Here is a 72,089-nt window from a genome sequence, read left to right on the forward strand (position 1 = left end):
CGCTACGGATAGCTGTCTGTGCCGTAGAACAGTGCCTTGATTTATGGAGCATGTCCTACTTTTTGTTTTTTATGGGCAGTGCTCCCATACTTTGTATGGGAGCACGGCCCGAAAATGCGTCCCGCGGCCATCGGCAGCTGGCCGTGCCCACAATCACGGGCCGTGATTATGGGCACGGCCGTGTGCATGAGGCTGAAATGTTGATAAAATTCCTATAGAAAGTATTATGACTAAGTAAAGTAGTTGTGATAGAAATAATTCATAGAGTTCTGGTAATAAAGTGATTTTGAGTTGGATTTCTCCGGTCAGATGCGGTTTGGTTGCTGTTTGCAGAAGAGTTTTCTTCTGGAGTTCTTGTTCTTGGAGGATATTCTTGAGGACATTTGGACGTTCTAACAGTCAGTTGTCTACCTCTGGCCATAGAGTAGTGTTTCATCTATTAAAGACCAGTGTGCAGCTTAAAGGGGTTTATCCATCTTAGACATTTATGGCATGTCCACAGGATGCGGGTCCAGCTCTGATGTGTGTCATAACTTGGCGCATGTGAGGTCTCTGTTGAATGTGTAATATTTTTCCTGATGGATGATATCAGATATTTGGTGTCCTCTCTAGGCCACACTTAGGCCCATGTTATTAATGGTCCACTGAATAGATTGTAGAATGGTTTTCTGTGTTATACAGATGTGAAGGCGAGCGCTATTTCTTCTAGACATCTGATCTTTGGTATGATTGGTGAATAATTTAGGGGCTGTGGTCAGGGTGGGGTGGTCGGTGCGACCTCTTGGATAGGAAGACTTGAGATGGGATCTCTAGTTTGGCTCCGCAGAATGTACCCCAGAACGGATTTAATTGCCCCTTAAAAATGATTTGAGTTTTATCAGAAACAAGGCACACTAACATCTCTTTACTGATCCAGTACATCTATAGCATATACCAGGAACGTATTATAGCACCTCTTTCTTTTCTAGATGTCTATAAGTGAAGAGAAGCAAGATATAGAATCCTCCAGTCAGCGGCGATGGAGGAATCAGAGAACTGGTAATTATTATTATTAATTACTGATAATTATCAGGCTGCTTTCTAGCTCTGGATTACTCAGAGGTGTAATTCCCAAGTGACGGCTAAGATTTGAACAGCGATGCTACTGCAGTCCTAGTACTTGTAGCAGACGCTGAAATACTAAATTAGAATCACTCGGAAACAACCGCCGGTTCCCGGGTGCACGCAGTCTTCTACAGCGATGTGACTGCACATGCGCAGTAGTGCACACTGAAATACAAGTTTAGAATAAGCACTTGAGAACAGTCGCCGGTTCCCGGGTACATACAGTCTTGCTGAAATGCAAGTTTCGTAGAAGCACTCGGGAACAGTTGCCACTGGCTAGTCCTTGTCCTGACACTTCTCCTCTTAGGGACTCACTGGTTGACTCCGGTGTCTATTTAATTGTTTCTCCTTGAGTAGCTCAAGGAGTTGGTGATTATTTCACCAGGTCGTTTGTCTGTGTTGTCGTGTCTCCCCTTCTTGTCTGTCTTGTTCTATTCACTGCTACTTTAGCGCATTTTATTTGTGTGCTCCTCTGGTGGGAGATAGTGATGGCACAATTGAAAGTCTGTACCTTTAATGCTAGGGGGCTTAATGTCCCGGAAAAACGCTCGCAAATTCTATATAACATGCATAAAGAGCGAGTACATATTTTGCTCCTACAGGAGAGTCACTTCCAGGTGGGCCATACGCCACAATTTACAAACCGATATTTTCCGACTTGGTTTCACAGTGCCAACCCGGAATCCAAGTCCAAAGGGGCTAGTGTATGTCTCCACAAGTCACTTTCTCATAAACTCATTGATGTTTTGGTTGACCCAGGGGGTCGGTATGTTTTTCTCAAATTGTCCATACGCAATAAGATTTTTACCCTGGCAAACTTATACCTCCCCAATCAGGACCAGGCCAGAGTGGGGTGTTTGTTTTTGAGGAAATTAAAAGAGTTCACCGATGGCGTTTTAATTGTGGGAGGAGACCTTAATCTGACATTTGATTCCAGGCTTGATACCTCCTCGGGCAGGTCTACGGTTCCTAAATCACACTTGGGGGCACTAAAGACTGTGATGCATTCCATGCAATTGATTGACGTGTGGAGGATTCTGCACCCTCAGGTAAGAGAGTATACTTCTCCTCATTGCATAACATGTACAGTCGGATAGACGCTTTTTTGATTAGTCACCATTTGCTTACCTGGCATCCTACTACTAATGTGGGTCCCATGATCTGGTCAGATCATGCCCCGTTGTTTCTGACTCTTACGTTTCCTGATTCGGTCCCGAATTTTCAGTCGTGGAAACGTAATGATAATTTATTACAGGATACAGTGTGTGTCTCGGCCCTTAAGGACTCGCTTTCCGGTTTTTTCGAGGTCCATGAGCATGACCCTACCCCCTTGCCACTCCAGTGGGAGGCACTGAAATGTGTCATTAGAGGAGTCCTAATACAACATGGGGCACGTTTGAAGCCAGAGAAAGGGGTAACTATTACTCGTCTCCTGAATCAGATTCGGGACTTGGAATTATGTCATAAACGGATTCCATCTTCACAGGTTTTTGCAGATCTTACTACAGCGAGATAATCCTTACGCTCCCTCATAGATCAGTCCCACGCTCGGTTCAGGGATCGGATGAGGAAGCACTCCTACGAATTTGCGGACAAGTGTGGTAGGTCTTTGGCGCGTATATTACATCCCCGTACACAAGTGTCCTACATCCCTAAAATTCTATCTCCCTCGGGCAATGAGGTTCATGACCCGGCGGGTATTACTGATTGCTTTAGACATTATTACTCTGCCTTATTTAATATCAAAGGTCAATTTCATGATATGCAGGCTGAGGCGTTGCGGGATAAAATTGATCATTATGTGCATAATACTGCGTTGCCGTCTTTGGAAGTTGGGGAGGCCTCGGGGCTCGAGGAAGATTTTGTAGAATCAGAAGTGGAGCATGCCATTGGAGACTCACCCTTGGGCAAGAGTCCAGGGCCCGATGGATTTAACAATAAATTCTATAAAACTTTAAAGACTCAACTGGCTCCCTTCTTGATGAAAGTCTTTAACTCTGTGTCTTCCTTGTGTCCCTTTGCGCCCCAGTCCCTCGAGGCTCACATTACCCTCTTACCAAAGCCAGGCAAGGATCCAACATCTTGCGCTAACTTCAGACCCATTTCATTAATTAATGTAGATGTAAAACTCTTTGCGAAGCTGCTTGCCTATCGTTTGTCGCCGTTGTTGCCGGGCTTGATATTGGATGATCAGGTGGGGTTCATACGCGGTCGGGAAGCGCGGGATAACACTAACAAAACTCTCCTTTTAACTTCATACTGCAAATCCCGTAAGATACCGATGTGCTTACTCTCGGTGGATGCCGAAAAGGCTTTTGACAGGGTGCACTGGGTGTTCCTCCGCAGTGTCCTGGCGCAGGTTGGCCTTGGCACTACTATGGTAGATAGGATAATGGCGTTATACCATAGACCTACGGCTCGGGTCCGTGTTAATGGACTTCTATCTGATTCCCTACCTATTGCTAATGGCACGAGACAGGGGTGTCCACTCTCGCCTCTGCTTTATGTTCTGGTCATGGAACACCTGGCCGTGGCACTGCGGAGCAATCCTAATGTTCAAGGTGTGCGTGTTGGAGCACAACATCATAAATTGGCTCTTTATGCAGACGATCTCCTTATGTACATTACAACTCCCATGATTTCTTTGCCATCTTTGACTGAGGAATTTGAGCGGTTTGGTCATCTAAGTAATTTTAAAGTTAATTACTCTAAATCTGAGGCCTTGAATATATCTCTTGATGCTCCTCTGGCTGCCCATCTCGCTCGGGTTTTCCCATTCAAATGGCAGACTACGTCCATAAAATATCTGGGGGTACATGTTCCCACGCAACAGGCAGATCTGTTCGCCTTGAATTACACGCCTATTCTGCAGCGTACTCTGAAGGAATTGGCAGAATATGGTGGGAATCGTATGTCATGGTTTGGGCGTATCAACGCGGTCAAAATGGATATTTTGCCCAAATTTTTATACCTATTCCAGACCGTCCCTATTGTAGTACCATCTGGTTTTTTTAAGACCCTGCACAGGGCCATAACTAAATTTGTATGGGGCTCTTCTAAGCCTCGTATTTGTTTTGCTATCCTTAGTCGTCCAAAAGTAGAGGGGGGCACGGGTCTCCCAGACTTTAAACGTTACCATCAAGCTGCATTGATCATGAGGGTAGTGGATTGGTTCCACTCGGAAACAGGTAAGCAATGGGTGCGCATTGAAAGAGATATGTCTCCTCTTGCATTAACTTCTCTGCCGTGGTTGACTGTCCAGCAGCGCCACATGCTATCTTTGCCCTTTCTCACACGTCAGTTTCTTGCAGTCTGGGAGCGAGTCTTTGGTGCTGCGGGCCTTGTTCATCGCCTGGGTCCTCTGACTCCTCTCTTTGACAACCCCTCCTTCCCTCCGGCGGTGGGTGTTGATACATTCCTCTGTTGGGAGAGAGGAGAGGGTGGATATCTGGCTAAGACCCTTACTCCTGACGGTGCCATCTTATCAATGAATGCTGTCTCTGAGGCCTGCCCGGGGAGACGATCAACCTGGTGGTCATACCTACAGTTACGTTCCTATCTTTCTTCCCTGGGAGACTGTCTGGTGTGTTTACAGGACAAGACTCCTTTGAAACATTATTTATCTTTATCTACTGCTCCCTCTCATGTCTTGTCCTATTTACATGGGATTCTTTTACCTAAATTCTCTTTCTCTCAACTGTCATTCACGATTGCATGGGACGAGGAAATGGGGGTTCAACATTCGGAAGAGGACTGGGGGTACTTCTTTCCTTTTAGCTCACAAACTGCCAATGTCTTGTTTTGCTCAAGAAAAAAACTACAAAATACTCACCCGATGGTATCGTTGTCCTGCTTTGTTGCATAGGATATTTCCAGAGGTGTCTGCTGATTGTTGGAGGTGTGGGGAGGCTCCTGGAACCATGTTGCATATTTGGTGGGATTGTCCCAGGATACGTCCCTTTTGGGGAAAGATTTTTGACTTGGGTAACAAGCTCTTTCACACTGAGGTTCCGACCTCGGCTTCTATTGGATTACTCTCCATGGTTCCTGGATCACTCCCACACCTCAAAAGGGGTGTCTTTAGGCATTTCCTGACTGCGGCGAGAACGGTGATACCTAGGCATTGGAAGTCTCACACTGTCCCTTCTTTGACGAAATGGGTAACTGAGGTGAACGGGATTATGAGGATGGAGGAATTGCTGTCCGCTGACAGGGGCAAGTCTGTGCTCTTCGTCCAAACTTGGGCAGTGTGGTCTGGATTCCGGGGTGGTACTGATCTACCTCTCTGGCTGGATGGAAGGTTCTGAGCAGCATCTATGATCTTATTCCATGCGCTATGTCTGTTTGTATTTCCCTTTGTTGTCTGGTGTCTTGTGTTGGTGTTATATTATATTTGTGGCACTTATACGTACCAACTCTTACTTCATTGGGGCTTGGTCCCCATGTTTATTGCACTATCTTTATATGAACATGGTACAGTTAGTACCACTGTATTTCGATTCATAATTACTTTAGATGGCTGGGAGGCTACCTCCCATTGATGTTTATGCATCTCATATACTGTTCATACTGTGAAAAAATTATATTTTGTACTGCGTGAAAATTTCTTGACAAAATTGTACAATGTTTTATATGATGTTAAAATGCTTTTTTTTTTCAAAATAAAAATCTGGATAAAGAAAAAAAAAAGAACATTGAAAGCGACCACAAAGCCATACTACACTCAGGATGTGTCTTTTCCCGACCATAGCCAGAGGAATGGGTTATGGTCGGATCCACGGGCAACCAGTAACACAACAAAACTTCTGCAACAAAGGTGTTGAGTACATAATGGCATGGCTTTATAAGCATTCACGAATGGCAGACCTGGTAGCCTTGTTTAGGCCCCCGGTTGCCATGGCACCTATCAGAAACCTGCGATTATGCTGATGGTGACAGAGGAAGCCCCCGCCATCTGTTTACCCACGTAGATGCCCTACTATTGACCACAGCAACTGAGGGGTAACGTGCCGGGATCTCCGCTATTTCCCGCACCATCCAAGTACTGTACGTTTACGGTGCTTTGTGCTAACTGCATGGCGCTGTAAATGTATGTCACCCAGTGGTTAAATGACAGAAAGCCGACATCAGTACCGTGAATTTCTAGGTTTATAGGATTTGCGTCTCTAAGTAAATAAACCGTATACAACCCCAATGGCATCCTCTATCTGTGGTGCACGGTTGGGTAGACGTTCTTTTGGCACTTGCCCCCTCCCCACCTAGTGCTGCACATGGAATAATACAAGACGTTTTTGGGCATGTGCAGTAGCCTGGGGCTGCTCTGCTTGTATGTACCATCTGCCCTGACTAACAACCCACCCCCAAATCTGGAACTTCTACGGAGCAGAGAGTAAGCCGGCGGGCATGAATAGCAGAAACCGTGAGGAAAATCCTGACCTAGAATGGATCCAATTGTAGCAAACTATCAGCTGCGAGAAATATCAGGCATGTTCCTGGATATAAACAAGAATATTCCCATTTACTGACCCCAAACAGATATCTCAAAAATGCTGAGGAATTAGAAAGTTGCAGAAGTTATCATTATACGAAAATTATGCATCTAGTTACATGAAACCGGAAAATCCCTATTATATTGACATTTTATAGAGATGAGTGGTAAAATAGTGGCCACTCGAGGGCACAAATATGGATAACCAGGCCTGTACCTCTAGTGCCTGTGACAATGCATCGCCCCCATCTTATTCTTAAGAACCATGAAGTGTTTGAGCTTCTACATGGACCTAACAAGCGAACTGCTGGGGTCACTTATCTACACATATTCAGGGCAGAGGGGTTGTAAAACGGTGGTGCCTTGCTGGGGGCTTCACTACATAAATATCCTGCAGACTGTCCAGAAACAAAATGTACTTCTCAGTCGTATGTATATATGTATGGAGCATGTCCTCACTGTATATACTGTACTCCCTCTTTACTATCCTCATATATACTGTGTACAATGTACTGTTCACTTATATGTATATATGGGACGTGTCCTCATTGTATATACTATACTCCCTCTTTACTGTCATATATACTGTATATAATGTACTGTTCAGTTATATGTATATATGGGACGTGTCCTCACTGTATATACTGTACTCCCTCTTTACTGTCCTCAAACTGTATATAATGTACTGTTCAGTTATATGTATGGGACGTGTACTCACTGTATATACTGCACTCCCTCTTTACTGTCCTCATACATTATATAATGTACTGTTCAGTTATATGTATGTATGGAGCATGTCCTCACTGTATATACTGTACTCCCACTTTACAGTACTCATATATACTGTATACAATGTACTGTTCAGTTATATGTAGTGTGTCCTCATTGTATATAATGTACTCCCTCTTTACTGTCCTCATATATACTGTATATAATGTACTGTTCAGTTATATGTATGGGACGTGTCCTCACTGTATATACTGTACTCCCTCTTTACTGTCCTCATATATACTGTATATAATGTACTGTTCAGTTGTATGTATGGAGCGTGTCCTCACTGTATATACTGTACTCCCTCTTTACTATCCTCATATGTACTGTATATAATGTAATGTTCAGTTATATGTATATATGGAGCGTGTCCTCACTGTATATACTATACTCCTTTTTACTGTCCTCATATATACGGTATATAATGTACTGTTCAGTTATATGTATATATGGAGCGTGTCCTCACTGTATATACTGTACTCCTTCTTTACTGTCCGCATATATACTGTATATAATCTACTGTTCAGTTATATGTATGTATGGAGCATGTCCTCACTGTATATACTGTACTCCCGCTTTACTGTCATCATATATACTGTATATAATGTACTGTTATATGCATATATGGAGCATGTCCTCATTCTATATACTGTACTCCCTCTTTACTGTGCTCATATATACTGTATATAATGTACTGTCCAGTTATATGTATGGAGCATGTCCTTACTGTATATACTGTATATAATGTACTGTTCAGTTGTATATATGGGACGTGTCCTCACTATATATACTGTACTCTCTCTGTACTGTTCAGGTATATGTATATATGGGACGTGTCCTCACTATACTGTACTCCCTCTTTACTGTCATACTGTATATAATGTACTGTTCCGTTATATGTATATATGGGACGTGTCCTCAGTGTATATACTGTACTCCCTCTTTACTGTGCTCATATATACTGTATATAATGTACTGTTCAGTTATATGTATGGAGCGTGTCCTCACTGTATATACTGTACTCTCTATACTGTACTCATATATACTGTATATAATGTACTGTTCAGTTATATGTATATATGGGACGTGTCCTCACTGTATATACTGTACTCCCTCTTTACTGTCCTCGTATATACTGTATATAATGTACTGTTCAGTTATATGTATATATGGGACGTGTCCTCAATGTATATACTGTACTCCCTCTTTGGTGTCATATATACTGTATATAATGTACTGTTCAGTTTTTATGTATATATGGGACATGTCCTCACTGTATATACTGTACTCCCTCTTTACTGTCCTCATATATACTGTATAGAATGTACTGTCCAGTCATATGTATATATGGAGCGTGGCCTTGCTGTATATACTGTACTCCCTCTTTACTTTCCTTATATATACTGTATATAATGTACTGTTCAGTTATATGTATATATGGGCCGTGTCCTCACTGTATATACTGTACTCCCTCTTTACTGTGCTCTTATATACTGTATATAATGTACTGTTCAGTTGTATATATGGGACATGTCCTCACTCTATGTACTGTACTCCCTCTTTTCTGTCCTCATATATACTGTATATAATGTACTGTTCAGTTATATGTATATATGGAGCGTGTCCTCACTGTATATACTGTACTCCCTCTTTACTGTGCTCATATATACTGAATACAATGTGCTGTCCAGTTATATGTATGGAGCATGTCCTCACTGTATATACTGTACTCCCTCTTTACTGTGCTCATATATACTTTATATAATGTACTGTTCAGTTATATGTATATATGGGAAGTTTCCTCACTGTATATACTGGTATATACTGTACTCTCTTTACTGTGCTCATATATACTGTATATAATGTACTTTCCAGTTATATGTATGTATGGAGCATGTCCTCACTGTATATACTGTACTCCCACTTTACAGTACTCATATATACTGTATACAATGTACTGTTCAGTTATATGTATATATGGAGTATGTCCTCACTGTATATACTGTACAACCTCTTTACTGTCCTTATATATACTGTATATAATGTACTGTTCAGTTATATGTATATATGGAGCATGTCCTCACTGTATATACTGTACTCCCTCTTTACTGTCCTCATATATACTGTATATAATGTACTGTTCAGTTATATGTATATATGGAGCATATCCTCTTTGTATATACTGTACTCCCTATTTACTATCCTCCTGTACACTGTATATAATGTACTGTTCAGTTATATATATATATATATGGAGCATGTCCTCATTGTATATACTGTACTCCCTCTATACTGTCCTCATATATACTGTATATAATGTACTGTTCAGTTATATATATATATATATATATATATATATGGGACATGCCCTCAATGTATATACTGTGCTCCCTCTTTACTGTCCTTATATTTATACTGTATATAATGTACTGTTCAGTTATATGTATATATGGAGCATGTCCTAATTGTATATACTGTACTCCCGCTTTACTGTGCTCATATAAACTGTATATAATGTACTGTCCAGTTATATGTATGTATGGATTATTTCCTCACTGTATATATTGTACTCCCTCTTTGCTTTGCTCATACTGTATATAATATATTGTCCAGTTATATGTATGTATGGAGCATGTCCTCACTATATACTGTACTCCCTCTTTACTGTCATCATACTGTATATAATGTACTGTTCAGTTATGTATATATGGCGCGTGTCCTCACTGTATATACTGTACTCCCTCTTTACTGTTCTCATATATACTGTATATAATGTACTGTTCAGTTATATGTATATATGGGACATGTCCTCACTGTATATACTGTACTCCCTCTTTACTGTGCTCATATACACTGTATATAATGTACTGTTCAGTCATATGTATATATGGAGCGTGGCCTCGCTGTATATACTGTACTCCCTCTTTACTTTCCTTATATATAATGTACTGTTCAGTTCTATATATGGGCCGTGTCCTCACTGTTTATACTGTACTCTCTCTTTACGGTCATATATACTGTGTATATAATGTACTATTCAGTTGTATGTATGTATTGAGCATGTCCTCACTGTATACACTGTACTCCCTCTTTATTGTGCTCATATATACTGTATATAATGTACTGTTCAGTTATATGTATATACGGAGTATGTCCTCACGGTATATACTGTACAACCTCTTTACTGTCCTCATATATACTGTATATAATGTACAGTTCCGTTATATGTATATATGGGACATGTCCTCCGGGTATATACTGTACTCCCTCTTTACTGAACTTATATATACTGTATATAATTTACTGTTCAGTTGTATATATGGAGCATGTCCTCACTGTATATCCTGTACTCCCTCTTTGCTTTGCTTATACTGTATATAATGTACTGTCCAGTTATATGTATGTATGGAGCATGTCCTCACTATATACTGTACTCCCTCTTGACTATCCTCATATATTCTGTATAGAATGTACTGTTCAGTTATGTATATATGGCGCGTGTCCTCACTGTATATACTGTACTCCCTCTTTACTGTGCTCAAATATACTGTATATAATGTACTGTCCAGTTATATGTATGTATGTATGGAGCATGTCCTCACTGTATATACTTCCTCTTTACTGTCCTTATATATACTGTATATAATGTACTGTTCAGTTGTATATATGGGACGTGTCCTCACTATATATACTGTACTCCCTCTTTACTGTCCTCATATATACTGTATAGAATGTACTGTCCAGTTATATGTATGTATGGAACATGTCCTCACTATATATACTGTACTCCCTGTTTACTGTCCTCATATATAGGCTATATAATGTACTGTTCCGTTATATGGATATATGGGATGTGTACTCACTGTATATACTGTCCTCATATATACTGTATATGATTTATTCAGTTATATGTATATATGGAGCATGTCCTCAATATACTGTACTTCCTCTTTACTGTCCTCATATATAATGTATATGATGTATTGTTCAGTTATATGTATATATGGGACGTATCCTCACTGTATATACTGTACTCCCTCTTTACTGTCCTTATACTGTATATAATATACTGTTCAGTTATATGTATATATGGAGCATGTCCTCACTGTATATATACTGTACTCCCTCTTTACTGTCCTCATATATACTGTATATAATCTACTGTTCAGTTATATGTATATATGGGACGTGTCCTCACTGTATATACTGTACTCCCTCTTTACTGGCCTCATATATACTGTATATAATGTACTGTTCATTCATATATATATATTGTACTCCCTCTTTACTGTGCTCATATACTGTATATAATGTACTGTCCAGTTATATGTATGTATGGAGCATGTCCTCACTGTATATACTGTACTCCCTCTTTACTGTCCTCATATATACTATATATAATGTACTGTTCAGTTGTATATATGGGATGTGTCCTCACTGTATATACTGTACTGCCTTTTTATTTACTGAATATCTGAGGACAGTAAAGAGGGAGTACAGTATATACAGTGAGGACATGCTCCATACATACATATAACTGGACAGTACATTATATACAGTATATATGAGGACAGTAAAGAGGGAGCACAGTATATACAGTGAGGACAAGTCCCATATATACATATAACTGAACAGTACATTATATACAGTATATATGAGGACAGTAAAGAGGGAGTACAGAATATACAGTCAGGACACATCCCATATATACATATGACTGAACAGTACATTACTGTCCACAGATATACTGTATATAATGTACTGTTCAGTAATATGTATGTATGTATGTATGTATGGAGCATGTCCTCACTGTATATACTTTACTCCCTCTTTACTGTCCTCATATATACTGTATATAATGTACTGTCCAGTAATATGTATATATGGGACATGTCCTCACTGTATATACTGTACCCCCTCTTTACTGTCCTCATATATACTGCATATAAGTTACTGTTCAGTTTTATGTATATATGGAGCATGTCCTCATTGTATATACTGTACTCCCTCTTTACTGTCCTTATATATACTGTATATAATGTACTGTTGAGTTTATATGGGACGTGTCCTCACTTTATATACTATACTCCCTCTTTACTGTCCTCATATATCCTGCATATAATGTACTGTTCAGTTATACGTATATATGGGACGTGTCCTCACTGTATATACTGTACTCCCTCTTTACTGTCATATATACTGTATATAATTTACTGTTCAGTTATATGTGTATATGGAGCGTGTCCTCACTGTATATACTGTACTCCCTCTTTACTGTCATATATACTGTATATAATGTACTGTTCAGTTATATGTATAGATGGAGTATGTCCTCACTGTATATACTGTACAACCTCTTTACTGTCCTCATATACTGTATATAATGTACTGTTCCGTTATATGTATATATGGGACGTGTCCTCGGTATATACTGTACTCCCTCTTTACTGAACTTATATATACTGTATATAATTTACTGTTCAGTTGTATATATGGAGCATGTCCTCACTGTATATCCTGTACTCCCTTTGCTTTGCTCATACTGTATATAATGTACTGTCCAGTTATATGTATGTATGTATGGAGCATGTCCTCACTATATACTGTACTCCCTCTTGACTGTCCTCATATATACTGTATATAATGTACTGTTCAGTTATGTATATATGGCGCGTGTCCTCACTGTATATACTGTACTCCCTCTTTACTGTGCTCAAATATACTGTATATAATGTACTGTCCAGTTATATGTATGTATGGAGCATGTCCTCACTGTATATACTTCCTCTTTACTGTCCTTATATATACTGTATATAATGTACTGTTCAGTTGTATATATGGGACGTGTCCTCACTATATATACTGTACTCCCTCTTTTCTGTCCTCATATATACTGTATATAATGTACTGTCCAGTTATATGTATATATGGAGCATGTCCTCACTGTATATACTGTACTCACTCTTTACTGTGCTCTTATATACTGTATATAATGTACTGTTCAGTTGTATATATGGGACGTGTCCTCACTATATACTGTACTCCCTCTTTTCTGTCCTCATATATACTGTATATAATGTACTGTTCAGTTATATGTATATATGGAGCGTGTCCTCACTGTATATACTGTACTCCCTCTTTACTGTGCTCAAATATACTGTATATAATGTACTGGCCAGTTATATGTATGTATGGAGCATGTCCTCACTGTATATACTTCCTCTTTACTGTCCTTATATATACTGTTCAGTTGTATATATGGGACGTGTCCTCACTCTATACTGTACTCCCTCTTTACTGTGCTCATATATACTGAATACAATGTACTGTCCAGTTATATGTATATATGGAGCGTGTCCTCACTGTTTATACTGTACTCCCTCTTTACTGTGCTCATATACTGTATATAATGTACTGTTCAGTTATATGTATATATGGGAAGTTTCCTTACTGTATATACTGGTATATACTGTACTCTCTTTATTGTGCTCATATATACTGTATATAATGTACTTTCCAGTTATATGTATGTATGGAGCATGTCCTCACTGTATACACTGTACTCCCTCTTTATTGTGCTCATATATACTGTATATAATGTAATGTTCAGTTATATGTATATATGGAGTATGTCCTCACTGTATATACTGTACAACCTCTTTACTGTCCTCATATATACTGTATATAATGTACTGTTCAGTTATATGTATATATGGAGTGTGTCCTCACTGTATACACTGTACTCCCTCTTTACTGTGCTCTTATATACGGTATATAATGTACTGTCCAGTTATATGTATGTATGGATGGAGCCTGTCCTCACTGTATAAACTGTAGTCCCTCTTTACTGTGCTCATATACTGTATAGAATGTACTGTCCAGTTATATGTATGTATGTATGGAGCATGTCCTCACTGTATACACTGTACTCCCTCTTTATTGTGCTCATATATACTGTATATAATGTAATGTTCAGTTATATGTATATATGGAGTATGTCCTCACTGTATATACTGTACAACCTCTTTACTGTCCTCATATATACTGTATATAATGTACTGTTCAGTTATATGTATATATGGAGTGTGTCCTCACTGTATACACTGTACTCCCTCTTTACTGTGCTCTTATATACGGTATATAATGTACTGTCCAGTTATATGTATGTATGGATGGAGCCTGTCCTCACTGTATAAACTGTAGTCCCTCTTTACTGTGCTCATATACTGTATAGAATGTACTGTCCAGTTATATGTATGTATGTATGGAGCATGTCCTCACTGTATATAGTGTACTCCCTCTTTACTGTCCTCATACATACTGTATATAATTTACTGTTCAGTTATATGTATGTATGGAGCATGTCCTCACTGTATATAGTGTACTCCCTCTTTACTGTCATCATATATACTGTATATAATGCACTGTTCAGTTATATGCATATATATGGGACGTGTCCTCACTGTATATACTGTACTTCCTCTTTATTGTCCTTGTATATACTGTATATAATGTACTGTTCAGTTACATGTATATATGGAGCGTGTCCGCGCTGTGTATACTGTACTCCCTCTTTACTGTGCTCATATATACTGTATAGAATGTACTGTCCAGTTATATGTATGTATAGAACATGTCCTCACTATATATACTGTACTCCCTCTTTATTGTGCTCATATATACTGTATATAATGTACTGTCCAGTTGTATATATGGGACATTTCCTCGCTGTATATACTGTACTCCCTGTTTACTGTCCTCATATATAGGCTATATAATGTACTGTTCAGTTGTATATATGGGACATTTCCTCGTTGTATATACTGTACTCCCTGTTTACTGTCCTCATATATACGGTATATAATGTACTGTTCCGTTATATGGATATATGGGACGTGTACTCACTGTATATACTGTACTCTTTACTGTCCTCATATATACTGTATATGATTTATTCAGTTATATGTATATATGGAGCATGTCCTCAATATACTGTACTTCCTGTTTACTGTCCTCATATATAATGTATATGATGCATTGTTCAGTTATATGTATATATGGGACGTATCCTCACTGTATATACTGTACTCCCTCTTTACTGTCCTTATACTGTATATAATCTACTGTTCAGTTATATGTATATATGGGACGTGTCCTCAATGTATATACTGTACTCCCTCTTTACTGTCCTCATATATACTGTATATAATGTACTGTTCAGTTGTATGTATGGAGCGTGTCCTCACTGTATATACTGTACTCCCTCTTTACTATCCTCATATGTACTGTATATAATGTAATGTTCAGTTATATGTATATATGGAGCGTGTCCTCACTGTATATACTATACTCCCTTTTTACTGTCCTCATATATACGGTATATAATGTACTGTTCAGTTATATGTATATATGGAGCGTGTCCTCACTGTATATACTGTACTCCTTCTTTACTGTCCGCATATATACTGTATATAATCTACTGTTCAGTTATATGTATGTATGGAGCATGTCCTCACTGTATATACTGTACTCCCGCTTTACTGTCATCATATATACTGTATATAATGTACTGTTATATGCATATATGGAGCATGTCCTCATTCTATATACTGTACTCCCTCTTTACTGTGCTCATATATACTGTATATAATGTACTGTCCAGTTATATGTATGGAGCATGTCCTTACTGTATATACTGTATATAATGTACTGTTCAGTTGTATATATGGGACGTGTCCTCACTATATATACTGTACTCTCTCTGTACTGTTCAGGTATATGTATATATGGGACGTGTCCTCACTATACTGTACTCCCTCTTTACTGTCATACTGTATATAATGTACTGTTCCGTTATATGTATATATGGGACGTGTCCTCAGTGTATATACTGTACTCCCTCTTTACTGTGCTCATATATACTGTATATAATGTACTGTTCAGTTATATGTATATATGGAGCGTGTCCTCACTGTATATACTGTACTCCCTCTTGTCTTTGCTCATATATATACTGTATATAATGTACTGTCCAGTTATATGTATGGAGCATGTCCTCACTGTATATACTGTACTCTCTATACTGTACTCATATATACTGTATATAATGTACTGTTCAGTTATATGTATATATGGGACGTGTCCTCACTGTATATACTGTACTCCCTCTTTACTGTCCTCGTATATACTGTATATAATGTACTGTTCAGTTATATGTATATATGGGACGTGTCCTCAATGTATATACTGTACTCCCTCTTTACTGTCATATATACTGTATATAATGTACTGTTCAGTTTTTATGTATATATGGGACATGTCCTCACTGTATATACTGTACTCCCTCTTTACTGTCCTCATATATACTGTATAGAATGTACTGTCCAGTCATATGTATATATGGAGCGTGGCCTCGCTGTATATACTGTACTCCCTCTTTACTTTCCTTATATATACTGTATATAATGTACTGTTCAGTTATATGTATATATGGGCCGTGTCCTCACTGTATATACTGTACTCCCTCTTTACTGTGCTCTTATATACTGTATATAATGTACTGTTCAGTTGTATATATGGGACGTGTCCTCACTCTATGTACTGTACTCCCTCTTTTCTGTCCTCATATATACTGTATATAATGTACTGTTCAGTTATATGTATATATGGAGCGTGTCCTCACTGTATATACTGTACTCCCTCTTTACTGTGCTCTTATATACTGTATATAATGTACTGTTCAGTTGTATATATGGGACATGTCCTCACTCTATGTACTGTACTCCCTCTTTTCTGTCCTCATATATACTGTATATAATGTACTGTTCAGTTATATGTATATATGGAGCGTGTCCTCACTGTATATACTGTACTCCCTCTTTACTGTGCTCATATATACTGAATACAATGTGCTGTCCAGTTATATGTATGGAGCATGTCCTCACTGTATATACTGTACTCCCTCTTTACTGTGCTCATATATACTTTATATAATGTACTGTTCAGTTATATGTATATATGGGAAGTTTCCTCACTGTATATACTGGTATATACTGTACTCTCTTTACTGTGCTCATATATACTGTATATAATGTACTTTCCAGTTATATGTATGTATGGAGCATGTCCTCACTGTATACACTGTACTCCCTCTTTATTGTGCTCATATATACTGTATATAATGTACTGTTCAGTTATATGTATATATGGAGCATGTCCTCACTGTATATACTGTACTCCCTCTTTACTGTCCTCATATATACTGTATATAATGTACTGTTCAGTTATATGTATATATGGAGCATATCCTCTTTGTATATACTGTACTCCCTATTTACTGTCCTCCTGTACACTGTATATAATGTACTGTTCAGTTATATATATATATATATATGGAGCATGTCCTCATTGTATATACTGTACTCACTCTATACTGTCCTCATATATACTGTATATAATGTACTGTTTAGTTATATATATATATATGGGACATGCCCTCAATGTATATACTGTGCTCCCTCTTTACTGTCCTTTTATTTATACTGTATATAATGTACTGTTCAGTTATATGTATATATGGAGCATGTCCTAATTGTATATACTGTACTCCCGCTTTACTGTGCTCATATAAACTGTATATAATGTACTGTCCAGTTATATGTATGTATGGATTATTTCCTCACTGTATATATTGTACTCCCTCTTTGCTTTGCTCATACTGTATATAATATATTGTCCAGTTATATGTATGTATGGAGCATGTCCTCACTATATACTGTACTCCCTCTTTACTGTCATCATACTGTATATAATGTACTGTTCAGTTATGTATATATGGCGCGTGTCCTCACTGTATATACTGTACTCCCTCTTTACTGTTCTCATATATACTGTATATAATGTACTGTTCAGTTATATGTATATATGGGACATGTCCTCACTGTATATACTGTACTCCCTCTTTACTGTCCTCGTATATACTGTATATAATGTACTGTCAAGTTATATGTATATATGGGATGTGTCCTCAATGTATATACTGTACTCCCTCTTTACTGTGCTCATATACACTGTATATAATGTACTGTTCAGTCATATGTATATATGGAGCGTGGCCTCGCTGTATATACTGTACTCCCTCTTTACTTTCCTTATATATACTGTATATAATGTACTGTTCCGTTATATATATATATATGGGACGTGTCCTCAGTGTATATACTGTACGCCCTCTTTACTGTGCTCATATATACTGTATATAATGTACTGTTCAGTTATATGTATATATGGAGCGTGTCCTCACTGTATATACTGTACTCCCTCTTTTCTTTGCTCATATATATACTGTATATAATGTACTGTCCAGTTATATGTATGGAGCATGTCCTCACTCTATATACTGTACTCTCTATACTGTACTCATATACTGTATATAATGTACTGTTCAGTTATATGTATATATGGGATGTGTCCTCACTGTATATACTGTACTCCCTCTTTACTGTCCTCGTATATACTGTATATAATGTACTGTTCAGTTATATGTATATATGGGACGTGTCCTCAATGTATATACTGTACTCCCTCTTTACTGTCATATATACTGTATATAATGTACTGTTCCGTTTTTATGTATATATGGGACATGTCCTCACTGTATATACTGTACTCCCTCTTTACTGTGCTCATATACACTGTATATAATGTACTGTTCAGTTTTATATATGGGCCGTGTCCTCACTGTATATACTGTACTCCCTATTTACGGTCATATATACTGTATATAATGTACTATTCAGTTGTATGTATGTATTGAGCATGTCCTCACTGTATACACTGTACTCCCTCTTTATTGTGCTCATATATACTGTATATAATGTACTGTTCAGTTATATGTATATATGGAGTATGTCCTCACTGTATATACTGTACAACCTCTTTACTGTCCTCATATATACTGTATATAATGTACAGTTCCGTTATATGTATATATGGGACATGTCCTCCGGGTATATACTGTACTCCCTCTTTACTGAACTTATATATACTGTATATAATTTACTGTTCAGTTGTATATATGGAGCATGTCCTCACTGTATATCCTGTACTCCCTCTTTGCTTTGCTCATACTGTATATAATGTACTGTCCAGTTATATGTATGTATGTATGTATGGAGCATGTCCTCACTATATACTGTACTCTCTCTTGACTGTCCTCATACTGTATATAATGTACTGTTCAGTTATATGTATATATGGAGCATGTCCTCACTGTATATACTGTACTCCCTCTTTACTGTGCTCATATATACTGTATATAATGTACTGTTCAGTTATATGTATATATGGCGCGTGTCCTCACTGTATATACTGTACTCCCTCTTTACTGTGCTCAAATATACTGTATATAATGTACTGTCCAGTTATATGTATGTATGGAGCATGTCCTCACTGTATATACTTCCTCTTTACTGTCCTTATATATACTGTATATAATGTACTGTTCAGTTGTATATATGGGACGTGTCCTCACTATATATACTGTACTCCCTCTTTACTGTCCTCATATATACTGTATAGAATGTACTGTCCAGTTATATGTATATATGGAGCATGTCCTCACTGTATATACTGTACTCCCTCTTTTCTGTCCTCATATATACTGTATATATTGTACTGTTCAGGCATATGTATATATGGGATGTGTCCTCACTGTATATACTGTACTCCCTCTTTACTGTGCATATATATATTGTTTATAATGTACTGTTCAGATATATGTATGGAGCATGTCCTCATTGTATATACTGTACTCTCTTTATTGTCCTTATACTGTATATAATATACCATTCAGTTGTATGTATGGGATGTGTCCTCACTGTATATACTGTACTCCCTCTTTACTGTCCTCATATATACTGTATATAATGTACTGTTCATTCATATGTATTTATGGGACGTGTCCTCACTGTATATACTGTACTCAGTCTTCACTGTGCTCATATACTGTATATAATGTACTGTCCAGTTATATGTATGTATAGAGCATGTCCTCACTGTATATACTGTACTCCCTCTTTATTGTCCTCATATATACTGTATATAATGTACTGTCCAGTTATATGTATGTATGGAGCATGTACTCATTGTATATACTGTACTCCCTCTTTACTGTGCTCATATATACTGTATATAATATACTGTTCAATTATATGTATATATGGGACATGTCAATGTATATACTGTACTCCCTCTTTACTGTCCTTATATATACTGTATATAATGTACTTTTCAGTTGTATATATGGGACATTTCCTCGCTGTATATACTGTACTCCCTCTTTACTGTCCTCATATACGGTGTATAATGTACTGTTCCGTTATATTGATATATGGGACGTGTACTCACTGTATATACTGTAATCACTCTTTACTGTCCTCATATACTGTTTATAATGTACTGTTCAGTTATATGTATATATGGAGCATGTCCACATTGTATATACTGTACTCCCTCTTTACAGTCCTCATATATACTGTATATAATGTACTGTTCCGTTATATGTATATGGGACGTGTCCTCAATATACTGTACTTCCTCTTTACTGTCCTCATATATAATGTATTGTTCAGTTATATGTATATATGGGACATGTCCTCCCTGTATATACTGTATTCCCTCTTTACTGTCCTCATATATACTGTATATAATGTACTGTTCCGTTATATGTATATATGGGACGTGTCCTCACTGTATATACTGTACTCCCTCTTTACTGTCCTCATATATACTGTATATAATGTACTGTTCCGTTATATGTATATATGGGACGTTTCCTCACTGTATATACTGGTATATACTGTACTCCCTCTTTACTGTCCTTATATATACTGTATATAATGTACTCTTCAGTTATATTTATATTTGGGACGTGTCCTCAATGTATATACTGTACTCCCTCTTTACTGTCATATATACTGTTTATAATGTACTGTTCAGTTATATGTATGTATGGAGCATGTCCTCACTGTATATACTGTACTCCCTCTTTACTGTCCTCATATATACTGTATATAATGTACTGTCCAGTTGCATGTATGTTTGGAACATGTCCTCACTGTATATACTGTACTCCCTCTTTACTGTCCTCATATATACTGTATATAATGTACTATTCAGTTATATATATATATATATATATATATATATATATGGGACGTGTCCTCACTGTATATACTTTTACTGTCCTCAAACTGTATATAATGTGCTGTTCAGTTATATGTATATATGGGACAGGGTCCGCTCTCTAATCAGGATTTTTGGTGTTAAGGTGGTATGGATAAAACATTATCCCCTACTATATCTTTTCCTGTAATAGTATAATAAATATAGGATTTTTCTCTTTCTAAACAGACTACGCTCCAACTGGACAACATGCAGGCTCCCATGTTACGTCATCGCCATAGAAACGGTTTGGTTTCCAACCATCGTAGAATGTACAACTAACCGGCAACTGAAAGCTCCTCCCAATGTATTAATGTCACTTCTGTATGGACAGGTAAGATTTGTCTATCCCCTTCAAGGGGTTTTCCCATGAAGGACATTTAGGACATCTCCACAGGATATGTTATAAATGTCAGATAGATGCGAGTCCCACCTCTGTGACCGGCGCCTATCTCCAGAACGAGGCCCCCTAAACAGTGGTGGATTAAGTAGGCCATAGGCCCTGGGCTGTTACCCAAACTTGGGCCCCCTACTCCTCCGCCTCCCTGCTGTGCCGCAACTATTGTTAACACTACCTTTTTGTGCAAGCATTAATAGATGGATGTTACGATTCCCCTTGTCAAAGGGCTGCGTCCCTACATACTGACAGTATCACACGGTGCAGGGACACATCCTCCTGACAAGGGGAATAGTAACACGCAATTGTCTATCAGTCTTGGACTGCACGAAGAAATTTTGTGAAGACAAGGATTTCCTATAAAAAACATGTCAGGAGAGGTGACAGAGTCGCTATAAATCTAGTGACTCAGAATGTAAAGTAAAGCACCACATACACAGTGCCCCCTTTAGATAACACCACACACAGCCCCCTCTAGATTGCGCCACACAGACAGCCCCTGTAGATTGCGCCACACAGACAGCCCCTGTAGATGGCGCCACACACACACAGCCCCTGTAGATAGCGCCACACACACACAGCCCCTGTAGATAGCGCCACACACACAGCCCCTGTAGATAGCGCCACACACACAGCCCCTGTAGATAGCGCCACACACACAGCCCCTGTAGATAGCATCACACACAGCCCATGTAGAGATCATCACACACAGCCCCTGTAGAGATCATCACACACACACACAGTCCCTTTAGATAGTGTCACACACACACACACACACACACACACACACACACACACACACACACAGCGCCATTAGATAGCATCGCACACAGCCCCTGTAGATAGCGCCACATACACAGCCCCTGTAGATAGCATCACACACTGGCCCTGTAGATAGTGACACACACACAGCCACTGTAGATAGCATCACACACACAGCCCCTGTAGATAACGTCACACACAGCCCTTGTAGATAGCATCGCACACACAGCCCCTGTAGATAGTCACACACACAGGACCTGTAGATAGCGTCACACACAGGCCCTGTAGATGGTATCACACACCCCCCCTGTAGATAGCATCACACACAGCCCCTATAGATAGCGTCACACACAGCCCCTGTAGATAGCACCACACACACAACCCCCTGTAGATGGCGTCACACACACAGCCCCTGTAGATAGCGTCACACACACAGCCCCTGTAGATAGCGCCACACACAAAGCCCCTGTAGATATCACACACAGCCCCTGTAGATAGCGCCACACACAGCCCCTGTAGATAGTGCCACACACACAGCCCCTGTAGATAACATCACACACAGCCCCTGTAGATAGCGCCACACACACAGCCCCTGTAGATAGCGCCACACACACATCCCCTGTAGATTGCATCGCACACAGCCCCTGTAGATAGCAACACACAGTCCCTGTAGATAGCATCACACACACAGCCCCTGTAGATAGCATCACACACACAGCCCCTGTAGACAGCGCCACACACAGCCCCTGTAGATAACATCACACACACAGCCCCTGTGGATAGCGCCACACACACAGCCCCTGTAGATAGCATCACGCACACAGCCCCTGTAGATAGCATCACGCACACAGCCCCTGTAGATAGCATCACGCACAGAGCCCCTGTAGATAGCATCACGCACACAGCCCCTGTAGATAGCACCACGCACACAGCCCCTGTACAAAGTACCACACACAACCCCTGTAGATAGCACCACACACATCCCCCTCTCCCCTTGTATATAGTGCCACACAGCCCCCTCTCCCCTTGTATATAGTGCCACATATCCCCCCTACACAGCAATCCACCCCTCCCCTTGTATAGAGTGCTACACAGCAATCACCCCCCCCTTTATATTGCCACATAGCCCTCCAAAACAAAACGTACTTACCTTGCCCCGTTCCCGCGACGGACGGTGCGCTGCACTGTCTCCAGGCAGGACGCATGCGCATACTAGCGTGATGCAGTTACGTCATCATGGCGGCCTGTCCAGGGATTCTTCCCAGCACCTTATAGGCTGCAGTCCTAACTTGGCCTGCAGCCTATAGCATTAATTCATATCTGCGTCCTGAGGATGCAGATACAAGTGAATGTGGCTGTCGCTAGCATCTGGGCCCCCTCCAATGCTAGGCGCCAACGGGCTTGAGGGGGCTCGTGCAGCCCAGCCAATAAATGTTATGGGTTTGGCAGCCATGGGCACCCTGGGAGCCTTGGGGGGGCTGCCCGAACCTTCCGTACGATGATCCACCACTGCCCCCAAACCCCGTTCTAGCTTTTTGTGCTCACGCTGCTTCCCGGTCACTTCTTGATGACATGGTCGGGAGTTACAGAAAAAGCGGTGAGTGCCTCGAATTTCTACCTTCTATACATATATATATATATGTAGTGCCAGAAACCCAACTATGGATTTTAGAGCCAGAGAACAGTCATGGCTGGTTAAAGATGACTCCACAGCCACAGGTGTTGGCAGTCAGAGAAATATTATGGAGCCACAGAACTCCTTCAAGAGCCTTGTAAATAAAAGAATGAAAGTTTGGTGGAACCGAGCATTCCCAGCAAATTATCTCCAACGGAACCTTATACCGAGGGGGTTACGCATACAAGTTTTCCCATCATTTCCAATTGAAGATGTGAATTTTCCATCTAAATGGGAGGAGAACTGCAGTGCGTGTTCATTTAAAATGATGGAGCTTCTTATTGGACTCAATAACACATCATTAGAAAACAGGGATAACGAGCTGGAAAAGATCCAGCAAAAATTAAAAGCAGAGATGTCCAAAGAGGACTTAGAAACATTTAATTGGATTAACAATGCCTCATGTGGGAAAAAGAAATTGAGAGCACAAAATTAAAGAAATTGATATGTGATAATAATGATTTTCAACAGAAGAAAATATATTGATGGAATCGGAGACAAAATGGTGAATCACTGAGTCTTTCCTCTCCTATGTGATCTTTGTCATCACAGAGCGGTCACCATGATATGACATTATGTAGTAAAATGAATTCTACACGTGACTTACCAAGATACAAAAGAAAACGAAACTACAATCAGTCGTCCAACGGTAGGAGAAAAATGAATAAGGGATTGGAACAAAATCCAAGACATCACAAGAAGGTAATTAACATTTCTATGCATCAATTATCTATAAGTGACATCACACTGTTGGACAAAGTCTTGACCTTTTCTCCCACCTCCTGTTTTGATCTTTTTCTCAGCAGTATAAGATCTGCAATAGTACGTCCTGCAGAGGTGTTGGTTCCCGCATCCAGACGTACTATTGCGGATTAGTTCTCGGCGCACACTGTCCTAACGGACAGTGTCCGGGAACCGGGAGGTCAGCTGTCCCTGACAGCTGACACTCCAGCCTTGCCAGTCAGCGGACCATCACCGCTGATTTTGGTAATTAACCCCATAAATGCGGCGACGGATTGCCGTCGCCGCATTTAAGTGGTTTGAAGCACATCGGCAGCCCCCACGAAGTGATCGTGGGGGCTACCGATGCTTGTCTTGGCAATCGGAGGTCAGACAATGGCCAGCCTCCTGCCGCTCCTCAGAGACTTCCTGTCAGTGTGACTGTCACGTCACAATGACAGTTGGAGTGCATTACACTACGTGTGTAGCAGCAATCAAAGCTGCAAGTCTCGTAGTCCCCTAGTGGGACAAGTAAAAAAAAGATAATAAAAATGTTTTAAAAAAGTGTAAAAATAAAAGTTATACGTTATATAAACAAACCCTGCATTTTTTTCCTATAATAAGTTTTTCATTATAGGAAAAATATTAACACGTTAAAAAAAGTACACATATCTGGTTTTACCGCGTTCGTAACGACCCCAACTATAAAACTATAATGTTATTTTTCCCGCACGATGAACACCCCAAAAAAAATCAATAAAAAACTACACCAGAATCGCTATTTTTTGGTCACCACCCCTCCCAAAATAGAGAATAAAAAGTGATCAAAAAGTCGCATGTACCCAAAAATAATACCGATAAAAACTACAACCCGTCCCGCAAAAAAACAAGCCCTTACACCGCTTTTTTGACTGAAAAATAAAAAACTTACGGCTCTCAGAATATGGTGACAGAAAATAAATTATTTTTAAAAAAAGAAATTTTAACGCTGCAAAACATTAAAAAAAAACTATTTACATATGGTATTGCCGTAATCGTACCGACCTGCAGAATAAAATATAATGGTCATTTATAGTGCACGGTGAACGCCGCAAAAAATAAACTTAAAAACATTGTCAGAATTGCTTGTTTTTGGTCACCCGGCTTGCAAAAAACTTTAATAAAAAGTGATCAAAAAAATCGCATGTATCCCAAAATGGTACCAATGAAAAGTACAGATTGTCCCTCACGCAGCTCCGGTGGTGAAAAAATCAAGAAGTTCTGGCTCTCAGAATATGGCGATGCAAAATGTGCAGTGTTTTCTAAAAGCGGGTAACATCCGACACCATTTATCAGTGCCACACCGGCCACACATCTATGAATTATTATTTATTTACAGCATTATTATACCCTGTTATTATGCCCTGATGTTCTCCGCACAGATTAGATATGCCCCCACATTATAAACTGAAATACCAGCGAAACCCAAAACAGAAAAACTACCAAGCAAAATCTGCGCTCCAAAAGAATAATGGCGCTCCCTCCCTTCTGAGCCTTGCAGCGTCCCCAAACAGCAGTTTGCGCCCACATATATGGCATCGCCATACCCGGGAGAACCCGATTAACGTTTTATGAGGTATTTGTCTTCAGTGGCACAAACTGGGCACGACATATTATGCACTAAAATGGCATATCAGTGGAAAATTGCAATATTCACATCATCCGCTGTGCATTGACCCCTTTGAGCACTATGACTTAATAGCACGTCATGGTGCGGGGGTGATGTATGGAGCGGGCTCACGTGCTGAGCCCGCTCCATACGCTGCGGGCGTCGGCTGTGTATTAGAGCTGACACCCAGGACTAACGGACAGGAACAGCGATCGTGCTGTTACAGAAGCCTGTAAGAATTACTATATACTGCAATACATTAGTATCGCAGCATATTGTACCCGCGATCCAATGATCGCTGGTACAAGTCCCCTAAGGGGACTAATAAAATGTGTAGAAGAATTAAAGTTATTAGTAGTGAGAAAGAAAAAAAAAGTTAAAAAAAACCTTTTCCCATTTTTCTTCAAAAGTAATGTAAAAAAATAAACAGAATTGATATCGCTACGTCCGTAAAAGGCCGAACTATTACAATATACCATTATTTAACTCGCACGGTGAACACCGTAAAAAACTTAAATAATTTAAACCGCCAAAATCTCTGTCGTTTTCGTTTTTACCGCTTGACGAAAGCTGTAAAAACGAAAACCCCAATAAATGGAATCAGATTTTTTTCCTATATTCCTATATTTTACTATTTTTTTTCAATTTCCCAGTACTTTTTATGGCTCTTTAAATGGTATCAATAGAAACTACAATTCCTCCCGCAAGAAATAAGCTCTCACATCACTCTACTGACGGAAAAAGAAAAAAGTTATTGGTCTTGGAAGGCGGGTAGTGAAAAACGAAAATAAGAAAGCAAAAAATGGATCAGTCCTGAAAGGGTTAATTCATTTCTAATGAAAAAAATGTATGACCCCATGTGGGGTATTTACGTACCTGGGAGAAATTGCTTTATAAAAATTGGTTGTTTATTTCTCCTTTATCCCTTGTGAAAATGAGAAAATTCAACATTTTAGTGGAAAAAAATTGGGATATTAATTTTCTCCGCCTAATTCTAATAAATTCTGCAAAAGACTAGTGGAGTCTAAATGCTCACTATACCCCTAGAAAAATTCCTTGAGGGGGGTTTCCAAAATGGGGTAACTTGGGGGGCTTCCACTGTTTTGGTCTCTCCAGGGCATTGCAAAGGCGGCATGGCACCGAAAAACAATCCATCAAAATCCGTGCTCTAAAATCCAAATGGCGCTACTTCCCTTCTGAGCGCTGCTATAGGTCCAATCAGCAGTTTATTACCACATATGGGGTATTGCCGTAATCAGGAGAAAATGCTTTACAAATGTTGTGGTTCTTTTTTCCTTTATTCCTTGTAAAAATTTAAATTTTCTATGGTTTTTCAGAAAAAAAGTAGATTTACATTTTCACTGCCTAATTCCACTAAATTCTGCAAAAATCCTGTGTGGTCAAAATGCTAACTATACCCCTAGATAAATTCCTTGAGAGGTGTCGTTTCCAAAATGGGGTCACTTTTGGGGGGTTTCCCCTGTTTTGGTCCCTCCAGGGGGTTGCAAATGCGACATGGAACCGAAAACCAATCCAGCAAAATCCATGCTCCAAAATCCAAATGGCGCTCCTTCTCTTCTGAGCCTTGCTGTGGGTCCAATCAGCAGTTTATTACCACATATGGGATATTGCTGTAATCAGGAGACATTGCTTTACAAATGTTGGGGTGATTTTCTTCATTATTCCTTGTAAATATTACAAATTTCTATGTTTTTTCCGAAAAAAGTAGATTTTCATTTTTACAGACTAATTCTAATAAATTTAGCAAAAAACCTGTGCGGTCAAAATTCTAACTATACACCTAGATAAATTCCTTGAGGGGTGTAGTTTCCAAAATGGGGTAACTTTTGGGGTGTTTTCACTGTTTTAGCACCACAAGACCTCTTAAAACCTGACAAGGTGCCTAAAATATATTCTAAAAAAAAGGAGGCCCAAAATCCACTAGGTGCTCCTTTGCTTCTGAGGCCGGTGCTTCAGTCCATTATCACACTAGGGCCACATGTGGGATATTTCTAAAAACTGCAGAATCTGCGCAATAAATATTGAGTTGTATTTCTCTAGTAAAACCTTCTGTGTTACAAAAAAAATGTATTAGAAATTAATTTCTGCAAAAAAAATACAATTTGTACATTTCACCTCTACTTTGCTTTAATTCCTGTGAAACGCCTAAAGGGTTAAAACACTTTGTGAATGCTGATTCGAATACCTTGAGGGGTGCAGTTTTCAAAATGGGGCGGCTTCTGGGGATTTTCTAATATATAAGGCCCTCAAAGCCACCTCAGACTGAACTGGTCCCTGAAAAAATAGCCTTTTGAAATTTTCTTTAAAATAAGAGAAATTGCTGCTAAAGTTCTAAGCCTTGTAACGTCCTAGAAAAATAAAAGGACGTTCAAAAAACGATGCAAACATAAAGTAGACATATGGGAAATGTAAACTAGTAACTATTTTGTGTGGTATTACTATCTGTTTTACAAGCAGATACGTTTACATTTAGAAAAATGCAAATTTTTGCTAATTTTTTCTAAATTGTGGTGTTTTTCCAAAATAAATACCAAAATTATCGACAAAAGTTTTTTCACTAACAAAGTACAACATGTCACGAGAAAACAATCTCAGAATCGCTTGTATAGGTAAAAGCATTCCAACGTTATTACCACATAAAGTAACACATGTCAGATTTGAAAAAATCGGCTAGGTCCTGAAGGGGTTAAGAAATTGTATTTTAAAGAGGAAGACTATTTATTTGTGACAGTTGAGGAACGAGAAACATTGCGAATATTTGAGAAACTCTTTCACCAAGAAGAGGGAATCTAAGAAGGTAAGATTCATATCTGTATTAGAACCAAATCTACAAAATTCCCCCGTTGTCTATTTGCCCCGCAGTAGATCTTTTTTGTCAAATTAGTCTCTGAAGATTAGCAAAACATTCAAAAGAAAATTAAGAATGGCAATCTGACGAGTTCAGAGAGAGAGAGCGAGCTTGGAGAGGATTAAATCATGGCATGATGTGGTAGTAAAACCTGCCGATAAAGGCAGAAATGTGGTATTTTGGCCACGCCAGATGTATATTTATGAAGGACATCGCCAATTAAAAAAACTCCACTTTTTAAATAATGATATCGCGGAGGTTGCTTTAGCAATCTCTAAGCTACTCAATCATAAAACGCCGGGTCCTGACGGCCTATCGGCTGAATACTACAAACTTTTGCCAGATATTGTACCGACATTGGCGAGGACCTTACAAGCCATATTTAGTGAAGAGATTGACCTGCCTAACTTTCATGAGTACAGGACCATATTGCTTCCCAAACCTGACAGGGATCCAACCCTCCTTTCCTCATATCGCCCGATTTCCCTTTTAAACCAAGACTATAAGCTCCTAACAAAGATTTTGGCCGACCGCCTCCAAACCATGCTTGGACCGATAATTGCCCCAACCCAACTGGTTTTCTTAAGGAATAGACATTCCACTAAAGGTATCCGTCAGGCTGTAGCAGCCACGGTGTCTGCACTAGACCCCTCCTCCCCAGTGACCATGCTGCTGGGACTTGACGAGGAAAAGGCGTTTGACTCTTTATCATGGCCATTTCTCACAGCAGTGTTGCAGTCCCGGGCCTTCGGGGACCGCTTTCTAACATTCCTTTCACACTCACAGGCCTGCTCTACCACATCCCTTACCATCAATGGGCTTAACTCACCTCCTATCTCAATTTTCAGGGGTGCGCGTCAGGGATGCCCTCTCTCACCGTTACTATTTAATTTGTCCATAGATTCACTTCTCCATCATTTCCAGTCCCTAGCATGTTTTTAAGGCATACAGATTGGAGATTCTCAAATTAAACTATCGGCATTTGCAGATGATATTTTGTTGTTCATATCTATCCCTGCCTCTACTTTACAACCAATCCTCCAGGATATCTCAATTTATGGTGCCCTGTCTGGTTTCAAGATCAATCTACAAAAATCAGAAGCCCTAATTCTTAAGGGTCCCTCCAGGCCACTCTGGTCTTCGAAGCATGCATTTAAATGGAACTCTGATTACATTCCCTATTTGGGGGTACGCATCACGAGACAACCATCACGTTTATATCAAAGAAACCTTAATCCCTTTATTGCATGTTTGGAATCCCAACTCATGGCTTGGAGGCACTTTACTCTATCATTTTTAGGTAGGGCTAATCTATTAAAAATGGTTGTCTTCCCTAAATTGTTATACTTACTACAATCCTTGCCTATATACTTGAGACCAGTGGACGTTAGGCGGCTGAATACTCTTTCGAGGCTACATTTGGAACCATATATATGCCAATACAATACCACCAGAAGGGGCGCAGACACAGTGATGTTCAATGATAAAGCAGCGTTGCTGAACACTATGAGATCTACTGTGTTTGCGTCCCAGGTAATGACCAAGATAAACTTGGTGCATCGATCAACAATTGATAAACCCAAAAGAAGAAATGATCGACTAAAGCACAACAAATTGATAGCAAAAAATACAAAATTTTTATTAACATGAAAATATAACAAGGTTAAAACTGGAACAGGGAATGAGTCACTCAATAAAAAGACATCGAAAACAATCATGCACCAGATGTAGATGTGACATAGATCTATACAAAACTGTTTGTTTGTTAATACAGCAAAGGAGAGTAGTACATATGCCTATGCAGACCTGTAGCTGATAGAGCCAAATGGGTGATGACAAAAAAAGAGATCCACATGGGATGAGATACATGTATGTAATGCCTAGGTCACCTCTATGAGAGTAAATGTGTGGTAATAGTTACATGTAAATACCTGAATGCAGTGATTGTCTGCATGTGTGTAATAGACTAATATAAGCCATAGTGTGTGTTGCAGGATCAATGTTTCAGATAACATACAACAATGTGCATGGGCTCGAAAGGAGGTAACAGGCCAATAGCAGGCAAAAAATCAGTAATAGCTGTAAAACATACCGGTGGACATGATGGAGACGTGGAAAGGGATGTCTGGACCCGACGCGCGTTTCGGCAACTGCCTTCGTCCGGGGTTGGGGTCAAACTGCTAATATCTACCTATATATGGAGCGTGGCTCAGGTGTTTGCGATGTATACAGAAATGAGAAGAGGAGGAGGCAAGATCAGATGACAGAAGTCGGCGTCTGGTGCGGGGTACCAAGATGGCGCTGCCCCACTTCCGGTCCGCGTCATCAGAGAGGATGTGGGGCGGCGCGGACTAACCACGCCCCCCACACATCCCACTCCGAGTAGAGACAGCGGTCGGAAGAGGCCAGGGTCACTCCCCCCACGGACATCTGATCAGGATGTCATGAACACCAGCGCGCAGTCCATCATCGATATGTGCCAGAAGGGAACAAGAAAAGAACTCACAATACAAGTGGTTTATAAGATATTATGTATAGTTGTAAATGAAAGAATGGCGTGAGATGACTTCCTATGGTGTGAATTGTGTGATGTGAGACATGAAAAAAAGGGGGTGTGATGTGAATGAATAAATGCATCGCTGGCAATGGTGAAAATGATAAGATGAACAGTGTGATGAAAAATGTGAGTATGAAAATTTGAAGATGAAGGATTGTGAGTGTGAGAGATAATAAATGTGGATGCCAATGAAAGTATGCGTGGGGTGACAAAAGTGAAGTATGATGCCGGTGATTTATGCTAAAATGTAATGAAAAATGATGAAAATAATAAAACAAGTTAGTGTGTGTGTAAACATACGAAAATAGTGGACTCAAAATTGTTCTGTGGATATCAGTACGGAATAACACCTAAGTACTGAGTCTAGAATAACCATTATAATGAAGCCACATGTATTAGTAAAGGATACAATACAAACAAATGTCTATACATACGGCAGACAGTATATATTTCAATTTGAGTTCTCTGGATTTGTAAATCTTAAACATATATAATTATGCCTAATAGATGATAACAGTAGCACTGAATAAATTAATAAGAGACAAATACACAAAGATATGTTATAAAACAATACAGGAAAATAAAATAAAAGAGGTGTAGAATGATGAAAAATAAAAAATAATGAAAAATAAATAAAATAAAAAATGAAAATGAAATGAAGTATGATGCAATGAAATGAATGGAAATAATAATAAAAATAAATATAAAGAAATTATAATAATAAAAAATGATAAAATAAAAAAAACCAGGAATGGGAAGTGAATAGTAAAAAATAAATAAATAAAAAATGAGAGATCAAGATGATCCATACAGAGTGGGAATAAATAGTAGATAAATAATACGTGATACAATAAATAAAATATATACATAATAACCAATGCAGAGAATGTATATAGAACACAGTGTAGTGTATCTTGTTTCCTCTTAGAAGAAGCGAAGGATAGACCGCAAGACACCTCCTCAGATGAACTCGATAGGAGAATATCATAATTCTGTATATATGAATAAATGGAAAAAACAACGAGAGGGTAGTTAGTTTTTAAAAAAATGACAACAGGGATGAGGAAAAACAGGGATGGCTTTTATCTTTTCCTCATCCCTGTTTTTCCTCATCCCTGTTGTCATTTTTTTAAAAACTAACTACCCTCTCGTTGTTTTTTCCATTTATTCATATATACAGAATTATGATATTCTCCTATCGAGTTGATCTGAGGAGGTGTCTTGCGGTCCATCCTTCGCTTCTTCTAAGAGGAAACAAGATACACTACACTGTGTTCTATATACATTCTCTGCATTGGTTATTATGTATATATTTTATTTATTGTATCACGTATTATTTATCTACTATTTATTCCCACTCTGTATGGATCATCTTGATCTCTCATTTTTTATTTATTTATTTTTTACTATTCACTTCCCATTCCTGGTTTTTTTTATTTTATCATTTTTTATTATTATAATTTCTTTATATTTATTTTTATTATTATTTCCATTCATTTCATTGCATCATACTTCATTTCATTTCATTTTCATTTTTTATTTTATTTCTTTTTCATTATTTTTTATTTTTCATCATTCTACACCTCTTTTATTTTATTTTCCTGTATTGTTTTATAACATATCTTTGTGTATTTGTCTCTTATTAATTTATTCAGTGCTACTGTTATCATCTATTAGGCATAATTATATATGTTTAAGATTTACAAATCCAGAGAACTCAAATTGAAATATATACTGTCTGCCGTATGTATAGACATTTGTTTGTATTGTATCCTTTACTAATACATGTGGCTTCATTATAATGGTTATTCTAGACTCAGTGTTATTCCGTACTGATATCCACAGAACAATTTTGAGTCCACTATTTTCGTATGTTTACACACACACTAACTTGTTTTATTATTTTCATCATTTTTCATTACATTTTAGCATAAATCACCGGCATCATACTTCACTTTTGTCACCCCACGCATACTTTCATTGGCATCCACATTTATTATCTCTCACACTCACAATCCTTCATCTTCAAATTTTCATACTCACATTTTTCATCACACTGTTCATCTTATCATTTTCACCATTGCCAGCGATGCATTTATTCATTCACATCACACCCCCTTTTTTTCATGTCTCACATCACACAATTCACACCATAGGAAGTCATCTCACGCCATTCTTTCATTTCCAACTATACATAATATCTTATAAACCACTTGTATTGTGAGTTCTTTTCTTGTTCCCTTCTGGCACATATCGATGATGGACTGCGCGCTGGTGTTCATGACATCCTGATCAGATGTCCGTGGGGGGAGTGGCCCTGGCCTCTTCCGACCGCTGTCTCTACTCGGAGTGGGATGTGTGGGGGGCGTGGTTAGTCCGCGCCGCCCCACATCCTCTCTGATGACGCGGACCGGAAGTGGGGCAGCGCCATCTTGGTACCCCGCACCAGACGCCGACTTCTGTCATCTGATCTTGCCTCCTCCTCTTCTCATTTCTGTATACATCGCAAACACCTGAGCCACGCTCCATATATAGGTAGATATTAGCAGTTTGACCCCAACCCCGGACGAAGGCAGTTGCCGAAACGCGCGTCGGGTCCAGACATCCCTTTCCACGTCTCCATCATGTCCACCGGTATGTTTTACAGCTATTACTGATTTTTTGCCTGCTATTGGCCTGTTACCTCCTTTCGAGCCCATGCACATTGTTGTATGTTATCTGAAACATTGATCCTGCAACACACACTATGGCTTATATTAGTCCATTACACACATGCAGACAATCACTGCATTCAGGTATTTACATGTAACTATTACCACACATTTACTCTCATAGAGGTGACCTAGGCATTACATACATGTATCTCATCCCATGTGGATCTCTTTTTTTGTCATCACCCATTTGGCTCTATCAGCTACAGGTCTGCATAGGCATATGTACTACGCTCCTTTGCTGTATTAACAAACAAACAGTTTTGTATAGATCTATGTCACATCTACATCTGGTGCATGATTGTTTTCGATGTCTTTTTATTGAGTGACTCATTCCCTGTTCCAGTTTTAACCTTGTTATATTTTCATGTTAATAAAAATTTTGTATTTTTTGCTATCAATTTGTTGTGCTTTAGTCGATCATTTCTTCTTTTGGGTTTATACATTTGGAACCAAAAGAGACCAAGAGTGAACCTATGCATATTGCAGCAACATCGTGAAAATGGAGGGATTAATTTTCCACAGATTCACTTATACAATATGGCAGCTCAACTACGAGTGATTGGAGATTGGATAACTGGTAGCTCCTGCTTTACTGATTCTACATTGGACCAACAATTTTCAAAACCCATTTCCTTAACATGCCTCTTACACACTCCCTACTCGGCTCTATCACCTAGTCATGGGGCTAACCCCCTAGTCATGTCCTCCTGGAAGACATGGACCAAGGTCAGGCAACACTTAGGTTTAAACCCTAGATTTTTCCTACTTCTTCCTTGGGTCCATAACTTTTACTTCCAAAATGCCAACCCCCATGTGGTTTTTCATGGATGGGCTAGGGGGGGCTTGACATGTATTAATCAGATAACTAACATGCTCACTCGTCGTCCATACTCATTTAATGAACTACGTATACAATATGATTTTTTGTGCCAACACCCATTTTATTACATGCAGGCCTGTAGGTATGCTCACAAGGTCATTAGACACTTAGAAGATCAAGACTGGGATGACTTCTTCTGTCACTTAACTTCATCTCATCAATGCCGAAAAAGACTAATCACTACCTATTATAACGTTTTAAGACTACCATTGGACTACACTAAATCGAGATCAGGCGCATCTTACTGGGTCGACCACTTAGATCAAATAACTCATGACGATGTCCTATCATCTGTAACTATGGCTGCCAAATACCTCCCATCAGCCATGTCCTGGGAGATGTCTTTTAAAATAGCCCATAGGACTTACGTGTCCCCTTATAGGGGCTTTCTCATGGGTAACTCCTCTGACCATTCGTGTTTAAAGTGTGGAGCACCGCATGCAGACTTATTACATTGTCTCTGGTTATGCCCAACTGTTGTTGACTTTTGGCAAAAGATACAATATTTTGTGTCGAACACACTGTCCATACAATGCCCCTCAACCCAAAAGTGGGGTCTCTTTGGGATACTGCCTCCTTCCATGATCTTTATCCCGAAACATCACAAAGAACTGTTATACTATGTCTCTGTGGCTGCTAGGAAGGGTGATTCTCCAGGTTTGGATAAATATGTCACGAAGCGGGTTAGTGGACCCACTAGGCCGTATTGCCGTAGCGGGGAGGCAGCTGGCCAAACGGGACACCCCAGAAATACAAAGTCCCGCACAAGTGTACCTGAATAGTCCAGATGGTGGCCGCAGCTCTGGCACAGATGGAGATGGGTGCAGCAGATGACGCCAAACGTGGTGGATGACACAGGGGCCGCAATCTGCGCCAGACATGGCGGAGTCCTCCGGACGTGGCAGATGACACAGAACGTGGCGGATTCCTCCGGACGTGGCAGATGACACAGGACGTGGCACGACTAGATACTAAGGCACAGCACGGGAAACAGGAATGGGGAACAAGGCACGGGTAACAACTGAAACGGGAAACACTAAGGGACCATTTGCAAGACAGACTGGGAAAACTAACAACGCTCAGGCAAGGATTAGAAGGCTAGGGGCCTTCTTATAGACCAGGAAATCGTGGCAGTTGATGATGACGACTTCCTATTTGCGCGCCCTGGCCATTTAAGGCCGGGCGGGAGCGTGTGCGCGCACCCTACGGGACACAGCCGAACGGAGCAGAAGTGAGCGCTGGCGTCTCCTAGGAGGGAGATGGGGACCAGCGCTCACGGATTTATGGCTGCGGGTGTCGGGAGGTGAGTGAACCCGACGGCCCGCGGCGATGGACGCTACATAATACACACCCCACACATCGTATTTCCCTAGAAAATACATCTTACCTCTTCCGAATGGATTGGGTGGAAACCTCCCTTTGAAAAAGAGCACAAAACTGAAGCCTTTTTTAAGTTGTGGGAGAACTTTATACCTCCCTTACCACTTCATATAAAACAAAAACTAATTGCATGCTTTGGCTCCACAACTTGGTATCTGGAACATCAGCTGTCTGGTGTGACACCAATCATGATATGATTCCTTAACCCCTTAATGACCAGCCTATTTTAAACCTTAATGACCAAGCCATTTTTTAAGTTTTACCATCGTCGCATTCCAAGAGCTATAACCTTTTTATTTTTGTGTCGACATAGCTGTATAAGGTCTTTTTTTTTTTTGCGGGACAAGTTGTATTTTTTAATAGCACCATTTTGAGGGACATATTGTTTATTGATTAACTTTTCTTAACTTTTTTTTGGGGGGGGGGGGGGAGAAAAAAACCTGAAATTTCGCCACTCTTTTTCACGTCTTAAATCTACGCCGTTTACCGTGTGATATAAATAACACAATAACTTTATTCAGCGGGTTGTTATGATTGCAACGATACCAAATTTGTATAGTTTTTGTATGTTTTACTACTTTCACACAGTAAAAACGCTTTTTTTTCAAAATTATTTGTTTTTGTGTCTCAATATTTGAAGAGCCGTAATGTTTTTATTTTTCGCCAATGCGGTTGTATGAGGGCTTTTTTTTTTTGCGGGAATACTTGTAGTTTTTATTGGTACCATTTTGGAGTAGATGCGACTTTTTGATCACTTTTTATCACATTTTTTTTATGTCAGGATTCACAGAAAACAGCAATTTTTCCATAGTTTTTTATTACATTTTTTTCTGCGATCACCGTGCTGGTTAAATAATGTAATAGATTTATAGTCGGGGTTGTTACGGACGCGGCGATACCAAATATGTGTACGTTTTTTTTTTTTGTTTTTTTTTTAATAGTAAAGCATTTTGTAAAAGGAAAAGCTGTGGTTTTCATTTTTTTTCACTTTTTTTAAAATTAACTTTAAACTTTTTTTTTACTTTTTTACTAGTCCCACTAGGGGACTTTAATATGCGATTCTCTGATCGCTATTATAATATACTGCAATACTTTTGTATTGCAGTGTATTACTGCCTGTCTGTTTAAAATGGACAGGCATCTGCTAGGTCATGCCTCCGGCATGGTCTAGCAGGCATTCACTCCAGGCAGACCTGGGGGCCTTTATTAGGCCCCCGGCTGCCATTGGAGACCCAGACACTCGGCGATCGTGTCGGTGGGAGAGAGGGGGAGCTCCCTCCCTCTCTCCAAAACCACTCAGATGCGGTTCTCGCTATTGTGCACCGCATCTGAGGGGTTAAATGGGTGAGATCGATACTTATATCAATCTCACATGGCAGAGCAGGGACGCCCCCAGCCCTCAGCTGCCTCTGGCAGCTGAGAGCAGGGAGATTTGACGGCTCCCTCCTCTCCAAATACGTAATGGAGGCACTGATTGTGACTGAGCCAACGATACAGACGCCTTTTCTACTACCCATAACTCATAAGGACCCTCCAGTTAGGCCAATTATATTGGGTACCAGGGGGTTAACTCAGAAGGTGTGCAAATGGGTCGACCACCATTTAAAACCATTAGTGGAATGTCTACCTTTTTGTATCTGTGCGACTCTGCAGATTTGTTGTTGAAAATTGAAGAGATTCATTTAGATGACAGACATATTTTGGTAACTTGTGACATTGAGTCACTATATGCCGGCATCCAGCATTCGGATGGGTTGCATGCAGTGGCCACCTTTTTGCATATGAGCAATATGGGAAAAACTTTTCAGAGTTGTTGCTAACCATTTCGGACTTTGTTCTCAAACACAATTTTTTCACGTTCAATGGGTCCTTCTACCTGCAACTCCAGGGCACGGCAATGGGGGCAGTATGTGCAGCCTCATACGCCAACCTGTTCCTGGCGTCTTGGGAGAGGGAGCTATTCCTGCCAGATCATGAGATCTCAATGAACCAGCTCCTTTTCTGGGCCCGTTCATTGATGACATCTTCATGATCTGGCAGGGGACTTCGGATGAATTAATGGAATTCATCAGTGTATTTAACTATAATACACATAACATTAAATTAACATGCAAGTGGAATCATGTTGAGATAGATTTTTTGGACCTACTAACTAAAAGGAACCATAATGGTTGTCTCCAGACAGATTTGCATCGTAAAGAGACATCAACAAACTCATTTCTTCACGCCTTGTCTTCACATCCTCGTGACACCATCGAAGCTATACCAGCTGGACGATTACTGCGTGTTAGGAAAATTTGTTCAACTCATGAAGATTTCAAATACCGCACGACTGAGTTAAGAAAGATGTGTAAAGGTTCAGATAGCACCAGATACGTGGAAGGGTGAGGTTTTGCACGGATAGGGGCCCAACCCAAACATAAATATAAAAGAGTATCCGGCACACCAATATAGAAAAAAAGGTATTTTTTATTTTGTTTCTAATGCCAGTGGCAGAGTGCGACGTTTCGGTCTAGGTGACCTTCATCAGGCACTGAGCCGTGCTGGGCAACTGAATTGACGAGCGCTAGTGGTGCTGATAGCGGCTGGCCGCTGTATCATGAGCGCCATGATACAGCGGCCAGCCGCTATCAGCACCACTAGCGCTCGTCAATTCAGTTGCCCAGCACGGCTCAGTGCCTGATGAAGGTCACCTAGACCGAAACGTCGCACTCTGCCACTGGCATTAGCAACAAAATAAAAAATACCTTTTTTTCTATATTGGTGTGCCGGATACTCTTTTATATTTGAGTTAAGAAAGAGACTTGCTGAACAGGGTTGCAGCCGCCACAATGTTAATAAGGCCCATTGACGACCACGTGCACATCTCCCCCTTGTGCACAGCTATTACAAACTGTAACTAAAAATAAGGAATTTCTCCTAAGGTAAGATTTACGAACACGTATAATTTGGTCAGAAATGAGGGACACCTCAAACAAATTTTGTCCGGTGCTCCTCAATGATCCAATTCTACAGAAAGTACTACCAAATTATCTTGCTATTGCACCATGTAGAGCGCGTTCTTTACGTGACGCAATAGTTCACAGTTACCTAACAGTGGAAAAACCGGGTAAATGTTTTGGAAAGATTGGTCCTAAGTGGGGTTGTAACCCTTGTGGCGACTATTAGTTGCCCTAATATTGAACGCTCTCAAGGTTTTGTTGACTCAAGTGGGTTGAAAATGTTAAGATCACATGGCCAATTACATGCGGCACTACAGGTGTGATCTATCATGCAACTTACCCTTGCCCTAAAATGTATATTGGCATGATAACCCGAGAATTGCGCTTTCGCGTAAGAGAACATATTAGAGACATTGAAAATGCCAAAACAGTAGAGTATATGGAACAGCTGAAGACTATTCCACAACATTTTCACCTACATCATGCGTGTAACTCTAGACTTCTGAGAGTTAAGGGAATAGATCACATCAATACGGATATGCGAGGAGATGTAAAAAGAGGCTTTTGCAATCACAATGCAAGTGGATATGGAGGCTTAAGACAACACAACCAAGGGGTCTCAATGAGAACATTGGTGTTGCTGCATTTCTCTGACTGTTACGAAAGCTTTTAGTTGGGTATTTTTTATTTTATCTTCTTATTTTGATTTTAATCTATATTTCTTTATTTATTTATACAGATTATATATATGGTTTACGCTGCCTGTGTTGACTATGTCAACTGTGCAATTTTCGGGTTGTCCTGATCTTCATCCTCAACAATGATGCCCTACTGATGATCTTCACAAAAAATAGAAAAGAGGGCTCTTTCTGCAGATCACTGCATATTATATTCTGCACCTTTGAGGCTTGTATTAGATATATCGACATGTAACTAAAATCTGCTTTGTGCATGCCACTTGTTGTCCATTTTATTTTTTTATGCATAATATACACGTTGTTTTTTTCTTTTTTCATCGCACACACCTATTCACACTATTTTATTTTTCGTTTTTTATTTTTTCACCATACATTTATTACTTTTTCACTCTTCTACTTACACATGTTCTATATAAACAACACTTTATTGTGTTTAATATCATTTCTTACCTGTCACTTACCTACTATGTTCAGGTTGTGTGCACTGGATTATTCCTTTTGGCACGTGTATATTGGTCTTTTTTCACACATTATAATTGATAATAATGTTCCACACTTGATTACTCCCTACAAGTTGACACTATTCATCACACATCACTTTGTGTCCATATATTTATATGTATTTGTATGATACATGTGCAATATATCTGTATAACTATCTTGTCTCTCTGTATTTTGGGTTTAGCCTTGCAGACATGAAGTGTATCGCTATTGGACTGCCCGTACAGGGTTAATATCCTTCTGAATTTTTCATGCCTTCAATCACTGGTTGCATTCTGATTGGTTGTGACTGTCCAGCCTCCGATTCGGCACCCATGATGCGCTGGGTTGCTGACACACGTGACCGCGTCAGGTGACGCGCTGATGTGTTTCCGCACCAGTGTCTCGTTGTTGCCGTTTCTGGAGTCCGGCCATGTAATCGACCACGTATTGACACCAATAATAAACAGTGAGTGTATTGATTTTTTGCACTGTATAGTTGTTTATTCCAAACCATTTGGTATTTATATATTACCTACATTACGCAGCTGTCCTTTTCTTCTGTAGAGTATTGTGGAGTCTTTTTAATTGTATTGACATGTAGCTTTTTATTTTTATTCCAATAAAGATTTTTTCCATTTTCTACACTTTTTTTGGTAGCATCAATTTTTTGTAGGTTATATATTTGTAGTTTTTTGTCTCAAAATATTTTTCTTGTTTTTTTTTCAGGAGATCTTTATCCCAGTCTTTGAGATTTTAAGGAGTCCTGACCAACACCTAGACCCCAGTTAGCAGCTAGAAGATTCCTGCATATACCTAGAAGAAGACCACCTTCAACATCTAGAAGACACCAACCAGCACAGAGAAGGAGATCCTGGCTACAAGAAGATTCCTACAAACATCTAGAAGAAGAGACACATTGTAAATATTGGTGTGTCCATCCTAGCAGAAAACCCATGACGACTGAACAGTGAGGAGAGAACTTATATGTTACTTCTGACTATATGATCCCAGGGTAAAGGAGCAGTAGTGGTTGCTCCAGAAAATGCTGAGAAATATGGAGAGGCTTAGTAATTGTCAGTGCGCAGGATGCTCCATATGTGGTGATAGTCATGAGATGGACAGCTAGAGAAATACTCAATTCATTATTCATTTATGAATGATATCATATTAAAACGTACTGCGACTACTGTAGAAAAGAGGCAGGGATATTATTATTATCATCATCATCATCATCATTGGTATTGTTGTTAAGTTGAACGTAAAGAAAAAGTATTCACTAGTCGACCCCCAGATCTATTGTACTGTAGAAGGAGTCCTGTTGAGACGCTATCATGTAATGGAAGTTGGCACTTGAGTTGTACGCTACTAAAGAAGGAGTAAACATTAGGGTATAATGGTTCCAGTACGTATGTGATATGACCTTTCTAGATTAGTTTTCCGCCTCAAAAACCTCCATTGAAATCAATGAGAGATGGAAAAATGCTGCGAACGGCCGCAACCGTTTTTGACGCGGTTTTAGGCAAAAAAAAGCTTTCCCTTTTTTTTCCTTTGCCTGTTGAAGAAGGAGATAAAAATAACGCTTTAAAATATGCATAAAGAACCACGTAGGAAAACGCATCAAAAACCGTGTCAAAAAACGCACGTGGTAAAAACGACTTAAAAAAAGGCGGAGCTGAATTTTCCAGGCAGAATTTTTTGCCTGCAAAAAACTCCACGTGAACAGGACCTTAAAAGCAAGCAGGCTGAAAGGGTAAAACACTGCATTTTAAAAAGGCCAATTTCTCGCGGTTGAGGGCTGCATAACAGTTAATAGACTGGGAGCAACTATTGTCAAATAAATACACAGACACTACATGGGAATGCTTTACATAAACTTTAAGTAATTATACTGTAAAATATAATCCTCTAAGTAACAAGTATTAAAAAACCCTAAAATGAAACTAGAAAAAGCTTGTGTGAGTGCAATTCTAGCATACACTACGCCTTGAGTTCCATCCAGCTCCAAATTAGCTTTTAAAAATCATCCTATGAATACGAGCAGCTCGGAGTAGCAAAAACACACAGACACGTTACTGTATGAAAATGCTTCTCCTTTATTCTTATCAGCACGGATATTTATAACAAAATTTCAACAACAAATGAGTCAGAAAGTTTAGATAAAGTTCCACAACTTAATTGGCTCTTAGGGGGGCCGTTCCCTCATCTTCCCAATTATTGCTGCGTAGCTTTGCACACAGCACTGATTCTCCATTTTAATTCTTATTATTGCTGCGTAGTGTTTTGCACACGCACTATGATTCTCCATTCTAATTATTATTATTGCTGCGTAGTGCTTTGCACACGGCACTACTCCTTAAAGTCCCAGAGCATCTACCTTCTAATATAACTAACTTGTACAAGCATATAAGGATATAAGTATATAAGATATACATTAAGTCTAAAACACTTTGGAAAATATTTTTGCTTTCACACTTGCTTCTAATGTTAAAAAGACAATAAATGACAAAATAAGAGAATTTATAAAAAATACAAATCTGAAGGGTTAGCATTAGTCTTTAAAGATTACAATCGCATACTCTCACGTACGTACGTACGTACGTACCACACGTTACACAGATACATTTACATATATCCCAATTAAACACCTACATATATCCACACTATACTAACACATATATACACATTACACTCTATACACGAACATATATCCACATTATACGCACACATGCACATTACACAGATACATTTACATATATATTCACACTATTCACACTATACACACAAATATACATATATGCACACATTACACATGAGGAAACATTATTCACCTGGTATATCCCTATCCCTGCTTCTCCGGTGGTCTCGCCACTCATTTTAGCTGTCCTGCAGTGATAAAATTTCTGTTTCACGCATGTGACCGCTGCATCAATGCGGAGGCCAGTGGCTGGCTATAGCAATCATGTGTAAGTAGTTATCATGTCATCACTGCATGACAGCAGACACAGGCCTGCTAATCCTCTGAAGCAGAGGTGGATATATTAAGCGAGAACGCTTTCTGTAAAGAACTTGGTTAGGATTAGAGGGTTAGGGAGTTGGGGTTAAGGTTAGGGAGTAAGAGGGTTAGGAGGTTAGAGGGTTAGGGTTGGAGTTAGGGTGTTAGAGGGTAGAGGTTAGGGGCTTAGTATTAGGGGGTTATAGGGTTAGGGGTTAGGTTTAGGGTTACAGCTTTTCCAGAAGCGGAATCCCCAGCCAGAGCATTTCCGATGCTCTGGCTGAGATTTCCGGCATCTTAAAGTCCCCAACATCACATTTATATATGGACAGTGACGTCAGGGGCTTGCATTACAAGGTACTTACCGTCACTCTCCATATATATGAACAGTGACATCAAGGTCTTTCTCAAGAGAGGAGTCCTCAACCTGACCATTTGCTGCAAAGTGCTTGGTTAGGGGGTTAGGCATTAGGGTTAGGGGGTTGGGATTTAGGGGATAGGGCTTTTTCAAGAGCGGAATCCCCGGCCAGAACATTGCCTTGGATTCTCGCATTACAAAGCACTTGACGGCACTCTCCATATATGAATACTGACGTCAAGTTCTTTCTCAAGCCAGGAGTCCACCGCCAGAGTGCTTGCTGTAAAGCTCTCGATTAGGGGATAGAGGGTTAGAGTTGGGGTTAGGGTGACGAGGTTTGAGTTAGGGTTGGGGTTATAGTTAGGGGGTTAGGAATAGGGTTGAGGTTAGGAATAGGGTTAAGATTAGGGTGTTGGGGTTAGGAATAGGGTTAAGGTTAGGGGCTTAGGGTGCTAGGGTTAAGGGGTTTGGGTTCTAGGTTTAGGGGTTAGGATTGGGGGATAGGGTTAGGGGTTAGGATTTAGAGTTTAGTGGTTAAGGTCAGGAATAGGGCTGGGGTTAGAGTTAGAAGGTTCGGGTAAGAGGGCTAGGTTTAAGGTTAGGAGCAGAATCCCCAGCCTTAGTGTTTCTGACGCTCTGGCTGAGGAATCCGGCATCTTATAGCCCCTGCTGTCACTGTCTATTTATGGACAGTGACTTCAGCGGCCCACTCTAGGAGTGGAATCCCCGGCCAGAGTTTTGCCGACGCTCTGTCAAGGGATTCTCGCATTACAGAGCCCTTAACGTTATTCTCCATATATCAACAGGGATGACAAAGTCTTTCTCAAAACAGGAGTCCCCGACCAGAGTACTTGCTGTAAAGTTCTTGCTTAGGGGCTACATTTAGGGGTTAGGGTTAGAGCTTTTCCAGGAGCAAAATCCCCGGCCAGAGTATTGCTGACGCTCTGGTTGGGGATTCCAGCATCTTAAAGCCCCTAATGTTACTGTACATGTATGGACAGGGACGTCAGGGGCTTCCTCTAGGAGCGTAATCCACAGCCAGAGTGTTGCCTACGTTGGGGTTAGGTTTTAAGTTAGTGGGTTAGGAAGTTAGTGTGTTAGAGGTTGGGGTTAGGATTAGAGTCCAGGTTAAGGGGTTGGGGTTAGGGTGCTAGGTTTAAGGGGTTAGGTTTTGGGGATTAGGGTTTGTGTTAGGGTTTAGAGGATAGTGTTAGAAATAGGGTTAGGGGGTTAGGGCAAGGGTTGGGCTTGGGGTTAGGGGTTGGGGTTAGGTTTTGGGTTAGCGGGTTAGGAAATTACAATGTTAGGCGTTGGGGTTAGGGAGTTAGGAACAGGGTTAGAATGAGGGTGTAGGGTTGGGGTTAGGGTTTAGAGGTTAGGGGTTAAAGAGGCTCTGTCACCAGATTTTGCAACCCCTATCTGCTATTGCAGCAGATAGGCGCTGCAATGTAGATTACAGTAACGTTTATATTTTTAAAAAACGAGCATTTTTGGCCAAGTTATGACCATTTTTGTATTTATGCAAATGAGGCTTGCAAAAGTCCAAGTGGGCGTGTATTATGTGCGTACATCGGGGCGTTTTTACTACTTTTACTAGCTGGGCGTTCTGACGAGATGTATCATCCAACTTCTCTTCAGAATGCCCAGCTTCTGGCAGTGCAGACACAGCCGTGTTCTCGAGAGATCACGCTGTGTCGTCACTCACAGGTCCTGCATCGTGTCGGACGAGCGAGGACACATCGGCACCAGAGGCTACAGTTGATTCTGCAGCAGCATCGGCGTTTGCAGGTAAGTCGATGTAGCTACTTACCTGCAAACGCTGATGCTGCTGCAGAATCAACTGTAGCCTCTGGTGCCGATGTTTCCGACACGATGCAGGACCTGGGGCAGGAAGTGAGTGACGTCACAGCATGATCTCTCGAGAACACGGCTGTGTCTGCACTGCCAGAAGCTGGGCGTTCTGAAGAGAAGTGGATGATACTTCTCGTCAGAACGCCCAGCTAGTAAAAGAAGTAAAAATGCCCTGATGTACGCACATAATACACGCCCACTTGGACTTTTACTTTAAACATGCCCACTTGGACTTTTGCAAGCCTCATTTGCATAAATACAAAAATGGTCATAACTTGGCCAAAAATGCTCATTTTTTAAAAATAAAAACGTTACTCTTATCTACATTGCAGCGCCCATCTGCTGCAATAGCAGATAGGGGTTGCAAAATCTGGTGACAGAGCCTCTTTAAGGTTCAAAAAGGGTTAGGAATAGGATGAGGGTAGTGGGTTGGGGTTAGGAATAGGTTTGGGGTTACGGGATAGGGTTTAGAGGTTAGGGGCTATGGTTGCGGGTTAGGAATATGGTTAAGATTAAATGGGTAGGGGGTTAGGGTTAAGGGGGGGGTTAGGGAGTTGGAGTTAGGGTGCTAGTGTTATAGGGTTTAGAGGTTAGTTGTTAGCGTTAGGAAAATGGTTGGTGTTAGGATTTAGAGGTTAGGGGCTAGGGTTGGGGATTAAGAATATGGTTAGGGAGTTAGGGGTTAGGGTTACAGTGTTAGGGGGTTGGGGTGCAATTTTAAAGGGGTTAGGGGGTTGGGATAAGGGTTAGGGTTTAGAGGTTAGCAGTTACGGTTGGGGATTAGGGGTAGGAATAGGGTTAGTGGTTAAAGTTAGAAGATCAGGGTTAGGATTTAGGGTAAGAGTTGGGGTAAGAATTATGGGGTTAGGGTGCTTGGGTTAGGTGGTAAGGTTTAGTGGGTTAGGGGATAGGGTTAGTTATTAGTGTTTAGAGGTTTGTATGGTTACGGTTGGGATGTTAGAGTTTGGGTTATGGTTAGAGTTAAGGGATAGTTAAGGGATAGGATTAGGGCTTTTCCTGACGCTCTGGTTAGGGTTTCCGGCATCTTAAAGCCCCTGATGTTAATGTTTATATATGGATTGTGACATCAGGGGTTCCCTCTTGGAGAGGAATCCCCGGCCAGAGTGTTTACTATGCCCTGGCCGGTGATGCTCGCATTACAAATCCCTTAATGTCGCTCTCCATCTCTCCATATATGAACAGGGATGTCAAGGTCTTCCTCAAGACAGTCCCAGGAGTCCCTGGACAGAGCCCTTGCTGTAAATCACTTTGTGAGGGGGTTAGGGTTGGGGTTATGAATAGAGTAAGGGGGTAGGGTTTGGGTTAGGGGGTTAGGAAAAGGGTTGGCGTTAGCAGATAGGGTTTAGGGTCGGGGTTAGGAATATGTTTAAAGGTTAGGGTGTTAGTGGTTAGAGGTTAGGGTTAGAGTGTTAGGACGTTGGGGCATGGGTTAGGATGCTAGGGCTAAGGGGTTGGGGTTAGGGGATTATGCTTAGGGGATAGGTTCATAGTTAAGATGTTGGGTTAGGGGTAGGGTTAGATCTTAGGGTTTGGGTTACCGGGTGAGAGTTTGGGCAAAGTTTTAAGGGGGTTAGGAATAGGGTTAGGGTTTAGAGGCTAGTGGTTAGGGTTGGGGTTTAGGGTTAGAGTTTGGATTAGAATTAGGGTTAGGGGTTAGGGCTCCTCCAGGAGTGAAATCCCCAGCCAGAGCCATAATGGGTTAGGAATAGGGTTAGGATGTTAGCGTTTGAGGTTAGTATTAGGAGGTTAGGAATAGGGTTAGGGTGAAAGGATGGGGTTGAATTTAGGGAGTTAGGGGCTAGGGTTTAGAGATTAGGTTTGGGGGGTTTGGAATAGGGTTGGGGTAAGGAATGAGGAGAAGGGGTTAGAGTGTTAGGGTTTAAGAATATGGTAGGGGGCTAGGGGTTATGAAAAGGTTAAGGTTAGGGTTAAGGAGTTAGAGTTAGGGTTTTTAGGTTAGGAGTGGGGGTTAGGAATAGGGTGAGGGTATGTGGTTAGGGGGTAGGGTTTTGGATTTGGGGTAGGGTTATAAATTAGGGTTGGGGGTTAGAGTTAGGGATACGTTTGAGGTCAAAGGGTTAGGGGGAGAGTGTTATGGTTGGGCTTAGGTTTAGGGGGTTATGGTTTTAGGGCGAAGGTTAGGGGGTAGGGATGGAGTTAGGGTTACGGGGTTGTGGTTAGGGTTAGAAAGTTAAGGAGTTAACGTTGTGTTAGGGTTTGTATTGGGGGCTAGTATTAGTGGATAGGGTTGGAGTGAAGGTGTTAGGGGTTGGGGTAAGGGGGATAAATTTGGGTTAGTGTTAGGGGAATAGGGTTTGGGTGATTGGCTTAAGGAGTTAGGGGTTGAGGTTACGTGATAGGGTTGGGGTTAAGGTTAAGAATAGGGTTAGAGGCTTAGGGTAAAAGATAGGGTTAGACTTAGGGGGTTAGGTGGCTAGGGTTAAGGGGTTAGGGGTTTGAGTTATGGGATTAGGGTTAGAGTGTTAGGGTTTTTGGTTTAAGGGGTTGGGGGTGTTAGGTTTAGGGGGTTAGGAATAGTGTGAGGGTAAGTGGTTAGGTGTAGTTTTGGTTATAGGAATAGGGTCTGAGTTAGGGAATAGGCTTTAGAGGTTAGCGGTTAGAGTTGGAGGTTAGGAATAGGGTTAAGGCTAAAGGGTTAGGGGGTGGGGTTTAGATTAACTGGTTAGAGTTAGGGGATACGGTTAGGGGGTTTGGAATAGGGTTAGTGAAGTTTAGGGGTTAGGGTTGGGTTGTAGTTAGGGGTTTAGGGTTAGGGGTAGGGTTAGTGGGTTAGGGATTTTCCGGGAGCAAAATTCCCGGCCAGAGCCATAATTGGTTAGGAATAGGTCTGTATTGGTTCAGAGCGCACAAGATTGAAAGAGGTGCACGAATAGGGTCCCAACCCAATTGTATATAGAAAAGTATCCGGCACACAAATGTGGTTCAATTTTTCGATTTGATTAAATTCGATGCCATGGGCAATGTGCGTGCAACGTTTCGGTTCAACGACCTTCGTCAGGCACTGCAGGTGTACAAAATATTTCACATGAATATATTGGCATCATATTTCAACAAGAACATAGTGCATTATATCAATGGTGCAAAACAGCAAGTAAAGAGAAACTTGAAAATGAAATAAAATAAAATAAAAAGGTATAAAATAAGAACAGTGTCTTTTGTCAAGACACATACAGTGCTCATATATAGTCAATATATCTATTATTTTATTGGGAACAAGCCTCAAGGTATAGATATGCATATTTATTTAAATATGGCCCAATGTATGTTAGTGGGTGACTATCAATCCAGTGCACAAAAACAAGGTATACACAATAGCGGTATATTGTCGAGTATCACATCGTCATATTAAGACTATTTAAGACAATTTCTATCAAGTGTGATGATTACAATGGGATAGTGAATAATGTAGCTTAGAGCAACAGAACGAGGTATATAGAAAGAAAATCTGTGATTTACAAGAGATTCCACATATCAGTAATCCATTCTTAAAGGAAACAAGTACATTAGTATAGATGGCATAGATCATAGAGCGTAGGTTAGCAGAGAATACACTAGTGTTATTCACACAGAAATGTAGCTGGGAACCACAGACCGAGATGGTTAGGAATAGGGTTAGGGTGTTAGGAGTTGGGGTTAGTATTATGGAGTTAGGCTGAGGATGGGTTCATACGACCATGTTACGTCCGTAATGTACGGAACGTATTTCGGCCGGAAGACCTGGACCGAACACAGTGCAGGGAGCCGGGCTCCTAGCATCATAGTGATGTACGATGCTAGGAGTCCCTGCCTCTGCGTGGAACTACTGTCCCGTACTGTAATCATGATTACAGTACGGGACAGTTGTCCTGCAGCGAGGCAGGGACTCCTAGCATCGTACATCACTATGATGCTAGGAGCCCGGCTCCCTGCACTGTGTTCGGTCCGGGTCTTCCGGCCAAAATACGTTACGGACATTACGGACGTAACATGGTCGTGTGAACCCAGCCTGAGGGGTTAGGGCTGAGGTGAGTGCTGTAGTGAGGGGCTAGGGTTAGAGTTTAGGTTTTGGGATTAAGAATAGTGTTAGGATTTCGAGGGGGGTAAGGTTGGGGTAAGTGTTGGGGTTAGGTGTTTAGGTTAGGGAGTTAGTTAGTGTTTTGATGATAGGGTTGAGGGTTAGGAATAGGTTTGGGGTTATCAATAAGGTGAGGGAAAGTCGTTAGGTAGGGTTGTGGCTAAGGTTTTGGGATTAGGTATAGAATTAGGCGACATGGTAACGGGTAAGGGTTGGGGGTTAGAGTTAGTAATAGAGTTAAAGTTAAAGGGTTAGGGAGCTAGGGTTAAGGGGTTGGAGTTAGGGTTTTATTGTTTAGGGGTTTGGGTTAGGATTAGGGGTTAGGGTATAGAGGTTAGTGGGTTAGGAGTATTAATAGAGTTAAGGGATAGAGTATTAGTGTTGGGGGTTAGGTTTAGTTTTTAGGGTTAGTGGGGCTAGGGTTTGGGTTAAAGTTAGGGGATGGGGTTGGGGGTTAGGAATAAAGACGAAAGGTTAGGGTTAAGGTTAGGTTAGAGGGTTAGGATTTTGGGTGATTTAGAATTAGGGTGATAGGGTTTGGGGGTTAGCATTAGGGACTAGGGTTAGAGTTAGGGATTTTCCAGAAGCGAAATCCCCGGCCAGGGCGTTGCTGATGCTTTGGTTGGGGATTCCGGCATCTTAACCCCTTCCCCCAGCTTGCATTCTGGGCCCTAATGACCAAGCCATTTTCTAAATTTTTCCATTGTCACATTCGAAGAGCTATAACTTTTTTATTTTTGCGTCGACATAGCTGTTTAACCTCTTCCCGCGCTGCGCCGCAATAGTACGTCCTGCAGCGGGGTTAGTTTCCGTATCCAGAAGTACTATTGCGGAGTAGTTCCCGGCGCACAGTGTCCGGGAACCGGGAGGTCAGCTCTCCCTGACAGCTGACACTCCAGCCTTGCCGGTCAGCGGACCATCGCCGCTGATTTCGGCAATTAACCCCATAAATGCGGCGACGAATTGCCATCGCCGCATTTAAGGGGTTTGAAGCACATCGGCAGCCCCCACGAAGTGATCGTGGGGGCTACCGATGCTTGTCACGGCAATCGGAGGTCAGACAATGACCTCCATGTTGCCATGTACGGAAGCCTCGGAGGAGCAGCCTCCACCGGTCCTCCGAGGCTTCCTGTCAGTGTGACTGTCACATCACAATGACAGAATACATTACACTACGTGTGTAGTGTAATGTACTCTAGCAGCGATCAAAGCTGCAAGTCTAAGTGTCCCCTAGTGGGACAAGTGAAAAAAGTAAAAAAAAAGAATAAAAATGTTTTTAAAAAAAAGTGTCAAAATAAAAGTTATAAGTTATATAAACAAACACTGCATTTTTTTTCCTATAATAAGTCTTTCATTATAGGAAAAAAATGAACACGTTAAAAAAAAAGTACACATATTTGGTATCCCCGCGTTCGTAACGACCCCAACTATAAAACTATAATGTTATTTTTCCCACACGATGAACACCCCAAAAAAAATCAATAAAAAACTACACCAGAATCGCTATTTTTTGGTCACCACCCCTCCCAAAATAGAGAATAAAAAGTGATAAAAAAGTCGCATGTACCCGAAAATAATACCGATAAAAACTACGACCGTCCCGCAAAAAACAAGCTCTTACACAGCCTTTTTGACTGAAAAATAAAAAAGTTACGGCTCTCAGAATATGGTGACACAGAAAATAAATAATTTTATAAAAAAGTGATTTTATTGCGCAAACAATACAAAACTTAAAAAAAACCTATATACATATGGTATCGCCGTAATCGTACCGACCCGCAGAATAAAATATAATGGTCATTTATAGTGCACGGTGAACGCCGCAAAAAATAAACTAAAAAACATTGTCAGAATTGCTTGTTTTTGGTCACCCGCCTTGCAAAAAAATGTAATAAAAAGTGATCAAAAAAATCGCATGTATCCCAAAATGGTACCAATGAAAAGTACAGATTGTCTCGCAGCAAATAAGCCTTCACGCAGCTCCGGTGGTGAAAAAATAAAGAAGTTCTGGCTCCCAGGAATATAGCGATGCAAAATGTGCAGTGTTTTCTAAAAGCGGGTAACATCCGACACCATTTATCAGTGGGACACCGGCCACCTATCTATGAATTAGTATTTATTTACCGCATTATTATACCCTCTTATTATGCCCTGATGTACTCCGCACAGATTACATATGTCCCCACATTATAAACTGAAATACCAGCAAAACCCCAAACAGAAAAACTACCAAGCAAAATCTGCGGTCCAAAAGCAAAATGGCGTCCCTCCCTTCTGAGCCCTGCAGCGTGCCCAAACAGCTGTTTGCGTCCACATATATGGCATCGCGATACCCAGGAGATCATGGTTTAACATTTTATGAGGTATTTATCTTCAGTGGCACAAACTGGGCACAACATATTATGCACTAAAATGGCATATCAGTGGAAAATTGCAATATTCACACCATCCGCTGTGCATTAACCCCTTTGAGCACTATGACTTAATAGCACATCATGGTGCGCGGGTTGATGTATGGAGCGGGCTCACGTGCTGAGCCCGCTCCATACGCTGCGGGTGTCGGCTGTGTATTACAGCTGACACCCGGGACTAACTTACAGGAACAGCGATCGCGCTGTTACAGGAGTCTGTAAAAATAACTATATACTGCAATACATTAGTATTGCAGCATATTGTACCCGTGGATCCAATGATCGCTGGTACAAGTCCCATAAGGGGACTAATAAAATGTGTAGAAGAATTAAAGTTATTAGTAGTGAGAAAGAAAAAAGTTTAGTTAAAAAAAAAAACCTTTTCCCATTTTTCTTCAAAAGTAATGTCAAAAAATAAACAGAATTGTTATCGCTACGTCCGTAAAAGGCAGAACTATTATAATATACCATTATTTAACTCGCACGGTGAACACCGTAAAAAACGTAAATAATTTAAACCACCAAAATCTCTGTAGTTTTCGTTTTTACCGCACGGCGAAAGCTTTAAAAACGAAAACCCCAAAAAATGGAATCAGATATTCTTCCTATATTTTCCTATTTTTTTTCAGTTTCCCAGTACTTTTTATGGCACTTTAATTGGTACCAATAGAAACTACAATGCCTCCCGCAAGAAATAAGCCAACACATCACTCTACTGACGGAAAAAGAAAAAAGTTATGGCTCTTGGAAGGCGGGTAGTGAAAAACTAAAATAAGAAAGCAAAAAATGGATCAGTCCTGAAAGGGTTAATTCATTTCTAATGAAAAAAATGTATGACCCCATGTGGGGTATTTCCGTACCCGGGAGAAATGGCTTTACAAAAATTGGTTTATTATTTCTCCTTTATCCCTTGTGAAAATGAGAAAATTCAACATTTTAGTGGAAAAAAATTGTGATATTAATTCTCTCCGCCTAATTCTAATAAATTCTGCAAAAGACCCATGGAGTCTAAATGCTCACTATACCCCTAGAAAAATTCCTTGAGGGGTGTTTCCAAAATGGGGAAACTTGGGGGGCTTCCACTGTTTTGGTCCCTCCAGGGCGTTGCAAAGGCGGCATGGCACCGAAAAACAATCCAGCAAAATCCGTGCTCCAAAATCCAAATGGCGCTACTTCCCTTCTGAGCGCTGCCATATGTCCAATCAGCAGTTTATTACCACATATGGGGTATTGCCATAATCAGGAGAAAATGCTTTACAAATGTTGTGGTTCTTTTTTCCTTTATTCCTTGTAAAAATTTAACATTTCTATGCTTTTTCAGAAAAAAGATTTTCATTTTCACTGCCTAATTCCACTAAATTCTGCAAAAAACCTGTGTGGTCAAAATGCTAACTATACCCCTAGATAAATTCCTTGAGAGGTGTAGTTTCCAAAATGTGGTCACTTTTGGGGGGTTTCCCCTGTTTTGGTCTCTCCAGGGCGTTGCAAACGCGACATGGCACCGAAAACCAATCCAGCAAAATCCGTGCTCCAAAATCCAAATGGCAGGGGGGTTATTAGGGGTACTGATGTGAGAGGCCCGGCCAAACCTAATTGAAAGGGGGGCCCGGCAAACTGCCACGACTTGCCTTTGGTAGAAAGAAAACAGGCCCCTGCAATGGGGCCCGTTTTTTTCACCAAAAGAATGTCGTGAGCTGCGGGCCCCCCTTTCAATTAGGTTTGGCCGGGCCTCTCACATCAGTACCCCTAATACCCCCCCTGATGGCGGCTCTGGGTAGCATGGGGGTCGTCAAACACCGCCGCCCGCGCGACCGATAACGCGCACCCGCAAACTCCCGCGCATGCGCACCCACGACCGCCTGGAACCGCGCACTGAATTTTGAGGCAGATTTTGACCTGCCCACACTATCTTGCCGCGTTTTTTGCCCGCGGCGATTGAGGACAGCAGACAAAAAACGCAGGGAAAAATGCATTTTCTGCCTCCCATTGATTTCGATGGGAGGTCAGAGGCAGAACCGCGGCAAGAAAGGACGTGCTGCTTTTCCTTTTTTCTGCGACTGGCTCCCATTGATTTCAGATTAAATCAATGGGAGGCAGTTTTGGAAGTTGTTCGGTGCTGATTCTGACGCAGTGTCCGAGTCAATATCAAGGCCCAAAAACTCTGTGAACTGGGCCTTATTGTTAGGGCTTATTCAGACGAACGTGTAATACGTCCGTGCAACGCGCGTGATTTTCACGCGCCTCGCACGGACCTATGTTAGTCTATGGGGCCGTGCAGACGGTCAGTGATTTTCACGCAGCGTGTGTCCGCCGCGTAAAACTCACGACATGTCCTATATTTGTGCATTGTTCACGCATCACGCACCCATTGAAGTCAATGGGTGTGTGAAAATCAGGCCCAGCACTTCCGCAGCAGTATAAACTGTGAATGAAAACCGAAAAGCACCACGTGCTACAAACATACAAACCGAGTGTCATAATGATGGCGGCTGCGCGAAAATCACGCAGCCGCGCATCATACGCTGCTAACACTGTTATGGACCTTTTGCATGCACAAACCGCCACATTTTTTGTGCGCGCAAAAAGCACACGCTTGTGTAAATCCGGCCTTAGGGTAGGAACACACTAGGTATGAACACTGCAGATTTTATGCAACACATTTTATTGCGGAAAATCCGCAGCGTATCACAGTCGCAACAGAGTGGATAAGATTTGAACAAATCTCATCCACACGCTGCAAAAAAAATTGACCTGCAGTGTGGCTTTTGGCTTTTTAAGCCGCAGCATGTCAATGTATTCCGTGGAATCGCTGCTCCTCTGTTGCAGAAATGCTGCGGCTCTGCCGCAAAAATCACAAATGAGAGAAAAAAAAAAAGGCACTTTTTTAAATTTATAAAAAGTTTAGACTTGCCCCGGCCATAGTCCTGGTGACGCGATCCTCTATTCTTAGCGCAGCCCGGCCTCCTGTCATGACGTTTCATCCCATGTGACTGCTGCAGCGGTCACATGGTCTACAGCATCATCCCAGGAGGCGGGGCTACGTTCAGAAGAGCGAGATGCATCACCTAAACTACGGCCGGGGCAAGTCTAAACTTTTTTTTCCCTGCAGGATTCCCGCAGCGGACAAACCTGCGCCACTATTTGGTGCGGTTTTGCTGGCAGAATTCCCTGCGGCTACTGGGGCGGATAAGCTGTGTAGTTTTACTCAGCATATCCGCCTAGTGTGTCCCTTATGATGTCGCTCCTGGAGCTGCTGCCTGTCTCTAAATAGGCAGTTGGTCCAGTAGAATTTGGAATTAGTTTTTTTTGTGAACCAGCTTAAAAAAATACAAAACTTTAATGTTAGGGCCTGTTCACATCACCGTTCGCTTCCGTTCCGGGGTTCCGTCTGAGGTTTCCGTCGGGTGAACCCCACAACGGAAAGTGAAAGTGAAAGCACAGCTTCCGTTTCCGTCACCATTAGCGCAGTCGACTACGCTATTGATTCCGTCCGAAAACCAGCCGGAATGGTGACGAACGGAAACCATTAGCGATGTTTCCGTCACCATTGAGATCAATGGTGACTGAAACGGAAGCTGTGCTGTCACTTTCACTTTCCGTTGCGGGGTTCACCCGACGGAAACTTCAGACGGAACCCCGGAACGGAAGCGAACGGTGATGTGAACAGGCCCTAACACAAAAGTTTTGTATTTTTTTAAGCTGGTTCACAAAAAAAAAAAAATCCAAATTCTACTGGACCAACTGCCTATTTAGAGACCGGCAGCAGCTCCAGGAGCGACATCATAAGGGACACACTAGGCGGATATGCTGAGTAAAACTACACAGCTTATCCGCCCCGGTAGCCGCAGGGAATTCCAACAGCAAAACCGCACCAAATAGTGGCGCAAGTTTGGTGAGTCATGTCCACTGCGGGAATCCTGCAGGGAAAAAAAAGTTTAGACTTGCCCCGGCCGTAGTCCTGGTGACGCATCTCTCTCTTCTGAACGTAGCCCCGCCTCCTGGGATGACGCTGTAGACCATGTGACCGCTGCAGCAGTCACATGGGATGAAACGTCATGACAGGAGGCCGGGCTGCGCTAAGAATAGAGGATCGCGTCACCAGGACTACGGCCGGGGTAAGTAAAAACTTTTTTATAAATTTTAAAAAGTGCCTTTTTTTTTTTTCTCATTTGTGATTTTTGCGGCAGAACCGCAGCATTTCCGCAACAGAGGAGCAGCGATTCCACAGAATACATTGACATGCTGCGGCTTAAAAAGCCACACTGCAGGTCAACTTTTTTTTTGCAGCGTGTGGATGAGATTTGTTTAAATCTCATCCACTCGGCTGCGACTATGATACGCTGCGGATTATCCACAATAAAATGTGTTGCATAAAATCCGCAGTGTTCATGCCTAGTGTGTTCCTACCCTAAAGCCAGATTTACACGAGCGTGTGCTTTTTTTGCGTGCGCAAAAAACGTGGCATTTAGCGCATGCAAAAGGTCCATAACAGCTCTGTATGGCAGCAGCGTATGATGCGGGGCTGTGTGATATTCGCGCAGCCGCCATCATTATAACACTGTTTGTATGTTTGTAGCACGTGGTGCTTTTCTGTTTTCACTCATAGTTTATACTGCTGCGGAAGTGCTGGGCGTGATTTTCACGCACCCATTGACTTCAATGGGTGCGTGATGCGCGAACAATGCACAAATATCGGACATGTCGTGAGTTTTACGCAGCGGACACATGCTGCCTGAAACTCACGGACAGTTTGCACGGCCCCATAGACTAACCTAGGTCAGTGCGAGGCGCGTGAAAATCACGCGCGCTGCACGGATGTATTACACATTCGTCTGAATAAGCCCTAACAATAAGGCCCAGTTCAGAGTTTTTGGGCCTTGATATTGACTCGGACACTGCGTCAGAATCAGCACTAAAAAACTTCCAAAACCGCCTCCCATTGATTTAATCTGAAATCAATGGGAGCCAGTTGCGGAAAAAATAAAAAGCAGCACGTCCTTTCTTGCCGCGGTTCCGCCTCTGACCTCCCATCGAAATCAATGGGAGGCAGAAAATGCATTTTTCGCTGCGTTTTTTGTCTCCTGTCCTCAATTGCCGCGGGCAAAAAACGCAGCAAAAAACGCGGCAAGATAGTGTGGGCAGGTCAAAATCTGCCTGACAATTCTTTAAGGAATTTTGAGGCAGATTTTTTTCGGCCTGCAAAATACTCTGTGTGAACAGGGCCATACATAAACCGCACTCTGAGACACTTTACTCACTGTGTCAGAAGAGATGCTCCCACTCCAGTCCTCGTCAGGCGATGTCTTTGGTCCAGACGTCCAGTCCTTCACCTCCAGGCTCCAGAAAATGGCGGGGATCGTAGAACTCCTTCCGCCGCGCAAGAACTGGACTCCTCCCCCTCTACTTACGCAGCTACGCTCTGAAACGAGAAGGCGGACGACGAGGAGGCGGAGTCGGAGGCGGGCCAGCAGGTAACTAGACTGTGCGCCGCTGTCCCTGTGTGGCTGTCCTTCCCAGTTGGCGGCGGGCACGAGCGGGTTGCGTTCCGGCGCGCTTGCGGTCATGCGTGCGCGCGCTTGCGGTCATGCGTGCGCGCGCTTGCGGTCGCTCGAGCGCACGCAAGCGGGCGGTGTTTCGCGGCGGTGTTTGCTGAGAGGGGGGCCCGCAGCTCACGACATTGTTTTGGTGAAAAGAACAGGCCCCATTGCAGGGGCCTGTTTTTTTCTACCAAAGGCAAGTAGCGGCAGTCGCCGGGCCCCCCGTTCAATTAATGCTAATTTTTGCAATTTTTTTCTAAATTGTGGTGTTTTTCAGAAATAAATACCAAAATTATCGACAACATTTTTTCACTAACATAAAGTACAACATGTCACGAGAAAACAATCTCAGAATCTCTTGGATAGGTAAAAGCATTCCAACGTTATTACCACATAAAGTAACACATGTCAGATTTGAAAAAATTGGCTGGGTCCTGAAGGCCAAAACAGGCTGGGTCTTGAAGGGGTTAAGGTCTTGTTTTTTACGACATGTCTTGTAGTTTTTATTGGTACCATTTGAGAGTAGATGCGACTTTTTGATCACTTTTTATCACATTTTTTTAAAGTCAGGATTAACAGAAAACAGCAATTCTTCCATAGTTTTTTATTTTATTTTTTACGGCGTTCACAGTGCGGGTTAAATAATGTAATCGATTTATAGTCGGGGTCGTTACGGACGTGGCGATACCAAATATGTGCAACTTTTTTGCTTTATTGTGGGTTTTTTTTAATAGTAAATTGGTTTGTAAGGGGAAAAAGTGGGTTTTTCATTTTTTATTTTTTTTAATTAACTTTATTCAACTTTTTTTTTACTTTTATACTAGTCCCACTAGGGGACTTCACTATGCGATCCTCATTATAATACACTGCAATACCTTTGTATTGCAATGTATTATTGCCTGTCCGTTTAAAACGAACAGGCATCTGCTAGGTCATGCCTGCGGCATGATATATCAGACATTCATTACAGGCAGACCTGGGGGCCATCGGAGACACTGACACTCGGCGATCGTATCGCCAGGTGTCGGGAGAGAGAGGGAGCTCCCTTCCTCGCTCCAAAACCTCTCGGATGCGGGGCTCGCTGTTGAGCACCGCATCTGAGGGGTTAAATGGGTGAGTGATACTAATATCGATCTCACACGGCAGAGCAGGGACGCTCCCAGCCCTCGGCTGCCTCTGGCATCTGAGAGCAGGGAGATTTGACAGCTCCCTGCTCTGTTTACTTTATTCTAATGCAGCGCCGTGGAATAGCGGCGCTGTAGAATAAAGCCCATTAATGACCGCCGTGAAAAGGTTTATTAAGGGGTTAAAGCCCCTAATGTTACATTTTTTTTTATGTGGACAGTAACCTCAGGGGCTCCCTCTAGGAGCAGAATCCCTAGCCAGAGTGTTGCCTACCCTCTAGCTGGGTATTCTCGCATTACAAATCCCTTCATGTAACTCCATCAATGAACAGTGATGTCAAGGTCTTTCTCAAGACGGGAGTACCTGGCCAGAGCGCATGCTGTAAAGTGCTTGGGTGAGTGGGTTAGGGTTGGGTTGTTTGGGTTGGGGTTAGGAGTTTAGGTTGGGGTTAGGAGTTTAGGGTTAGAGATTGGGTTAGAATTATGGATACGGTTAGTGGGTTAGGGAATTAGGGGTTAGGGTTAGGGGTTTTACAGGAGTGAAATCCCTAGCCAGAGCCATAATGGCTTAGGAATAGGGTTAAGGTGTTAGGGGTTGGAGTTAGGATTCGGGGGTTATAATACGGTTAGGTTGATGGGGTAGGGTTGGGGTAAGTGTTGTGGTTAGGGAGTTAGGGGCTAGGGTTTAGAGGTTAGGTTGAGGGGTTAGGAATAGGGTTGGGGTTACGAATGGGGTGAGGGAGTTAGGGGGGGGGGCTAGGGTTTTGGTTAAGGTTAGCGGATAGGGTTGGGGGTTAGGAATAGGGTTAGAAGGTTAGGGTTATGGTTAGTATTGAGGGTTAGAATTTATTTCAAGAGTAAGAATTAGGGGGTTAGGGTGATAGGGTTAGGGGGTTAGGCATTAGGGTTTAGAGGTTAGCGTTGAGGTGTTAGGGTTATGGGGCTAGGGTTAGGGGCTAGGGTTAGGGGTTAGGGTTAGGGGTTAGGGCTTTTCCAGAAGAGAAATACCCAGCCAGGGAGTTGCTGACTCTCTGGTTGGGGATTCCGGCATCTTAAAGCCCCTAACGTTACTTTGTTTTATGTGGACAGTGACCTCAGGAGCTCCCTCTAGGAGCGGAATCCCCAGCCAGCGTGTAGCCTACGTTCTTGTTGGGTATTCTCGCATTAAAAATCCCTTCATGTAACTCTCCATATATGAACAGTTAGGGTTGTGTTGTTAGGGTTGGAGTTAGGAGTTTAGGGTTAGTATTAGGGATACAGTTAGTGGGTTAGGGAATTAGGGGTTAGGGCTTTCCCAGGAGTGAAATACCTGGCCAGAGCCATAATGGCTTAGGAATAGGGTTAGGGGGTTTAGAATAGGGTTAGGTTGAGGGGGTAGGGTTGGGGTAAGTGTTGTGGCTAGGTAGTTAGGGGCTAGTGTTTAGAGGTTAGGTTGAGGGGTTAGGAATAGAGTTGGGGTTAGGAATCAGGTGAGGGGGTTAGTAATAGGGTTGGGCTAAAGGCTAGGGGTTATTAATAGGGTTAAGGTGATGGTGTAGGGTTGGGGTTAGGTGGTTAGGAAGTTAGCGTTAGGGTTTTGAGGTTAGGGTTAGGAATAGGGTTTGAGTTAGAAATAGGGTGAGGGTAAGTGGTTCGGGGGTAGGTTGTGGATAGGGGATTGGAGTTGGGATTAGGGGTTAGGAATAGAGTCAGGGGATAGGGTTAGGGTTTAAAGGTTAGAGGGTAGAGTTAGGAATAGGGTTAAAGGGTTAGGTTTAAGGGGTTGGGTTTAGGGTGCTAGGGTTAAGGGGTTAGCGTTTGGTGGTTAGGGGATAGGGTTTGTGTTAGGGTTTGGAGGTTAGTGGTTAGAAATAGGGTTAGGAGCTTAGGGTGAGAGTGTTAGGGTTGGGGGTAGTGTTGGGGTTAGGTTTTATGGGGTTGGGGTTAGGGGGTTAAGAATAGGGTTGGGTTTAGGATTTAGATATCAGGGGTTAAGTTTGGGGTTAGGCATTGGATTAGGGGGTTAGGAATAGTGGGAGGTTAGGAATTGGGTTGTGGTTGAGGGATAGGGTTTAGAGGATAGGGGCTAGTGTTGGGGTTTAGGAATAGGGTGTTAGGGTTAGGGAGTTTGGGGCTAGGGTTAGAGTGTTAAGGGGTTGGGGTGCTATTTTAAAGGGGCTTCGATTATAGGGTTAGGATTAGGGTTTAGAGGTTAGTGGTTAGGGTTGGGGGTTAAGGGTAGGAATAGGGTTAGGGTGGGGGTTAGGGTTAGTTGTTAGGGGGCTAGGGTGTGGGTTAAAGTTAGGGGATAGTGTTGTGGGTTAGGAATAGGGTTAGGTTTAAGGTTATAGTTTTAGGATTTAGGGTACGCGTTACGATTAGAATTAGGGGGTTAGGGTGCCAAGGTTAAGGGGTAAGGGTTAGCAGATAGTCAAGTGTTAGGGTTTAGAGGTTAGTGGTTAGGGCAGTGGGGTTAGATTTGTGGTGTTAGAGTTTGGGGTTAGGGGACAGAATTAGGGCTATTCCAGGAGTGAAATCCCCTGCCAGGGCATTGCTGAAACTCTCGTTCGGGATCCCGGCATCTTAAAGCCCCTAAAGTTACTGTTTATATATGGACAGTGACATCAGGGTCTCCCTCTTGGAGCAGAATCCCTGGCCAGATTGTTGCCTACGCGCTGGCCGGGGTTTCTCACATTACAAATCCCTTAATGTCACTCTCCATATATGAACAGTGACGCCAAGGTCTTTCTCAAGAAAGAAGTGCCTGGACAGAGCCCTTGCTGTAAAGCTCTTGGGTAAGGGGGTCAGTGTTCGGGTTAAGAATAGGGTGAGGGTAAGGGATAGAGTTTGGTTTAGAGCGTTAGGAAAAGGGTTGGTGTTAGGGGATAGGGACTAGAGTTTAGGGTTGGGGGTTAGGAATAGGGTTAAGGTGTTATGGGGCTGTGGTTAGGGTAATATTGTTAGGGGGTATGGGTTAAGATATTAGGGTTAAGGTTTTGGGATTAGGGGATAGGGTTAGAGTCTAGAGGTTAGTGGTTAGGGTTGGGGGGTTAGGAATTGGGTTAGGGGGTAAGGGTTAGAGCGTTGGGGTAAGGTTTATGGTTAGGGAGTTGGGGTTAGGGTGTTAGGGTTTAGAGGTTAGTGGTTAAGGTCCGGGTTGTTAGGGTTAGGGGTTTAGGTTTATAGTTTGGGATAGAATTAGGGTTAGGGAGTTGGGGGTAAGGGCTTTTCCAGGAGCTAAATCCTCAGCCAGAGCCATAATGGGTTAGGAATAAGTTTAGGGGTTTTGGGTGTTAGCATTTGGGGTTAGGAGTAGTAATAGGGTTAGGATGAGGGTGTAGGGTTGGGGTTATGGAGTTAGAGTTAGGGGCTAGGGTTTAGAGGTTAGGTTTGAAATAGTGATGGGGTTAGGAATGAGGAGAAGGGGTTAGAGTGGTAGGGTTTAGGAATAGGGTAGGTGGTTAGGGCTAGGGGTTATGAATAGGGTTAACGTGAGGGTGAGTAGGGTAGGGTTGGGTAAGGGAGTTAGAGTTAGGGTTTTGAGGTTAGAATTGGGGGTTAGAATTAGGGTGAAGGTAAGTGGTTTGGTGGTAGGTTTTGGATAGTGGGTTGGGGTCAGGGATAGGGTTTATAGGTTAGTGTTGGGGCTTAGAGTTAGGAATATATTTAAGGTCAAAGGGTTAGGAGTTGAGGGTTAGGGTGCTAGGGTTAAGGAGTTAAGGTTTGGGGATTAGGGGATAGGGTTTGTGTTAGAGTTTAGAGGTTAGGTGTTAGGAATAGGGTTAGGGTGAGAGTGTTATGGTTGGGCTTAGGTTTAGGGGGCTATAGTTTAGGGGGAAGGTTAGGGTTAGGGGGTTGCGTTAGTGTTAGCAAGTTAGGGTTAGAAAGTTAAGGAGTTAACGTTATGGGTTTGGATTAGGGGGTTAGTATTAGGGGATAGGGTTGGGGTTAAAGTGTTGTGTTGGGGTTAGGGGTATAAGTTTGGGTTAGTATTTGGGGGTTAGGGTTAGTGGTTTAGGGAGTTAGGGGTTGAGTTTAGGCGACAGGGTTGGGGTTAGGGTTAAGAAAAAGGTTTAGAGGCTTAGGGTAAAAGATAGGGTTAGAATTAGGTGGGTTAGGTGGCTAGGGTTAGGGGTTTGAGTTATGGGATTAGGTTTAGAGTTTTAAGGTTTTTGGTTTAGGGGGTTGGGGTGTTAGGTTTAGGGGGTTAGGAATAGTGTGAGGGTAAGTGGTTAAGGGTAGGTTTGGTTTTAGGAATAGGGTTATGTTTGTATTCGTATTAGGGTCTGGGTTAGCGTCTTAGGGAGTTAGGGGTTGAGGTTAGGGTTAGGCGATAGGGTTGCGGGGTTAGGGTTAAGAATAGGGTTAGAGGGTTAGGGTAAGTGTTAGAATTAGGGTGCTGGGGTTAGGGATTTGGTTATGGGGTTAGGGCTAGGGAATTAGGGTTAGAGTGTTAGGGTTTTTGGTTTAGGGGGTTTGGGTGTTAGGTTTAGGGGGTTAGGGATAGTGTGAGGGTAAGTGGTTAGGGGTAGGTTTGATTTTAGGAATAGGTTTGGTATTAGGGGATAGGGTTTGGAGTTTAGGGTTGGGGGTTAGGAATAGGGTTAAGGCTATAGGGTTAGGGGGTTAGAGTTAGAAGGTTAGGGGGTTGGAGTTCGGATTAACGGGTTAGAGTTAGAGGATACGGTTAGAGGGTTAGGAATGGGGTTAAGGTTTAGAGGTTAGTGGTTAGGTTTGGGGGTTAGGGATGGGTTGTTAGAGTTGTAGTCAGGGGTTTAGGGTTAGAGTTTGGGTTAGAATTAGGGTTAGGGATAGGGTTAGTTGGTTAGGTCTTTTCCGCGAGAAAAATTCCCGACCAGAGCCATAATTGGTTAGAAATATGGTTAGGGTGTTAGGGGTTGGGGTTAGTATTATGGGTTTAGGAATAGGGTTAGGATGAGGGGGTAGGGTTGAAGTAGAGGTTAGTGGGTTAGGGTTAGGAATAGAATTAAGGGTTAGAGTGTTAGGGTTGGGTTAGATTTAGTTCTTAGGGTTAGGGAGTTAGGGGGGCTAGGGTTTGGGTTAAAGTTAGCGGATAGGGTTGGGGGTTAGGGTTAAAGAGGCTCTGTCACCAGATTTTGCAGCCCCTATCTGCTATTGCAGCAGATCGGCGCTGCAATGTAGATTACAGTAACGTTTTTATTTTTAAAAAACGAGCATTTTTGGCCAAGTTATGACCATTTTCGTATTTATGCAAATGAGGCTTGCAAAAGTACAACTGGGCGTGTTGAAAAGTAAAAGTACAACTGGGCGTGTATTATGCGCGTACATCGGGGCGTGTTTACTACTTTTACTAGCTGGGCGTTGTGTATAGAAGTGTCATCCACTTCTCTTCACAACGCCCAGCTTCTGGCAGTGCAGCACTGTGACGTCACTCACAGGTCCTGCATCGTGTCGACACCAGAGGCTACAGATGATTCTGCAGCAGCATCAGCGTTTGCAGGTAAGTCGATGTAGCTACTTACCTGCAAATGCTGATGCTGCTGCAGAATCAAGTGTAGCCTCTGGTGCCGACACGATGCAGGACCTGTGAGTGACGTCACAGTGCTGCACTGCCAGAAGCTGGGCGTTGTGAAGAGAAGTGGATGACACTTCTATACACAACGCCCAGCTAGTAATAGTAGTAAACACGCCCCGATGTACGCACATAATACACGCCCAGTTGTACTTTTACTTTTCAACACGCCCAGTTGTACTTTTGCAAGCCTCATTTGCATAAATACGAAAATGGTCATAACTTGGCCAAAAATGCTCGTTTTTTAAAAATAAAAACGTTACTGTAATCTACATTGCAGCGCCTATCTGCTGCAATAGCAGATAGGGGCTGCAAAATCTGGTGACAGAGCCTCTTTAAGGTTAGGTTAGAGGGTTAGAATTTAGGCTAAGAGCTAGAATTAGGAGGTTAGGGTGATAGGGTTAAGGGATTAGGCATTAGGGGTTAGGAATAGTGTTAAGGCAAAAGGGATAGGGGGTTGGGGTTAGAGGGTTGGAGTTTGGATTAACGGGTTAGAGGTAAGGGATACAGTTAGGAGGTTAGGAATAGAGTTTTTGGTTTAGGGGGTTAGTTATAGGGTGAAGTTTAGCGAGTAGGGTTAGACTTAGAAAGTTAGGGAGTTAACATTATGGGTTTGGGTTAGGGGTTTAGTATTAGGGGATAGGGTTAGATTTGGAGTTAAGGTGTTAGGGGTTGGGTTTAGGGGGTTATGATTGTATTAGTGTTAGGGTCTGGGTTAGCGGCTTAGGGAGTTAGGGGTTGAGGTTAGGGTTAGGCGATAGGGTTGCGGGGTTAGGGTTAAGAATAGGGTTAGAGGGTTAGGGTAAGTGTTAGAATTAGGGTGCTGGGGTTAGGGGTTTGGTTATGGGGTTAGGGCTAGGGGATTAGGGTTAGAGTGTTAGGGTTTTTGCTTTAGGTGGTTGGGGTGTTAGGTTTAGGGGGTTAGGAATAGGGCAAGGGTAAGTGGTTAGGGCTAGGATTGGTTTTAGGAATAGGGTTGGTGTTAGGGGAATGGGTTTAGAATACTATACTCACTGTATGTCCTATAATAACTGTATACTGTCCTCACTATATGTACTGTATTCCCTGTATACTGTCATAACTATATGTACTATATTCCCAGTATACTGTCCGCACTGTATGTCCTATATTCCCTGTATACTGTCCTCACAATGTCCTATATTCCTAGTATGTTGTCCTCACTATATGTACTATATTCCCAGTATACTGTCCTTAGTGTATGTCCTATATTCTCTGTATATTGCCCCGACTGTATGTCCTATATTCCCTGTATACTGTCTTCACTGTATGAACTATATTCTCTGTATATTGTTTTTACTGTGTCCTATATTCCCTGTATACTATACTCACTGTATGTCCTATATTCCCTGTATACTGTCCTCACTATATGTACTATACTTCCAGTATACTATACTCACTGTATCTCCTATATTAACTGCATACTGTCCTCACTATATGCACTGTATTCCCTTTATACTGTCCTTACTATATGTACTATATTCCCAGTATACTGTCCTCACTGAATGTCCTATATTCCCTGTATACTGTCCTCACTATAATTACTAAATTCCCAGTATCCTGTCCTCACTGTATGTCTTATATTCCCTATATAATGTCCTCACTGTATGTCTTATATTCCCTATATAATGTCCTCACTGTATGTACTATATTCTTTGTATATTGTCCTCACTGTATGACCTATATTCCCTGTATACCGTCCTCACTTTATGTACTATATTCCCTGTATACTGTCCTCACTCTATGTACAAAATTCCCACTATCCTGTCCACACTGTGTCCTATATTTCCTGTATATTGTCCTCACTGTATGTACTATATTCTCTGTATATTATCCTCACTGTATGTCCTATATTCCCTGTATACTTTCCTCACTCTATGTACTAAATTCCCAGTATCCTGTCCTCACTGTATGTCCTATATTTCCTGTAAACTGTCCTCGCTGTATGTCCTATATTCCCTGTATACTGCCCTCACTATATGTATTATATTCCCTGTAGACTGTCCTCGCTGTATGCCGTGATGAGCAAATGTTATACCCAAGATAGGAAAAGTAACACAAAGACGACATAACCGGATCCATAATATCTGTGATATCCAGACAGTCTAGAGATCCGTAGTGAGAATGTGCGCACGTTATTTGAAGGATCTTGCCGTGATTTGATGTGCTTATGCGGGATATTGGGCGTGGTTAGGGGCGTGGCTTAAAATGTCCCTCTTTTCCGAATTCAAAGGTTGGGAGGTATGCTATATGTACTAAATTTCCAGTATCCTGTCCTTACTGTATGTCCCATATTCCCTGTATACTGACATCACTGTATGTAGTATATTCTCTGTATATTGTAATGTCTGTATGTCTTATATTCTCTGTATATTGTCCTCACTGTATGTCCTATATTCCCTGTATACTGTCCTCACCATATGTACTATATTTTCTGTATACTTTCCTCACTGTAAGTACTATATTCCCAGTATCCTGTCCTCACTGTATGTCCTATATTCACTGTATATTGTACTCACTGTATGTCCTATTTTCCCTGTATACTGTCCTCACTGTATGTCCTTTATTCCCTTTATACTGTCCTCATTATATGTATTATATTCCCAGTATACTGTACTCATTGTATGTCCTATATGCCTTGTATACTGTCCTCACTGTACGTCCGATATTCCCTGTAAACTAGCGTCATTGTATGTCCTATATTCCCTATATACTGTTCTCACTGTCTGTCCTATATTCCCTGTATACAGTCCTCACTATATGTACTATATTCCCTGTAGACTGTCCTCACTATATGTACTTTATTCCCAGTATACTGTCCTCACTGTATGTCCTATATTCTCTGTATATTGTCTTTACTGTATGTCCTATATTCCCTGTATACTGTCCACAATATGTACTATATTCCCAATAACCTGTCCTCACTGTATGTCCTATATTCTCTGTATATTGTCCTCACAGTATGTCCTATATTCCCTGTATACTGTCCTCACTATATGTACTAAATTCCCAGTATCCTGTCCTCGCTGTATGTCCTATATTCCCTGTATACTGCCCTCACTATATGTACTATATTCCCTGTAGACTGTCCTCGCTGTATGTCCTATATTCCATGTATACTGCTCTCACTATATGTACTATATTCCCTGTATACTCTCCTCACTTTATGTACTATATTCCCTGTATCCTGTCCTCACTGTATGTACTATATTGTCTGTATATTGTTTTTACTGTATGTCCTATATTCTCTGTGTATTGTCCTCACTGTATGTTCTATTTTCCATGCATACTGTCCTCACTATATGTACAAAATTCCCACTATCCTGTCCACACTGTGTCCTATATTCCCTGTATATTGTCCTCACTGTATGTACTATATTCTCTGTATATTGTCCTCACTGTGTCCTATATTCTCTGTATATTATTCTCACTATATGTGCTATATTACCAGTATACTGTCCTTAATCTATGTACTATATTCTCTGTATATTGCCCCAACTGTATGTCCTCTATTCACTATATACTGTCCTCACCATATGTCCTATATTCCCTGTATACTCTCCTTACAGTATGTACTTTTTCCCCAGTATACTGTCCTCACTGTATGTCTTATATTCTCTGTGTATTGTCCTCACTTTATGTCCTATATTCCCTGTATACTGTCCTCACTATATGTACTAAATTCCCAGTATCCTGGCCTCACTCTATGTCCTATATTTCCTGTAGACTGTCCCCACTATATGTACTATATTCCCAGTATACTGTCCTCACTGTATGTCCTATATTCCCTGTATACCGTCCTCACTATATGTCCTATATTCCCTGTATACTGTACTCACTGTCTGTCCTATATTCCCTGTATACTGTCCTCACTATATGTACTATATTCCCTGCAGACTGTCCCCACTATATGTACTATATTCCCAGTATACTGTCCTCACTCTGTATCCCATATTCTCTGCATACTGCCCTCACTATATGTCCTATATTCCCTGTATACTAGCCTCACTTTCTGTCCTATCTTCCCTGTATACTGTCCTCACTATATGTACTATATTCCCTGTAGACTGTCATCACTATATGCATAGCTCCCAACCGTCCCGGATCCGACGGGACAGTCCCGGTTTTTCACGCTGTCCCGGGTTGTCTGAACAATGTCCCACCCTGCTCCGGACCCTCCCGATTGCCAGCCACGCCCCCCCCCCCACAATGATGCTGCCTGCGCATAGCGTGACCACATCACTGTGATGCTTAGCGCAACACAGCAGCAGTCTGCCTGGAGCAGGGGAGCAGAGGGGAGCACTGCAGAGAACAGAAGCCACAGCACAGTGAGTACAGAGTTTATATTTAGTGCCTGGAAACACTTGCGTTTCTAAAATCATAAATAAATGAAATTTTATGATTTCAGAAACTGTTGTGTCTCTAGGCATATTCATTTTGTGCCCCCTCCCCCCGCCAGTGTAGCTAAACGTTTAACAAACTTCTGGCATGTCATAGCGCTCAGCCGCTTCGTGTCTGTTCGGCTTTTTCTGGAAATCAATGTATCGGAGGGCGTGCTCAATGCAAAGTCTATGAGGCCGTACTCTGATACATCGGCTTTCCGGAAAAAGCCGCACAGATACGAAGCGGCTGAGCGGTCACACGAGCGCTTCAGCCGCTTCATTTTAGCGATTGGTGGGGGTTTCTTGGCTCGGACCCCACCAATACAAACTTCTGACATGTCAATATGATATGTCAGAAGTTTGTTAAATGTTTAGCTACACTATAAATATAAAAATGGCTAAATGGATGCTCCGTATAGAGTAGGGGTTATTCAGTTCCTAAAAATGCATGACTTATCCTCAGGATAGGCCATCAAAAGATTATGGGTCGGGGTCCGACTACCAGGACCTCTGCTGATCAGCATTTTTGAAGGGGATGCATCGCTCGTATAAGCGCTGCTTCCCCTTCGTTTTTTCTTGCTCACTGTGAATCTCCGACAAAGATGCAGCAAGCGCTGCACCCCCTTTAAAACAGCTGATCGGCAGGGGTCCCGGGAGTCAGACCCCGACCCATCAGCTATTGATGGCCTATCGTGAGAATAGGCCATCAATTTTTAGGGATTGGAAAACCCCTTTAAAGGGTTTTCCCCACAAACACAGGTATCGCCTATCCACAGGATAGGGGGTACATGTGTGATTGCTGGGCGTCTGACCACTGGGGCCCTCCGCGATGAGATCGGGGGACTGAAATTCCCCCGAAGTGCTCCATGAGAATGGAGTGCTATTGCACTTGCTCGACCAGTGCTTCATTAATTGTTATAGAGCTGCCAGAGACAGGAGTCCCTTAAGTCACTAGAAATGAATGAAGCGCTGGCCACTTCGGGGGACTTTCGGTCCCCAGTTCTCATCGCTGTTGGCCCCAGTGGTCAGACCCCCAGCGATCACATATGTATCCCCTATCCTGTGGATAGGCGATACCTGTGTTTGTGGGGAAAACCCTTTTAATTTCTAATATATGACGTTTCAGAAGTTTATTGATGTCTAGTTTCTATTGCGTCACAGGGGAGAAGACAGAAGTCGCTGAAGGTGACTATAAGATTTTTTTATTTTTCATATTACTAACTTTATTTTTTTTGTTTTGCAGGTTCAGCTGGACTGTTTTGACTACGTCGTAGATTCGTTGGATTACTGCGATGATCTGTTTTGTTTTGTTTTGTTTAATAAAATGGTGAAAGAGGATTGTGTGGGGAAGTCCTTATTTCAATAAAAAAATATTTTCTTATGTGTCTGTGTTTTCTTTAATACTTTAATAGCGCCTTAGTAATGGCAGTAGTCTTATTGACAGCGTCCATTACTAAGGTGGGGCTTGGTGCTTGCCAGTAAAAAGCTGCAACTAACCCCCCATTATTACCCTGGTACCCACTGCCATCAGGGGTGCTGGGCAGAGCCGGGTACGATCCAGGACCCGACCATCTGCAGTGATGGTCGGACACTGGGGCGGCCGCAGGCTGGTATTATGAGGCAGGAAAAAGCCAAAAACGTGGCCCTTCTCACCCTGGTAAAGCTCGGCTGCTGCTGCTATTGTGTTGTATCTGGCTGGTTATGAAAAATGGGGGGACGCCACCTCGTTTTAAAAAAAAAATTAAAATAAATGAAGAAAACGACATTGTGTCCTCCCCATTTTCATAACCAGCCAGATACAACATAGCAGCAGGCAACATTACCAGTGGGGGAAGGGCCAATGTTTTTGGCCTTTCCCAGCCTCATAATACCAGCCTGCAGCCGCCCTAGTGTCCGCTCGTCGCTACAGATGGTTGGGTACTGGATCTTACCCGGCTCTTCCCAGCACCCCTAGAGGCGGGAGGGGGGACCGGGGTAATAATGAGGGTTAGTTGTAGCCTCTTTAGTGGCTAACACTAAGCCCCGCCTTAGTAATGGACGCGGTCAATCAGACTACTGCCATTACCAAGGCGCTATTAAAGTATTAAAGAAAACACAGACACATAAGAAAACATTTTTTATTGAAATAAGAACTCCCCCACACAATCCTCTTTGACCATTTTATTTTAAAAAAACGTAGATCATCGCAGTAGTCCAATGAATCTACGACGTAGTCCAAACAGTCCAACGGAACCTGCAAAACCCAAAAAAATAAGGTTAGTAATGTGAAGAATAAAAAACTTCCCACCTCCTTCTGTCTTCTGCTCTGCGGTGCAATAGAAACTAGATGTCCATGAAAAATAATTCCCCTTCATATAACTCTGCTACCTGTCAGCTGAAAAGTCATCCACCACAGGGAAAAATGGTTCCCTATAATGTCTGACTCCCAGGTGTTTCTTTGTGGTACTCCACCATGGGGAAACATTTTTCGCTTTGG

Source organism: Rhinoderma darwinii, chromosome 4, assembly GCF_050947455.1.
Source record: "Rhinoderma darwinii isolate aRhiDar2 chromosome 4, aRhiDar2.hap1, whole genome shotgun sequence".
Lineage (NCBI taxonomy): Eukaryota > Metazoa > Chordata > Amphibia > Anura > Rhinodermatidae > Rhinoderma > Rhinoderma darwinii.